The 52,361-nt window shown below is 38.3% G+C and overlaps 4 protein-coding genes across 7 annotated transcripts; 2 read left to right on the forward strand and 2 right to left on the reverse strand.

Moving 5' to 3' along the window:
* The first annotated feature begins 334 nt into the window (after positions 1-334).
* On the forward strand, positions 335-3,804 carry LOC127961109 (ankyrin repeat domain-containing protein 46). Of its 2 annotated transcripts, XR_008154380.1 has the most exons (5): positions 335-474; positions 1,635-1,977; positions 2,733-2,891; positions 2,973-3,263; positions 3,338-3,804. XR_008154380.1 is itself a non-coding variant. In XM_052560050.1 (4 exons), exons 2-4 carry the CDS (start codon positions 1,667-1,669, stop codon positions 3,187-3,189), a joined length of 687 nt encoding a protein of 228 aa, XP_052416010.1. In that variant the 5' UTR covers positions 335-474; positions 1,635-1,666; the 3' UTR covers positions 3,190-3,804. The 2 variants fall into 2 exon arrangements, 1 of the variants encoding a protein (XP_052416010.1); XM_052560050.1 differs by having other exon boundaries at positions 2,973-3,804.
* A 5,256-nt stretch (positions 3,805-9,060) lies between these two features.
* LOC127962702 (membrane progesterone receptor epsilon-like) lies at positions 9,061-14,045 on the forward strand. The gene has a single exon (XM_052562352.1). The coding sequence runs from the start codon at positions 10,444-10,446 to the stop codon at positions 11,557-11,559; it is 1,116 nt and encodes a 371-aa protein (XP_052418312.1). The 5' UTR covers positions 9,061-10,443; the 3' UTR covers positions 11,560-14,045.
* Positions 14,046-16,033: 1,988 nt separating this feature from the next.
* Positions 16,034-22,572, reverse strand: LOC127962701 (procollagen C-endopeptidase enhancer 2). 2 transcript variants are annotated; one of them, XM_052562351.1, is made up of 9 exons: positions 22,411-22,572; positions 20,692-20,800; positions 20,365-20,623; positions 19,979-20,103; positions 19,477-19,613; positions 17,295-17,818; positions 17,126-17,197; positions 16,696-16,866; positions 16,034-16,557 (listed from the first exon to the last, which is right to left on the reverse strand). In XM_052562351.1, the coding sequence occupies exons 1-9, from the start codon at positions 22,497-22,499 to the stop codon at positions 16,427-16,429; spliced, it is 1,617 nt and encodes a 538-aa protein (XP_052418311.1). In that variant the 5' UTR covers positions 22,500-22,572; the 3' UTR covers positions 16,034-16,426. The 2 variants fall into 2 exon arrangements, with proteins under 2 accessions (XP_052418311.1, XP_052418310.1); XM_052562350.1 differs by having other exon boundaries at positions 17,126-17,200.
* A 769-nt stretch (positions 22,573-23,341) lies between these two features.
* Positions 23,342-44,377, reverse strand: LOC127962700 (period circadian protein homolog 1). 2 transcript variants are annotated; one of them, XM_052562348.1, is made up of 19 exons: positions 44,146-44,377; positions 36,465-37,293; positions 35,369-35,622; positions 34,998-35,119; positions 34,499-34,700; positions 33,825-34,019; positions 33,511-33,696; positions 33,278-33,431; positions 32,028-32,271; positions 31,699-31,807; positions 31,425-31,581; positions 31,165-31,271; positions 28,574-28,720; positions 28,085-28,399; positions 26,719-27,506; positions 26,404-26,602; positions 25,788-25,980; positions 25,178-25,328; positions 23,342-25,086 (listed from the first exon to the last, which is right to left on the reverse strand). In XM_052562348.1, the coding sequence occupies exons 2-19, from the start codon at positions 36,836-36,838 to the stop codon at positions 24,766-24,768; spliced, it is 4,218 nt and encodes a 1,405-aa protein (XP_052418308.1). In that variant the 5' UTR covers positions 36,839-37,293; positions 44,146-44,377; the 3' UTR covers positions 23,342-24,765. The 2 variants fall into 2 exon arrangements, with proteins under 2 accessions (XP_052418308.1, XP_052418309.1); XM_052562349.1 differs by lacking the exon at positions 28,574-28,720 and having other exon boundaries at positions 44,146-44,328.
* Between the last annotated feature and the right edge of the window lie 7,984 nt (positions 44,378-52,361).

Here is a 52,361-nt window from a genome sequence, read left to right on the forward strand (position 1 = left end):
AAGTATGCTGATTTTGTTGCTAAAAAAAAATAAACATTTCTTATTATTATCAGTGTTAAAAACAGTTGTGCTGCTCAACATTTTACAATTATTTTTTTCAGGATCCTTAGATTATAAAGTTTAAAGGAACAGCATTAAAAAAAATATATATATGTTGTACAATTAAAAATGTCTTTCAAGCTTCGAAGCTTCATGAAAGCGTCGAAAGGAGAAGGGTCTGTCTGCAGACTGCAAGACGGGCGTAAGGGCGTAACTTCGCTTGGTCGAAAGCATGGTCGAAAGCGCCCACTAGATTTATTCAATAGTATGTTCTCTATTAGGCAGTAGCGCGCCACAGCGGTAGGGGGCGCTGTACGCGCTCAAAAGCACAGTCATCACTGCAGCTGTAGTAACACAAACAACACAGATAGACGTAAGCAACGGGACTTGAAGAAGCTCAAAACATTTCTCCTGTGATACTGCTTCACATAACAGGTACACACAAACCCATTAAAGTGTGATATAATATGTCTTATTGTTGAGTCTATTTCAGATGATAGTAGTTCTCTTATGCACGCGTATAAACATGCAGCGGTAGAGTATTACACAGCTGTTTACAGTAATGACATGTTTACAAACGTTATATCACAGTTAACATACTGGAGCTTGTTAATACCAGCGGCAGATTGGTCTCTGTTCTGAATTTAGAGGAATAAACTCCACAGAGATTAAAGATGGCTGGTTTTACATTAGTCAGCATCATCTAGCAGTGGGCTGCTCCAGCACTGCAGATCATGATCAGCTGAAGGGTGCAGGTGCTTTGATAAACAGTCAGTGGCTCAGCAGTCCAAAGCTTAATGATGCATGATTGCTGAGGAATATAATCCATTGAGACTTATTCGAGTATGACCAGCTGGTCTTAGTGCCAGCGTTTTCTTTTCATCATTTAGGACTAGGACATATTTCAGCTCATCAAAAAGTAATCAGCTATATTTTACATTTAAGGGCACAGTATGTTAGTCCATTAATCACTTGTTATGTGTCAGATGTTTTATTTCAGGACTAAGTAGAGCCACTTCTCTTATTTACAAACACAGAACATTGGCAAAAAACAACAAACAAATAAATAAATCATACTTAGTTGCATTTAATTTCTAGCTTAGTTTTAAAATGATATAATTAGACAGCCATTTTCATTGGATGTTTAAAAATGATATGGTGTGTCGGCTTATCAGTGTTGCTTCCCCTGTTTATATTGTTCTTAATTTGCATTAATGTAATATAGTTTAATGCTAGAGTAACACAAAGGAATATTACACTAATACAGTATTATATTACATGGCATTCAAAATCCAATAAAATTACCAACTAAAAAACTTTGTCACTCATAAAACAAACATTAACAACAAGTAGCATTTAATTTTAATTTCTTAAGATTTCTTTACAAAACAAGAACAACACCTCTCACTGCTGAAAATATTTAATTGTCTATGTATATACAGTACAAAATTATGGGATTGCTGTATTATTCAGTGTTGTATTATGAAGTTTTGATTCTAAGTTTAACAGTTTTGGAGTTTTAGTGATGGTTGTGTCTGAGTGTGAGAAGAATTGACCAGGCTTCGTGAGATTCACTCCATTATTGTGTTTTTCAGTTACGCTGGAATTTTCGGAGACCGACTCAGACATGTCATATGTCTTCATCAGTGACTCGTCACAGACCAGTGTGCCGTTACTGCAGGCTTGTGTCGATGGGGACTTGAGTTTTGCTAGACGTCTGCTGGAGGCTGGCTGTGACCCCAACATTCGTGACCACAGGGGCCGCACTGGTCTGCATCTGGCAGCGGCGCGAGGTAATGTGGACATCTGCCGCTTCCTGCACAAGTTCGGTGCAGATCTGCTGGCCACCGATTATCAGGGCAACACTGCACTGCACCTGTGTGGACATGTGGACACCATTCAGTTCCTGGTGTCCAACGGCCTCAAGATTGATATTTGGTGAGATAAGCCAATATATTTATTTGAATAATTGAATGTTTGTTGTTAGTGATGAATGTGTATGTAATGTACAACGTCACTAATACTGTGGCACACTTGTGCTTTTTACTACTCCCATAGTGTGTGATTGCAGAAAAAAACAACTTTTTTTAACATTGATGGAGCTACACATTTACAGGAAGAAAATCATAAAAAGTATTTGATACAAATAATTTAGCTATAGTAATAAATAATAATGAACAACATGTTTTGCATAAAATACTTCTTCAAATTCGCTTAAGCTTTAGTAATCAATTTTGTATGTCCATATTATGATTATTTTGATAAATAAAGTGATTTGTATAATTATTTTGGAATTTAAGAATTAAAAAATACTTATATTCACTAAATACATTGACATTACTTTTTTAAACTTACTTTGAATTTAGTTATCTTGTGCAAAACTGGAAATCAACAAGACCATTTTCTCTAAAGGGAAATATAATCAACTGCAACTTTTACCCTGGCTTACCTTCTGTTGTACCCCATTATTATTCAATTCATTATATTAATTATATTTATTAAAATTTTAAATTTTCCGTGGTTACCATATCCACCAATGTTAGCCACCACTTTCATAAAATAGAAAATAAATGTTGCACTTTTTCAAAGACGTATCATATTCATTTATTATTTTACTGTAGCTGTAATGATGTCATTATGATCATTATCTGACTCTATGTAAATTTCTCGCTCGTTCTCTGACTTTTGAACAGTAACCACAATGGCTCGACACCACTGGTGCTGGCTAAGAGGAGAGGGGTCAATAAAGATGCCATTCGGTTACTAGAAGGACTTGAAGAGCAAGAGGTCAAGGGCTTCAACAGAGGAGCCCACTCCAAACTTGAAGCCATGCAGATGGCTGAGAGCGAGAGGTTAGATTTGCACACTTACATGTTTTAGTTATTTGACACCTTTTAGTACCTTTTTTCTTAACAAAATACCTTTGTTCCTAGTGCGATGGAGAGCCATTCATTGTTGAATCCAAACCTGCAGAACAGCGAGGGTGTGCTGTCCAGCTTTCGCTCCACCTGGCAGGAGTTTGTGGAGGACTTGGGCTTCTGGAGGGTGCTGCTGCTGCTGCTGGTCATCGCCCTTCTTTCTTTGGGCATTGCTTACTATGTTAGTGGCGTTCTGCCCTTTTCTGCAAGTCAGCTGGAGTTGGTCCACTGAGGGCCAGATTGTGTTATCTCGGGACCAGACGAGTCCAACTTTGAACTAAAGGGAGGTTTGAGTGGACTCTGAAGGTACACTGAAGGTTCCTCATAGTACAGGATTAGGTCTAATGTGAAGTTTAGAAACAATCTTGTTGTTCACACAGGTGAGGTCGAGTGACAGCGTTCACATGATGATGGCTGCACTATGAAGGAAAACTGAAAGGTTAAGGTATTTATGGGAGAAACGTTTCTCAGATACACCTAAAGTGATGTAAACCCATTTCCCACAGATCTTTCCATGGTCACTGAACCTGGCCAACTGTTGAACCGTAGACATACGCACTTGTAATAATTTGTAAGCAAATTATGTAAGGTGATGTAAGCAGCATTAGATGACCGTTGTAGATCAGGCATGATGTTTTCATCCTCGTATTTACCTATTTTCTTTTCCGTCATCTTTATTTTAAATCATCTTTATTCTTATCTTTATTGTGTAAGTATGACAGTCGACCAGTTAACACACACATATGCTAATTTACTTATCTATGATTCAACAATGTAACATGAAACATTGTTTAAAGTAATATGTAAAATGTTATATATATCAATAAATGATGATTGACAAAACTTACATTTTGGGGTGGAGTATCCCTTTAATAGTTATTGAGGTAGTTGTTAAGTTTAGGTATTGGGTAGGACGAAGGGATGTAGAATATGATCATTTATAAGTACAAATAAAGAGGCAATATGCTAGTAATATGCATGCTAATAAGCAACTAGTTAATAGTGAGAATTGGTCCCTAAAATTGAAGTGTTGCAGTAAATTTATTGTAACAATTTCATGTGTATCTTAATGATAGAAGTACAGGACACTTTATTTTTGTGTCTGTGTTTATAAGTAAGGATAAGGATTACAGCTGCTTGATTGCATTTCCAGATTTTATATAATTTTACCTTAAATAGGTTAAATATTGATTTTAATTGTGTAAAACTTAAAATGTGTAACTATAGCATCACACGTCAATAGTATGCACAGATTTTTGTACTACTAAATTGAAAACCAGTATTCCAAAAACCCATTAAAAAAATCCTAAGGGAACCCATAACTCAAATGCCAATGCTTTTCCAGACTTTAGGACTGTAAACTAAACAGCTCTATTCTTTTGTATTTTCATAATTGCCCCACAGCGCCCCCTTGTGTCCACAGCAGATCGGAGCAGGTATTAGTATTTTTAGTTTTAAATCTAAATAATTATTTGGTAACACACACAAACTTATTGCAGCTGTTTCAAGTCTTCTAACCAGTGGTCATGTTCAGACACACTTATTGATTTTCTTATATGATAGGAAGAGTGTGTTGATGGTGAATAACTCATCTGAATGTTTCTTTGGTCTCAGCAGGGGGAGATGGTGGGGGTTGTAACTATTTAAAAGCATGCTGAGATTTTTTGAAGTGGTGGTATCACTCAGAGAGAGAGACCCACAAAACGCAACACTGAAAAACAGGAGAAAAAGATGGCAAGAGAGAGAGACAGACTTTAATATTAAAGACTCTGAAAAAGCTTAAATAACTGCATAAGCCAAAACAACAGGCCTGTGTCAAAGGCAAAATATTTTCTCTTTGTGGAGTTAAATTTTTATTGCCGATTAACTCTTTGAGGTTTAGGATGCAAATTCATTAGATTTTGTCAATGAGGAGGTAGGTAAGATATCTGGATATGTTGATTTGGTGCTTTATAGTTTAGTTCACATTGATTTAATAGGTAAGGATATGAATTTACTTATGATTTCTTCCCAATAAAATAGTTTGGATCTCGACATGACTTTTAAATATATTTAAGTATACAAAAAAATATATAAGAATGGGAATTGCATTTTCAGTTTTTATTACTTAACCAGACTTTTATAGATCCTTCTTTTAGAATTCGGCTCCCCTCTGCTCCAAGATGGGAACAGTATGCGTGTTTTGTCTTATTTGAAATGCTGAAGTGATCTTGATCTCCTCTTGAGGGCCCAGCTCTCTGGTTGAAAACCACTGACAAACATAAATACTGAATTAAATTCATTGACATGGTGTGTTTTTTAGCTGAATCTTTTAGTTTTACTGCCACATGCCACAACATTCTCAGCTCCAGTTCTCCTTTGGCAATTAAATGTAAGACTCAACCAAATATTACACTAGAGTAAACTTCAACTAATGCAGCAACAACCAAAAACTGTACGACAACATAATAATATTTACTGTAATGCCAGGGGACTGCATAGTCCATTCCATTATATTTAATAGCCCATAATGGATTGTGAATTAAACATGAGAGGAAATGACCTATTCTCTTCTTTCTTCTGGCGACTCTATGGGTCTAGCCACAGCCTGAAAACTGAAAATGGAGTGGGATGAGATGTATAGGTTTTAAATGACAGAAAATATCATTAGCTTAGTATAAAAATCAATGGCAGTCAACGGATTGTCCTATGAGAGAAATAAAAAAAACTGTGTGTGTGAGAGAGAGAGAGAGAAATGATGGCTGTCTTCAGTAAATGCATTTGTATGTTCAGTCTGATGGATGATGGATGATGGCCATCAGGGAGCAGTAAAGGGCTTTTGTGTATGAGTACATCTCATTTGCACTATTTGCTCTGTAAAAGCTGAGTGCTTTATCATGATTGCTCTGTAGATTACTTGTTGATAGTAGTAGAAGAGGCTGTGTCATGTACAACTGCTGGCGTTTAACTAATTTTATGTAAAATGACTGAGATGGCATGTGGAAAGCTGGTTCATACATCGATTGAATGATAATCATAGCCTGCAGGATGACAACATTGTCTGCTAGACATTTCACTAGTCACTAAGAATAGCTTTGTATTGATTGTAGTCACACTCACACACACTTTTCACCATCATTGTGTTCTTCTGCTTTTTTGTTGTATTGTTTTGGTGGTCAGTGAAAACCGACACAGTGAGGTCAGCATTTATTTCACAATATGCAAACAATGAAAGTGAAGTGTTCAGGGGAGGTTTGTGAAAGTACACAGGGTGTTAACAAAAATGGACATGATGTCCTCAGGAAACAGGAACTGAAGGAACAGCTCAAGCTGAAGTAGGTGTAAGTTCAGAGGAGATTTATTCCCTGGTGCTCTGTCTGTGGTGTTCTATTCATGGACATATGAACACTTGAACTGTAGTAGAAGGAATGCTTTAATGAACTTATAACACAGCAGTGAGGAGGTATAGTAAGTGTCAAGTGCTCCTTATTACATGCTGCCAACTATAGTCCATATTTGGGTGACGGGATGGAAACTGTGATTAGCTCAGGGACAGCATGTGTTAAAACAGGTGATTACAATACACTTTGACGTCTCATTTCATCATTTCCTCAATTCACTGCTTTGTATACTGTTATCTGGCCTTTAAAACAAAGGATGACTTTAGAATTTAAGTTCCTGTTTACACTTATATCTTTCTAATAGATATACATCATTCTCCCTCAGGTGACCTTTAAACTTTTGTTAACAGAACCGACACTTGTCCTGTAAGGTCAGTGCTGTGTTGTTACATCTTGTGTTCAGTGATCATCTAGCTACTGTGTATTTTTTGTCATGCAAATGTAAATATTCAGTTTTCTTTGGTAACTACTCGACTTTGTCAAAACTGCAAGCATAACTTGTGATGGTCTGGAAAAAGAATAGTCTAGAAAAAGGTAAAAAAAAAAATGTAAAATACGTATATTGGCATACGTTTTATTATAGTAAATACTGTTTGAATTACATTATAACTTTTTTTTGGTTAAAACAGGTTAACATTAATTCAGCTAAAATATTTATTCTATTTGGGCCAGGAAACATTTGGCAGGGCCAATGGAAATCTTAGTTATAGCGCCAGCAGGAAAAAAGAAACCTTATTTTTGAGCCCTGTTTCTACACCGGGGTCCAGAACCAGACATGATGATTGGTGAGTATGTGTCCGGATGTTGGATCATGCCAGAGTGTGTTTTCAGTTCAGCAGCTTTTAATGTTTTGTCTCGTTTCAAACTGGAAAGAAAGGACTTGTTTGTTTGTGGGTCATAATCTTTTTGAATGGGACGAAAAACCACAATGCATCACTCACAAAGCATGTTGTAAAGACTATACAAAACCTGTGTGTGGTCATGTACCTCTGTGGGATTCAGACCGACGATCCCTCGCACGTCACGTGGATCAGCACCCTCCAGGCATCAGGTGACACAAATACACATCTGTTCTTCCTCTTCTGAAATTCAAGTGCATTCGACCATCCATCTGTTTGTTATCTTAGGTCTTAGCATTGTAATTCTTTAACAATGCCTTTGCCTTTATCATAAAAGCTATGTAATTCTGCGAACTGCCACATGGGGCTGTTCTTATCCTCTTATCCTATTTGCAGATTAACCCTTTCCTATGTCCTCTCAAGAGCTGAGGGAACGATTCACTTCCCATGAAGTCATTTATCTGTCATCGGTGACACTGTCTGATACAGGAGCTGATGTATAAATCATTACTATAGCATTCATTTGTGATAACAGCAAATGGTTAAATCAGTAATATTCAAATGCTCAGGTGTTTAGTCTCTAATGCATACCTCCAAATACCTGAGATCTTGACTCTTGCAGACGAGAATCAGTCTCAACTTGTTTGAGGTATTAGTGCTGGGGGCTTCCAATTTAATCTTAGTTCTGGTTTGTTCTGTACTGTATATGAAGCATGTACTCTGCTGAAGGGTGAAGTCTGTGGTTTACATCTGATAGCTATGGCGACACATCTGATATTCATTGCTGCACCTACTCCTATTTCACCTCCACAGGCACTGAATTCATCTTTCATCTCATCTATAAACTAGTATACTTCAATACCCACAGAGGCCTTGCCTGACTAGTCCTCAGGAAGGTGGTCACCAAATACACAGCACAGCATAATTGGCATTTTTATGATACTGCACCGACATTGGCAGTATACTGCATGCTATGTAGAACAGTATTCAAAACTTTATGTGAGAACTACAGTATGCCCACACAGAGTATAAAGCCCACTGACCTACTCACATTTAAATGACAGGAAAACATGTTAAATATTTTATTAAAATGTCTTAATAAAATATGATCTTCAGAGGAGTCCAAGCGCGTGAGAAAGGTTTAAAATATAAATGAGTTTATTAAAATATTAAACTACTACTGCTGCTGCTACTTTTCCAAAAGGCCTGGTGTTTTTGATATGAAAGGCTGATTATGATACTGTAAGTCACTAATAACCAATACTGTCCCATCACAATATGCTGTCGAAATAATCCAAAATCAGCACAATCAGACATTTGCTATCCATTCTGCCAGCTGGCCCATGTAACAAATCAATATTCTCTAATGATAGCACTATTCTTCCATCATAGGGCCACCTGGCATGCTTACAGAGGGACTTCATAGACTGCTTATGCTGGAGGACTCAGAAGTTTAGATGTGTGTGAGTTGTGAATAATTTAACAGTAATGCTAAGAGGTTAACAGCATGTGCTGTTTGCTGTGAAAGTGCGGTTTCATGAAATGTCATGGTGTCAATTTGAACAATTCAGATGGCCTAGAAGTGATAAATGGGTAGCCCTCTGTATGGGTGATTAAAATTTTGTTTTATTGCTAGTAAACTGAAAAAAGAGCTCAATGAGGCAGAATGAGAAACTTCAGCTAGCACTGTATTGTGTAAATAAGGCTTCGTTTACACTGTAACAAATCTTTTTTTTTTTTTTTTTACTCATGTGACACAAAACGGATATTTTTGTAAATGTGTAAACACAAATATCTGCAGAAGCACAAGTTTCGTTTGCGATCTGAGCCAAATTTAAAACTGTCATTTGATGTATTGTAAAGTATATTAACTTTGCGGTAAAATAAGACGTGAAATCGGTCATGAGTCAGAAGCTGTAAATGCCGTAGCCTTCGGCGAGTGTTTTGCCCAGCGCGTGGGGGAGAAAGATAGAGCCCACACAAGTGTCTGTGTGAGAAAGAGACACAGATAAAGAGAGACACCGGCGGTTGCTGACGGAGAATTTGTTGAACACTTTTAGTGAAACTGAAGCTCGTATGACTGACTACAAACACACACATCACGCTGCGCTGCTTTGCTGGAGCTGGCAACACGGACGCTTTTATCCTGATTAAGTAACGTCCGGACAAGAGCTACAGTACAGACAGTCCTCCAGCCCCTCACAGCCGGCATTTGTGCAAGAAGTCAAGGGCAATCGAACGATAAAGGGACTTCAGCCGGTTGACTGTTTATTTAGAAGTGCTGTCGAGCAGAAATGAAAAATCTCCTTCCTGGAAAAGAGCTCGTGACGGATCACACAGCACCGCAATGCGAATGTTGAGCGAAGAGACGCTTAAACCAACACAACTGTATTTAACATGGGCGAAAATAGAGGAATTAGCCGGCACACAAACCGCTGAATCGTGAGACGTGCTCTCTGTTCCCGTTCTGAGATAAAACACCGCAGTGAGACTGCACGAAACGGCTGATTTTGAGATCGTCTGCTATTCTACGGCGCATCTTCATACGAGACAGCACGCGATAATCTGCCCGATGAATTATGCAAGGCGGAGCATTAATAAAACACTGAGGAGAGAAGCTCGTTTTCAGAGACCGGCCGGTGCGCGACGGTGTCCCACATGACCTACTTTCGAAAGCTTTAATGCAGAAGAGATGCAGTCGCAGTGAGAAGCGAACGAGACCTTCAGCACAGAAAAACAAGCTCACTGTTTGCTCATATGTGTGCACGAAGTCGTGTGAACCTCAGGTGACATGAACGACTTGGAAGACTTGAACAGTGTAGAGGAGCATGCTCGGTGATTGTTTTTTAATCGTTCATAGTTTTTAAACGAAAAGACTTGAGCTAACGGAAAAAGAGAACCTGGAGCCGTTGACCTTTGCACTTGCAACACCAGGACTATTCATTTCTGCTAAATCCACAGTCATTTCAGCACATGCTGTTTGGATTTGTATTGAGCCATGGTATTTGCCTTTGCCTGCTGAAATCTGCACATGACCTCCATAAATGATTCTAAAGGATTACTAAAATGACAGTTTTGCCTCTGTGATGTCATACAGTTTGACAGTCAAGCGTTCTGTAAGCAATACTAGTTATTTAATTACTGCCTTCAATTTCGTAGTGCTAGCTATGTGTGTGATCAGTTTAAAAATCTAATTCAACAATGATTCTAAGCTCAGGAGATATTTTTATTGCTCATCAGTGAATTCGTCTTTTGGTGGGTCAAATCATGTGTTCACTTCCATTACTACGTCACACTGATGTTCCACCAAGAGTGACTGAGAACTTCATTCTGTCTGGTTATCGTTTCCCCAACTACAGTCTGCGGCAGTGCCTAGCCTCTGCTTTTCGTCCCACCAATGAGACCGGAAACTTCTGGACACATTTCCTCCCCATTTTTGTGTTTGCCTTTCACTCTGTGGAGGTTTTCACGTGGGAAGGAGCGCCTGAACCTAGCAATCCTTTTTTCTACCCTTTCTGGAACTACTTTCTGGGAGTGTTGTACCTGCTGCTAGCCAGCAGCCTGGCTCATCTTCTCAACTCCATGTCCCTCATCATTCGTGAAATCTGTTTCTTTGTGGACTATGGCACTATTAGTGCGTATACAGTGGGTTCCTCACTGGCATATTACTACTACATCCATCCTCAAGCAGGAATACCAGAGATTGAATTCAGGGAACTGAACTCTACTCAAAGGAAGAGCCTAAACGCCGATGATGAGGCTTGGCCCTCTGCATCTTCTCCCACTCACTTCCAGCTGTTCTTTGAAAGCCTCTACATCCCATCCTCCTGTCTGGTCGCTATCATATGCATCATCACCTGCTGTAACACCAGACAGTGCTGGCGGAAGTACCGCTATGCTGTCCGCACCCTTGTCTTCCTCCTTCCGTTTTTCATCTCCTCCACTCCCATCTTCTACCGCCTCTCCGTGAGCTCGCCGTCATCCTCCTCCCCTCATCTGTTCTCCACCATGGCTGTCTTCTTCTACCGCCATTGCTTTTGGCTGGTGGTGTCTGCCCTCTTCAATATCAGCAAGATCCCAGAACGTCTTTCTCCAGGGAATTTTGATATCTGGGGTCACAGCCATCAGTGGTTCCATTGCTGCACCTTCCTGTCGATCCTGGATGAGATGCAAATGATCAAAGTAGAGATGCAGGCTGTGCTTCTCAACCCAACTTTGGTACTATCACCTGCAATGCCACCTAAGCTCCCTGGACCAACACTCTGGTCCACCTATGGGGTCATGTTGCTCCTGCAGGGGTGCATAGCATGCATTATAGCCCGTTTTGGTTGGCGGGCGTATCACATCTACGCACCAGAGCAAAAAAAGCTAAAGGGACATTAGGAGAGACGCTGTGTACTGGTCAGGTTTAAAGTTCTTGTTTTGGATTTTCATTTTTGAACAATGTTTAAATGATTTCTGCAGTATGAACTCGTTTCAATCATTTTAAAAGGGATCACTCACCCAAAAATGAGAATTGTGATTATTAACTCACCCTCATGTTGTCTAAAACTCATATGGCTTTCTTTCTTTTGCAAAGCACAAGATAATTGATTTTTTTTTAATGGGACCCAAAACTTTCATGCTCTAACAAGGACGTAAAGGTAACACGAAATGAATCCATATGACTACTGGTATATTCAGAGTCGAGATCATATTTGAACCTTTTTGCATTCCATGTAGTAAAGAATGTTTTGTAATGAAATGAGGGTGGGTAAATGAGGACAGATTCAATTTTTGAGGTGAACTATACCTTTTGATATGGCCACTGAAAAGTGCTCAGTAGGCATTCTTTGCAAAAATCGTAAATGTTTTAGCAGGTTTCATTGTAAGGACTTTGGAGGGAGGCTGTTTTTTAGCTGTCGGGTGGTCAAAGTCCTTGCTGCTCTGTAATCAGGAAGCTGACTCATTTGCTCTCCAGGGTCTCTATTTATGAATGTACCTTTTGGTTTCCAGAAAGTTCTCATAATTTTCACTCAAGAAGGTTTTAAAATGACGCATTATTGAGCTTTTACTAGACACCTTATATAGTAACACTCTTCATCTTTGAAATAGTCTTTCTTAGCCTATCTGTCTATCGCTGTCTGTCTTTTTCTTCTCATCCGCCCACTCACATTTCCTCCTTCTTTAAAACAAACCCTTTAAACAGGAAGTGCACACAAACACAAATAGCTTCAGCCAAATTGTTTGAAGCAAAGGGAAATGAGAGGGGCGGAGTTTACATCACTGCAGCGATAAACTACACCCTTCACTGTTTAATGAACCTTACATTTCACTCTATACTATCAATATTTTCAATTATAGACCTTAATTAAGTTGTGTGGCAGCACAGGTAGTAACCGTAGATTTCAGTTGAAATGCTTTATCATGATCTACTGTAACTATGCATTGCTTTTGATTGTATATGCTTCTTTATGACTTGACATTTGGTTGAAGGCCTTGGTGGTTAGACTGAAAGGAGAAAAACAAAGCCATATTGTTGAAAAACATATCAACAAGTACTGTTTTTACTGTAAAGGCCAGTTTTGAAGACACAGGTTAACTGTAGTCATGGGCTACACAAAAATGTCTGTGGTAAATTAATAACTTCGATCAGGTGCCGGTCTAGAAAGTGCTACTAGTTGGCTGTATTCAGCTTTATTGGACTGTTTACAGCCATGAGTTGTCACTGGTCTTTCTGGGTAGTTGAACTTTCTTTCATCCAATCAGATTCTTTCAGTAAATGGTGCTCTTATCAGAGAGTGTGTTAAGTGCTTTAGTGAAACACCTGTTGACAAAACATACAGGTTATTTAGTCTGAGAGTTTGGCGTGGTTTAACAATATTTGTGAATTTCAGTGTGAACACGTCTTTTTGTTGCTGTGAATGACAAATTGAGATAATTGTTGAATCAGATATTGTGGCTGTCAAAAAAGATGTTATGTCTCTGTTGTTCTGTCCTCCAATTTCAAAGTCAAGCAGGCCGAATAGTTGCAATAGGTGTGAGGATATCTTATAGCATTTTCTTTTTTTCAGTTTTAAATATATTTCATCATTTACAGGGATTCATTTGTTATTCATTAATAACTTGAGTTGTAAAGCCTCGGTCTGTATCCAGTTTTGAGATAAATAATTTGTTACATTGCACTGTGTTGCACACGTCTAGACAGAATTATTATTTGCACATAAATTACCATAATGTTTCTGCACTAGTCTGTGATCTTGACAGGGACCCACATCTTATCCAGCTTTAATAGATTAGGCTGGGTTGTCTACAAAACCGGACAACTCTTTAGAACCGGAAGGTTTCAGCAATTTTGACAAGAGCATTGTTGGGCTGCTTGCGACATTTGTTTGCCATTGTGCAGGTCTGACAACTTTGTGCGGTCGTATTGCTCACCTTATGCTAAGACCTCACACCTGTAATAAGATGTATATAGTTATACTCTACAAATCAAATGTACAAGAGACTAAACCTCTATAAAATATGTTCGCTCTGGAGAAAACACCAAAATATGAATATTTAAAAACTCTGTTTGAAACAGCTTGATTAGAAATTCTAGTTCTAGAACAGTTTGTCTAGAACAGTTTTAGTTCTCAGGGGAGAAGACAGATTCATAATCTTAATGCACTGGAAACTATGCTGTAGTGCGAGATTATAATCATGGTTTACTTGAGTAGAACATGCTAATATATCTTACTTATTAGGATATAGGCTTGAATATGAAACAAGAAGACTTGTCAGTTTAGTGGATATTAATATATAAGAGTTATTGTACTGCTTCTATTTCTATGTATTTCATCTAATAGATCAACCATTCAACTAGATCAATAAATTTAAATGATAAATCAGGTCTGTGTTTCATTTGTAAAAGATGTATGAATGTGCATTTTTTATTTTATGTGAATAAGATGAAATCAGAATAAATTAAGTGGTCCCACTTTATATTGGGAGCCTTAACTACTATGTACTTAAATCAAAATATAAGGTAAGGTTAGGGACAGGTTTGGTGGTATGGGTAGGTTTAAGGGTTAGTTGAGGTTCAAGAGATGGGTCAACAGTGCAACTAAAATATGTTATTACATACAGGTATTTTTAAAATATAAGTACAATGTAGAAACGTATGTACACAATAAGTGGATTGTATCAAATGATTAATTTAAATGCAAATACAAAGTAGTTAAGGCCATCTGAAAGTGGGACCAAATAAGTGCTTTAAATGAAATGTTAAGCTGAGAAATCCTTTGAGAGAAGGATTTTATGTTAACATTTCCATGTCTGCAGGTGTCAATTTGCCTATATTTACATATCCGGCTTTGTGTGTTTGTCTGTGTGTGTGTGATTGACTAATGCAGTGTAACTCTCTTATAACTCTTATTTCACAAAGCAAACACCAAAGCACAAAACACATACATATATCTTGGATATGCAGCAATGACCTCCGATCTTTAAATAGACAGCAGTGTGGGACAGACACCTTGAATGAATTGTAGGGAAATTACTGTAACTAAGGAATGGGTCAATATCACTCAGGGTGCATCTTGGTGTCCTGCACATAAGGAACTCTTTTGGGTGTGTTATACAAGGCAAAGCATTATTTGGCTCTTTAGATACGTTTTCTAGATTTTTTTGTTTTGTGTAAGAGGATGTGTGTTATTTTGCTGTCACATGCATATCAATGTGATTGAGGATGTAATTATATTATTTATTAGTATTATAAATGTTTTTTTAAATTAACCTGTTTAGGAAAGGGTCATCATACCTTTTGAGAAACATCTTAGCATCTTAATTTTGCAATGAAAACATATTTAACAGTAATATATATGTCCATTACAGGGTGGACATATCTTATGGTTTATGCTTGAATAATGGCCCATAATTATCTAAAAAAATAATAATAATAATAATGTGTGGGAGCTCAGCTAATATATGTAATATATATATATATATATATATATATATATATATATATACTATTTATGATATGACATAAAGCGAATGGAAAATGAAAACCAAAATGTTTAAATATTGTCACTCTATGGTGATATTGACCCGGATACAATTTCCATAGGTTTGTTTTTTTGGCTCTTTTCCAGCACACTGCAGACACTAAACACAGCACCTCATTCTAGAAGTGTCCACTTGATGGAGACATACAGCTGTTTGTTTTCTATTGGCTTGGAACTCTCAGCTCAAGGAGGAAATCCTCTGAGGCTCTTTTCACAATGCTGTCAAAACATACATGTCAGGACATGATTGTTTTTACAGAGTTTTAGTTAATGGTATAGTGTAATAAATCCACAGTAGCATTCAAAAGTTAAAGTTCAATAAGGTTTTTTTTTTTAATGAGAAATTGGTTTTATTCAACAAGGATGCATTAAATTGATCAAAAGGGAAATTATTTTTTAAAATCTTTCTATTCATAAAAAATCCTGCATCATGGTTTTCACAAAATCTTTTTTAACACTGATATTAATAAGAGACGCTTCTTGAGGACCAATCAGCATAAAATGAATTCTGAAGGATCATGTGACGCTTAAGACTGGAGTATAGCTTTGCAATCACAGGAATAAATTACTCAATAAATATTCTAAATGTATTCAAATTGAAAATAGTTCTTTGAAATGGTAATATTTCACAATATTACTGGTTTTACTGTATTTTTTGGATCAAATAAAGAAACATTTCATTAACATAACCACAAACTTTTGAACTGTAGTGTAGATATGATTAGCAGTTATGGTTTAGTATTAATATGCAAATATACACTCAATGTTATGTATTGTTAAAATTATTGAATTTTGATTCGTTTTTGAAAAGATGAAGGCTGATAAATTCATATTTTACATGTCATCCATCTTTAATTAAAGGAGCTTTATCATTTATAATGAATATGTTGTGCCTTATCAAAATGTTTGCATAATACATTAAACAGACCTAATATAAGCTAATAATACAAACACAATAAACATAAAATGTTAAATCATCCTGTACTTTATACCCTGAATATGACTGAAAGGTTCTGGTGTGATGCATAACATACCACAGATTTCTGAATCTTCTGTTCCCTTAGTATTAGAATATTTACTTAAACTGTTATATAAAAAGTTATATAAAAAGATGCAATTTATAATTAAGGATTTAGTGTATCTGATTTATCCTTTCCCTGCCTGATTAAAGTAGACCAGAGTGGGTTTGATCCGGCTTGTGATTGGTCAGAGTGGTTGTGAGGTCAGCATGTTTTCTTTGCGAGGGTGGCCAGTGCTTTGTCATGCACGGACTTATACTGAAGAGCAAAGCTGGATGGGGTCAGAGTGGCAAGTCCTTCATCACTCACCTGGCCCATCAGCACATAGTTCACTCCTATAATGTAAATTCACAATGATTAATAAACAATCAAAAGAAAAGGTCAGTGAAATGACCGAAAATATCAACCAGTGACATTTTCTTAAATGTTGTACAATTGCTTGTGGATGAACTGGTTTTGTGTTTTTCTTTCACCTTTACGCAGTGCAGGACACTTCATGCATGTTACTGTCAGTGTGGCAGATTTGGTGGGTCCTCTCTTTCTGAACTGAAGTCTACCTGCCTTATAGACCTTAATGATGGACACCTCAACTTCAGCACTTTCTTGAGATCCAGGATTAATTGAAGTCACTTTACCAGTCACCACTATGGGAGATATAAAGGAAGAAAATCAGATGATTGCATGCCTCTGATACACAACTTTACAGAAGATTACATTTCTACAATATATTCAGGTTAGCAGTGTCTTGACCATGTTTGTTGTAAGCACTGTTCTAAGGTCCATCATTACTGTGCGAGCAGCTGTCTGCCTCAAATGACTGTCCTCTTATGGGTCTATAGAAATGTCCATGTCTGTGACATGCAATTAGGGGAGAATGAAAGGGAAATAAATGAAGCATCTTACCAAAATGACTGGGGCAGAATTGGGTCATGAGAGTGCCTGTTCGCTTGCATGGTTGGGAACACAATGGGTTGGCTACTTGGAGGAAACATATAAAATCATAAATATGTACTCTAGCACACACCAGAGTAATACTATATACTGGACGGTCACACACAATAAGCATTTGTACCTGCTCTTGTTGTTGTTTTGTTCCCAGGTTTAGAGATGGGACTGATTTTTGGCTTTGCTGTTGGTTTAACTTTGACGCCAGGCTTTACTTTTGGCTTTGCTGGAGTACTTGTTGGTTTAACTTTGTTTTTAGGTGTAGGCCTCTTTGTAGGTTTCGCTGGCACTTTCACTGCAGGTTTTGGTGTGACTCTCGCACCTGATCTTGTTGGGGGAGTAGGTCTGACTGGTTTAGGCTTGGGTGCAGGTTTTGATCTCGGTTTAGGAGTTGGTCTGGGTGGTACAGGTTTAGGTGGTCTTGAGGGAGCTTTCGGTGTGGGCTTAATTTTAGGCTTAGGTCTTGCTGGTTGAGTCGTGGGTTTGGTAGGTGAAGTGCCGACTCTTGGCCCGTGTGCCGTGTCCAGGTTAGCCGTGGCAGTGCGGGAGCCGCGGGGAATACTCTGGTAGTGAGCCAGAAAGCCTGCAGCCGTCACACTTAGATCCGATACAAAGTGCACCAGCAGCTCATTTCCATTGGTCACAACCATACTGACATACAAAGAAACACAGAGAACATTATTACAATTCTAAAACTATTGCAAATAACAATTACTGAGTGCTGCAGGAATGAGCTCTAAACCCCGAGAACATGTTAGCATTTTTGAACTCCTGGATCCATCAAGTCAATGGGGTTTTGTATAGGTTTGTGGTGAATTCCTGAAATATATGTTCACATTTTACTCTATCATTACAAAGGTTGGTCTGTACTCACTAAATCTTTTAATAGAATCAAGGCAGGAGATAAAAAAAGACAAATGTTTTAGCTGTCTGCCTTTGCCAGTGTGACAATTCTTTGTTTCTCAATGATTATATAAGCAAAACACACAAGATCCATCCAGGGTATGGAGACAGGTAGGTTTAGGGATATGTAAGGTGGGAGGAGTTGGATCTGGTTCCAACCTCGCCCCCCTGGATCTTGTGTTCTGCAGTGAGGACCATCTCAGTTTTTGGTTAATGGGCTATTAGCAGTTAAACATAATTCATTTAAAATGTGAGTGAAAATGTCCATTAATAGGTGTGATCTTAGGCCCCCTTCGCCCCCTTGAGGCAACATGCTCCTTGTAAATTAAAATAGAAATTTGTTGGGCTACTGATGTGACTGCATCTCAGTTGGGTGCATTATTGACACACTATTTTCCTATTTAATACTGTAAAGTTGCTTTGAAAATCTGTATGGTTAAAAGCACCATTTAAATAAAGGTAATTTGACTTGGGTGAACATAATTTAAAAACATTTAATTGATATTAAGCCATATTCGTAAGCTTTAGTGATAAGATCAAGTAAGATCCCAGTGAGGCTGTATCCTTTGATTTTTAGTGATATACTGAATATATTATTATATACTGTTTTATAATGTGATATACAATAAAAAAGAGGCAAATAGTATCTGCCACTATTCTTTTATACTGTAAGTATAAATTGCATCTAAAACTATTGCACTTACTACAAATAAAATACGTTTTCATTGCATTTTACGCAGTGTAAAATAATCTATTGGTATTTGTGCAATTAATTTTGGATTAAAGCAACACTATGTAACATTTTTCTGTGTGTTCAAAACTTGCAAAATGTATATAATAAGCCAATGCATCATAAATTCACCTACCAAACCAGCTTTTTTTGTCTATCCCAAATAACTACGGTACATTTATAATAAGTGATTATTTTTGTACTATTGTAGCCTGTTTGGATCGTCACGGCTGCGGAGTAACACATACCTGCGTGAATCGCCATAGACATAAACTTGGAGAGGTAGCTCCGGTTAGAATGTTCTTCCGCGGGATGCGTGCAGTTCTGTTTATTAACCGCTAGAGCGCCAACATTTACAAAGTGTTGCTTTAAGAAGAAAATATTCTTTAAAATTGATATCCAACATTATTTGTAATTCATAAACCTTCCACAGCACAAAAGTCTTATTTTTTAAACGAATAACTGTGTAAAGAGAAAGTAATTCCTAACTGGGAAGCACATTCTTTCACTAACCTTCCCTTAGGATGACTGACCTTGCAGAAACCAACAACATCCTTTTCCTGTGTAGATAAACTACAAAATCCCTTATCCTTAGAAGAATTTTTGAAGGACTCATTAAATGTCACAGTGTAGGAATAGATTTGAATGAAATCTGGTGCGTTGTGTTTGCACTCACTCTGGAAGCATGTCTCCACAGAATTTGCCAATACGTCGAGATTCATCGGTCTCGCCCCCGTTGAACAGGGCCACGTAGTCATATCGACAGTATGAGTCTAATTCCAAGTCCAGCTTCTCAAACTTAACCTCAATCACCTGGGCATGTACAGATGCACACACACAAACACACTTTGATATAGTTCTGTAAGTAAAAAGATTATTTTTTGCACCGGGTATAAAGGCTCTTTCATGCACATTTCATGCCGCTCTCTCACTCTCTCTCTTTCCATGTCACTGAATTAGGTTTTTCATATATTCTCCCATATACCGTTTATGCTCTCATCATAAACACACACTAGGGTTCAAATTGATCCACATGCACATAATCTCATAGCAGCCCGTCTCTAGCAACCTAAATAGAATTAGTTCTTGGATGACTTAACGGTCGCCAATGGTTTAACAGATTGAGAGTAGACAAATGCAAGAGAAAAAGAGCTGTGAATTGATCTTTGCAGGCTGACCATGTTGGGCTCCACAGATATGTGCCAAGAGCAGCTGATGCCTGCTGGGTAATCAGATTCTGGCCAGTTCGGTGTCTTCACTGAACCTTGAGGCTTCGTCAATCTGCCACCACAGAACTGATTTTCTGTAGGGAATAGGGTGAAGAGAGAATTAGAATGACTGACAGATATTTATATAAAAAAAAAATAATAATAATAAGAAGAAGAATACAGTACCACTCTACTGTTAAAAATGTATACTTTAATTCAGCAAGGATGTATTAAATTGTTCAAAAATCAAGACGTGTAGTGTTATTATTAATAATATTTCCTATAATTCACTTTAAATAAAGATTTATTTTTCAAACAAATGCTATTCTTGAACTTAAAATAAAAAGTCATCCCACCATCGATATGTGGTTTCCCCCCACTGAAATAAGCCAGAAATCCTCTTCCTCCTGTGCTGCCATCAGACGCCATCTCTAGCATCATGGTGTTGGAGGTGGAGATGAGGGCTCCAGGTCGGAACGTCCCACAGAAGCGGCCCAGTTTCTGCACCGTGTACGAGTGTCCATTATAGACATCCACGTAGTCGTAGCGGCAGGTGGGATCCGCCTCTAGATCAAAGATCCTAAACTGGAGCACCACAGCTTGACCTTCTGGAACCTGATGGGGATGAAAATGTAAGGCTTGAAACAGAGCAAAGCAAAAGAATCTGAAGGTGCTGGACTTACTGTGATGTACCAGGTGCATTTGGAGTTTGCTTTGTAATGAGAGGGGAAACCCTCACTAGCCACAAACCCCGAGTCTGTCGTCAAATGACCACCACACAGGAATACAGGCCTGGAGAGCACAGAGGAGGAATTTTGATGAATTTTCAGCAGCCAGCACTGCAGTATTTAGTGTTAGACGCTCCTTCAGAAATTTTGAATTGTAATCATTTTAATATTTCTACTTATCACTATTTAAAAAGGTTGCGCAATATTTGTGAAAAAAAATATTTTCATTATATTTCAGGATTTTTTGATGACTAGAAAGTTCAAAAGAAGTTTATAAGATGTATAAATGTCTTACTGTCCCTCTTGATTATTGTAATCCTTGCTGAATAAAAGTATGAATTACTTAAAGCATCATAAAAGAGCTAAAACTTTCTAATGTTAAAAATATGCCAACAAACAAACAAACACGTAAACCATTTGAAATAGTACCAGTCACAAACGGCACTGCTCATTAAAAACCTTCTGGAGTGTGGATCCTTTGTTTAATTTGTTCAGTGGGTTATTTTTGGATCCTGTTCGCACATTTATAGTACTTGAACTACTTTAATACTGCCAGTTCTGGCATATTAGAAGGAAATAAACACAAACCACAGCCAACTGAACAGATGTGAGGTTACAGAGTGAACCACCGAGCTCTAGATACTGTATGAATGGTTTTCCTCTCAGCAGACCAATCCAGTCACATACACGAGCTGACCCGTAAATAATGAAATGTACATAATATCAGAAAACAAAGGTAGAACTGAACAAATCCATGCATATTTAAACACTTCTGACACAGAAGCAGCGTTCAGACGTGTGTCGCACACATGATCAAAGCTATCGTTTAATTAAAGAGGTGCTGCTTTTATTGGCCGGTTACACAATAATGAATGAATTTAATGATTATTAAGACTAAGAAACCAGCGTGGTAGTTTTTGTTGCATGCCATAAACATTGTACAGCCTGAGCGGAACAAAAAAAGAGTAATAAAGATTCAAGACAACTGGGACATTTTTGTTGATACTGTAAAACAAGCCTGTGCTTGGAATGGCCCTGAAACACGATGTTAAGATTAAGTTTCTGTGTTAATCATTTTGTTTTGATCATATCATATGATAGCTTTGTGAGGAACTGTGTGAAGGTGCAAAAAAAATAAATAAAAATAAAAACTGTCCTATGATTTAAATTACATTCAAGGAACTTATTTTTCCAGTTCCCTGTAGAAGTATAATAAGTGACTTTTTGATGAAGTGGTTGCCAAGTAACTACACACTTGGATCACTTAAATACTGTATATTAAAAAATATAATCACATATATACAACATAAGTGACAACAAATACTAATTTTTTTATTAACATTCAAGTTCTTATTCAGTGTAGTTTGAGGTCAGCTAACAGTAATACAAGAAAAACAACAACTTATGTTGACTTGAAAAAAAAAAACTAATTAAATCTGACCATCACTTGTCAGGACATTGTTTCCTGTCTAATTGAGGGTTGAAGAGAAACATTGTAATCAATGTTTCCTCAAACTCTATTTTTCCAGCTCTAATCCTGCTGCTTTATGGGAGGCTTGGATGTTAACATCTCCTGCTGAATGCTTGCGTTCACTCTTTCTCTCTCTCTCACACACACATACACACAAATCTGCCTGTGCATATACAAAAACACACAAACCTTAACACACTTACCTTGTGAAGTTGGTCTGGCTTTGCCCATGCACCCATCCTAACCCCAAAAACAGAAGCCCCAAATGCCACACGCACAAACCACCCCACATCCTTCTCAAAGAGGCACTGAGAACAAGTCAGTGAGGGAACGGAGGACAGGGGCGAGTTTAAGGGCGTGGAGGATGGCAGGAGGAGGATTGAAAGAGGGATTCAAGAGAAAAAGTGAGAGGTTAAAGAGTTAAGTTTACCAGATGCCACCGCTGTAGAGAGATTTATTAAAATTGAACGAAAAAGTATAAACAATCAAAAAAAAAAAAAAAAACACATCAACCACCCTCTGTTACCACTTTCCACAGTCTTTTTTGTTCTGATATGCCTATTCAATGTCACATTTCAATGATAAATAATGGGTTTTCCTTGTTTGTAAATTCCTCAAAGATATATGATTTTTAAAAAGTGATATAAGAGCAAATATGTATTGTTCAGTTCTCTTAGTGGTTAGATGCTGTAGATGTTTCTCTCTCTTGGTAGGCCTGTCGTTGCATTGCGGTACAGGGAAAGAATGCAAGTCAAGCCAGACTTTCTTACCAGGGCACTGGCACAAGCTAACATGTTATTAAATGTAAATTTCCTCTTTATATCGCTCATTTAGGTCTGTGCAAATAATCATCCGGTTTTTTGTCTGTGCATCACACTTATTTGCACGCGTTTGTAATTTGTGTGCGTGTGGGCTTTTGTTTGTGACTGGAAAAACCTCTGCATGTGTTTTTATAGCTCAGTGGACATTCTTGTCTACTAAAAGCCTATGGTTTGGTTTGAAAACTGCTTATTTGAATTCCCTCAGCCTCTTCCAAAGCATACAGTGTACTTTTCAATCATATACACACTTGTGTATTCATAGAATTTCCTGTTTTAACCTCGATACTTGAAATATTTGCAGACCACAACAGTGTGAACCATCATCTTTTTATTCTTTTTCATATATAAAGAAATACACAAAATACTTACAAACTTTTCCAGGACAACCTGAAGACTGAAACTGACAGAGAAAAGGTCAAATGAGGAAAAATGCCTTCTACTGTTTGCCAGCACTCATTCGTTAAAATTAACAAATTGCCCGAATTTGTTCACCATGTTTTTTTTTAAACGTATGACTTTCCTTCTTTTGTGGAAAATAAGAGATACACTACCAACTCTTTTTGGGAGAACTATAATTTTAAAACTCCTTCGTTGACGGTACAGTTCACATGCAGACCATTAAAAGCCTCCACTTTTTCGACCCATTAACGGGCGGCAGCTTTTTCTGGCCGTGACCTCTGGAGCTTCCCTTCGCTTAAGTGCTATTCTAAAAGAAGTTTCCTTGGGCTTGGAAAGTCCACGTTGCCATGGTCACAGTAGTGCCATCTAAGTGGTGAACGTGAACTGTAACAGACCAGTGAGACTCTCTGTGGAGCTGCAGTGCATTTCACACAATTCATCCAAGCTTCAACAATGAACAATTCTGCACCAATAATGTATAAAAAAAAATATACAGAATGATAAAAAAAAAAAAAAGGTGTGTAAATTTGGTCAAAAATTCCCACTTTGCATATACCTGTAAAAAAATATAATAACATTTCCATAACATCTGGGAAATCCATAAGCACAAGGTGAGAAACAGTTAGACTGTCCTCAAAGGCAGTGAATCTGTTCTCCTGTCTAAATGCACATCTTACAACACCAAAGTCAACTTAACACCACAGAGTTTAAAGGTCCGTTCATACTTATAACGATAACTAAAACCATAACTATATTCATGGCCACACCAAGGGATGATAATGTTTATTTATAAGCTGTTCTGTCATTTGCTGCTTTAAATGATCAAGCGCTTTAAATTTTGATTCATGATCTGGAAAACAAATGTTCTGAAGGTGATTCCAAATCGTTATCGTGTTATATAGCTGTGGTGTGGACTTCCTTATTCTTATAGAATTAGATGATTAAAGCTTTATAGTCATGGTTGTAGTTATCGTCCTTGGTGTATAATATAATTACCCATTTGACAACATTTGAAATAGTTGTTTAGCATGCCACAAAAATGGGTTTGTGCAGGTGACTAGAACTGGAACTGAACAGGTGGTGTCTCGAGGTCAAACCCAGAGTGGTCTAAAGCTACATACCCTTGATTTCCTGCCAACAGATCAGAACTTCTTTGCAATAACCAAAATATCCAGAATTTTTGATAATCACAGTCTTTCAACAAAGCATTTCAGCTTTACATTCATCATCTGTCAGCCTTCCTGGCTAATGAACATTTCTTTACAGAAATAAATACACTTGGATAATTTAGTGAGCACACAAAAGGTGCCATCAGAATCTCACTGACTCATTGTGTCTTTAGTGTGTCATCTGTGTAAGTGAGGCACCCATTTCCTCCTCGATCTGTGAGGTCACTTCCTGTTCTTCTATCATCATTTCTTGGTCATTGATTTGTGATGACATAATAGTCCCATAGTTCTCAACCTCTCGGTCTTTGCAAGTCTCTTCTTCTCCCTCAGCCTCGCTCTTCTCCATTGCTGTGTCTGCTTGGGTGTGTTTCTCAGCAGTGGCGCCCTCTTCTGTCACCTCTAAAACACTGCAGATCTCCATCTCGTGGATCTCCACATCGAAGGGGGCCGCAGAGGGGACCGAAGGAGTGGACCTACAGCCCACACATGCCTGAGAGACACATTGCATATAAATAAAACAGTCACGACTTGAGTGTTTAGTGGTGTATTGTGGGAGTTATTGTTAACAGACTTAGACTTACAGAAATGTTGATGGCACGAGGCAAGCGTCCAGTGCGGATCCAAGGGTGAACCTGGCTCAATTCGCTCTTCTGTTCCTCAGTGAAGCGAGGCTGCTGTTTCTGCATGGCTCTCAGAGCAGCACGGTCCGCTTTCAACACAGAATCTCGGTCTCTGTTACAAAACAAATTTACTTGGTTAGTTAACTATTACCTTTACAACTTACATTGGTCTTTTACAATGGGTTTGTAGTAGCTTTATGGGATGTTAGCATGGGAATAAGATGTATTAAACCAGTGGTTCCCAACCCTGATCCTGGAGACACCCCTACACTGCACATTTTGCATGTGTTCTTAATCAAATCATCAGCTGATTAGTGGAGACTCCAAGATCTGAAATTGCAGCGTCGGGGTGCCTCAAGGACCAAGGTTGGGAACCAGTATATTAAAGTATATTTTTGAGTCAGCAATGGTGTTGTATAGGGATGGGAATCAAATTTTGAAAAGGATTCGACTTAATGATTCTGGTTCCTTCATTTTTTTTTTGTTGTTGTAATTTTGAGGAAGAATAAATCAGAATTTGCAAGGCAAAACTCTTGTGATGTAGTGAAATCAGTACAGTGTTGATATTAACCTGATGGGCAGCTGGTAGGTCATCATAGTCTTTTCATCTGTGTTGGCCATTAGAAGCCAGATGGGGTCTTGTAGGACACATTTGATGAACTCTGCTTCTCCATCACCCCCTGCTGTCTGCTTGTGGGAGTGGCTGTTCTCCGATGAGTCCACACTGCCAAAGTACTTGCTTGTATGGCTGCTCTGACTGCATCCTGTTAAAGTAAATGAAAAAAAAAGAGAGAAATTTAGTAATTTACTTAAAACTCCTTGAGTAACAACTGCTTAATGGCATGCATACTAAATTTACATACTATCTGTGTGTTTAAGGTGTATATTTATTATATTATGTATGTATGTGTGTGTATATATATATATACACACATACACATACATACATAATATAATAAATATACAAATACACATGTATATAAAAAATATATACATTAAATTTTTCCTTAATATATGTGTGTATTTATATATACATAATAAATAAACACAATACACACATGTAGTATTAAAAAACAACCTTATTTTGAATGTGATTAATCACGTTTTGCAGCCCTAATACTTACTGCCTAAAATGGATCCATTTATAACTTTTTCTACATTTAGTGAATAAATGTATTGCCACTTACTAGTTCCACTTCCCAAAGAGCTGCAGCCATTGGATCCTGATCCTGAAGATCCTAAACCCGACCCAGAGGAGCCTGTGCCTGATGAGCCAGAGCCTGAGGCGGCTGAGCCAGTGCCTGAGCGAGAATCCTCATGTAACAGCAGGTCCAGCAGATCACTGGAGGTGGACATGGCATCTTGATTGGACTCATTTGTTTCACCCTGCAAAGGCCATTAAAACCACAGATCATTACTAAACGACATGATATATATAAATAAATACAAACATAATTTTAAATAACCAGTAAGCAAATTTATCCAAAATTAAATTTTCTTACATTTTCTTTCTCTTTTGAGTCCACTTGTGATCCTCTCTGATTGGAGGAGGCCTGTCCTCCTGCTCCACCTCCTTGTCCCACCAGAGGAGATGTGGTCTGTAGGCCTGATGCCACCTCAAACCGGTTGCTTGGAGACTCCTCCAGCTGCAGCAGATTCAACGGTGAGGAGCATCTGGACTGAAAGAGTGGAGACTCTGCTCCTTCTCTCTCAGCCACTGCCTCTCTTTGGTTGTAAGACTGAGGCGTGCTGGAGCGAGAGTGGGCGCGTGGGACAGGGGTCGGGACCTGACAGGGCGCCAGGGAGGCCATGTTGACAGCAGGGAAAGGGAAAGCTGGGTTTGGGCTGTAGAAGGGCTGAGGCATACCCATGTTGGGCTGTGGGAACATGTAGTTGGGTAACACAAACGCCATCATCGGGTGGACCATGGGAGGTGCCATCTGTGAGTTCTGAAGGGGGAAGCGTAGCCCTGTTTGTGTGCTGGGATCCGAGATGGAATGGGAAAGGGGGGGATAGATGGGATATAAAGGAAGGATGCCAGATGGGTATGGGACAGAGGGAACACTCGTTTGTGACCCTGAGGTGGGCCAGGAGGAGGAGCTGGCTGAAGGACCCATGGGTAGGGAGGAATTAAAGGGCCTGTCCAGGGAAGGAACCCCTCTTAGGGGGTCAGCTGGGCTACTAGACCCTGTCTGCTCTTTAGCTTCCTGGTGCTTCAGTCTTTTGCCTCCTCGACCACGTCTACGCCCACTACTACTTGCTGCTGGGTAATCACGAGAGCAGCGCACACCTAAAAATCAAGAGAAAGAGATACATTACTGGTCAAAGGTTTGGAATAAATACGAATTTCTGTTTTTTTAAAACATGCCTTTCAAGCTCACCAAAGCTTTATTTGATATAAGAACAGGAATATTCTAAAACGTCATTACAATTTCAAATAACTTCTCAAATGCTTTCCATGTGAATGTTTTAATATGCAATTTGTTGCTGTGTTTCCAAAGTTTAAGTTTTAGCAGGCATTACTCCAGTCTCCAGTGTCATATGATTCATCAGAAATCATTCCAATATACTGACTTGGTGCTTCATTATTATCATTTATTATTTTTGCTGGATTCATTGAAGAATATAAAGTTTAATAAACAGCATTTTTTTTAAACATAAATATTTTTAACTAGTCTCGTCTTTACTTGACGTAACTTTTTATCAATTTAATGTGTCCTTGCTGAATAAAACTCTTTTTTTTTTAATCTTTCTTACTCCAAACTGTATTTTGCGTCAAACAAGCAAACACAGCCTTGGTGTACTCAAGATACTTCTAGCAAGAACTTTTGCATGTGTTTTTCTGTTGTTGCATGAGCACATCCTTACCTCTTGCTAAAGGTGCAGTTGCTTGTCGGCGCACAGCTGAGGTCGGGTCAAACACTCTGAGTTTGCTCAAGTCTCTGAAGCGACACATGAAGTTCTGCTCCTCTTGTTGTGTGTGAGCCGACAGAACCTCTTTTGTGAGACCCAAACATTCTCCTCCGGATCCTCCAGCTACCCCGGTTCCTCCTGCACCTCCTCTTCTCCCTGCATCAAAAGCAGGGCTAGGGGGCAGAGAGGGCATCGTTGTGGGAGGAACTTGGGGTTGAGCAGCAGGATGAGCAGCATTTGGAGTAGGCGAGGCTTCCTCCATTACAATATCTGTGGAAGCGAGGTAAAACAAGAAGAAGGGATGAGACAAATAAAAACTAGTGCCCCAAAAACTGACCACAAGAAAAAAAAAAGAAAGACACTTGATTGCTATGCTTGCTCTGTTGTATTATACGTCTTTGGTGCCCTCTCTATTTCCTCTGTGATACACATACACTTGCCCACCTGACTCAGGAGGTTTCTTGTCCCCCACATGGACGATGGTGCTGCTGAAACTGCATTGAGAGGTGACCGAGGCTACACTTTCAGCTTTACTGTGCATGGCCATTGGGGGTAACAATGTACTCTCCTCTACCAGAGACAGAGACGGACCTGCAGGTTAGAGTATCTGTTAATACTAGTGTTGTAGTCAAGACCACCTAAACAGAGACCAAGTCGAGACCAAGACCAGAGTGTGATGAGACCAAGACAAGACCAAAACTTTAAGGGGTTGAGACCAAGACAAGACCAAGACCAAACCGGCACTCCTGAAATTCATCTGAAAGACCCACATTTACTGAACAGTCTTTTCAGGATTAACTTTTAACCCTGGGTAAAGTATAATCAGTGTAAAACGTGAAGCAAGATAACCCAGGATTCCTTTTACCCAGGTTTTAGAATGACCCAGGGTTAACTATTTCAAATGTGAAAAGCCCTTGTAGAGCTGCTACCAATAAAATCATATCAATAACAGAATTCATCTTTGCTCTGCAGAGGTTGCACAGAAGCTGCATCTAAATATGTACAATTACAACTTCAGAAATATTGTTGAGATTAATCTTTTGAAATAACATTTTGAATATAGAAATATAAAATGACTCTGAATACTAAAACTGCCAGTGGGTTAGGTGGCAGCAAATCACCAAGTCATTTATTCAGCCAATTCATTCAAAGCAACCGATTCATTCACAAACAAATCACCACTGTGTGCTGCTCAGAAACTCGCTACAGTTCTGCTATGGGATTTGTCTGGAACTCTTTTCTTTTCGATGCTGTTTTTCATTTTTTGGTCATTTGTATTAATTTTGGTGAAATTTTTGGTACAGTTCCCCATTAAATTCTGACAGGACACAGCAATATCAAAAGAAATTACATTGGAAACAAGCATTGATTGCATTTGGAGCAGTACATCTACATCACATCAAGAATGTTAATGCACCAGCAATTTAGTAATATTTCTGCAATTGTGGTCTTGAAATAAACTCCAGAGAGTCCTTTTAGTCTGAGACCAAGACAAGACCTAGTAAAAATGCAGTTGAGACAGTGAAAAGACCAATACCTTCACCAAAAAAACAAAAATGGTATAGAGGGATAGAGCACCCAAAAATGACAATTCTGTCATTAACCACTCACCCTCTTGTCGTTCCAAACCCATAAGACCTTTTTTCATCTTTGGAACACAAATTAAGATATTTTTGATGAAATCTGAGAGCTCTCTGACCCTGCATAGGCAGCAATGTAAATGTAATGTTCCCAGACCCAGAAACATAGTAAGGAAATCAATAAAATAGTCCATGTGACATCAAGGGTTCAATCATAATTTTATGAAGCTTCAAGAATACTTTGTGCACAAAGCTAAAAAAAATGACTTAATTCAACAATTATTTTCCTGCAAATAATGTATTCCATCATTATGCAGAGTACCATGACGCATGCACATTGCTTTCCTCTGCACATAAACAAGTTGTGTACTACGTCAACAGCACCAAGCGCAAACCTTGTTTACATGCAGAGGTACTCTCGATAATGGCAGAGATGTGATTTGGAGCAGAATTGTTGAATAAAGTGTTATTTTTGTTTTCTTTGTGCACAAATAAGTATTCTCACAGCTTCGTAAAATTTAGGTTGAACCACTGATGCCACATGGATTATTTCAACAATGGCTTTACTACATTTCTGGGTGTGAGAACATTTCAGCTAAGTTGCTGTCTATGCAGGATCAGAAAAGCTCTCGGATTTAATCAAAAAATATCTTAATTCGTCTTCTGAACGGAGGCTGAATTGTAGATGAAAACAGTTCTTGAGGGTTTTAGAACAACATGAGGGTTAGTTCCATTTTTGGGTGTACTATACCTTTAAGACTGGTTTTGAGTACTACAACAAGTTAATGCACGGCATATATTTAGTACTGTAGCCTATATATACACAATATATCAATTCTATATAAACTCTGTATAAACTATAAAATATGATAATCTGTGAATAAAAGTATTAATTTATTTTGAAAAATAATAAATACTTATGATCCCAAACATCTTAACGGCACAATTCAAAATACCAGCGGCCAAATTTGGCAGTATTCTAATGTAAACACTACCATTGGCAGAATCATTTTTGCTGTATAATACATTAACTGTTTATCATTTTTCATTTATTTATTTTTTGTATGCAATCAGTTTTTAGCAAATAAATTTGTCTGGCTTAAGGTAGAATTATGAATTCTGTCAAGCTAATCAGAAAGTCTAGCTCACAAAGATTATTTGCAGTGCTTTCTTTTCAGCAAAATAAATCAGGCCTACTGGCCAAATGTCACATTACATAACCAATGTTCAGGAGTCATTCCTTGCCTGCACTAATTAGAGCAAATATAAATGCCACTGTAACCTTGTAACATTTATGTAGACCTTTATGTAAATAGAGTGTGCTCCAGTGTTCTGCTGTATCAAAATCTGTATCATTAAATTAAATTTGAATAGTAGTTGCATTGTAATAAACTGTAGACCTGTAAATGAATTTAATTAGTACTGTGCTGCATTAGTTTATCATTGGACCATCACCTTTAGCATTGCCTGGAGCGTCATCATCAGAGGTGGAGGAGGCAGTGCAGGAGGAAGAGCCACACTTCCTCTTCACCGTATTTGGGATGTTACAGCTCTCCAGATACCTGATGAACCAAATAAAACCATGAGTCCATGACCTGGCAATCGGACTGCCATCACAAGGACTAGAGATGCTCATTATATAATAAAACTATTAATCTGAAATTCACAACACCTCATCAGTCATAGACATCACTATAATGACTATAACTACAAACCTAACAATGCTATCCAAGGAGTTGATTTGCTGATAAGAATAGGTGGTGGGCGGCTCCTTCTGCACGATCATGGAGGGTGCAGAGCTCTTCGAGGGTGGAGCAGCACAAGGACCGAGACTGCCGCCCAGATCTGCTGCTTCAACTGCTTGCACAACAGCTATTTATCAGACAGAGAACATCTTGAGATTAATATCTTGAAAAAAAAATGTTTAACAGAGCAACTGTCGGCTGTGTCTTTATAGCTACTATGAATATACTGTGAGTGGTTGTGTACCTGCAGAGGAATGTTTCTTAGGAGGAGGTCGGTTGCGGGATTCAATGAAGACTTGTTGTCCGCTGGTCTTCACCATGTGAACATCTTTGCAGATTTGCTGGAAGGTCATCTATTTGAAAAGCAGTTCATATAATTTAGGTTTACTAGCCATGTCAGGCCTGCCTTTAAAGTCTATGAACAGCACTAACATGCACCTCAATACTTCATAGTGTTCAAGGTCAAGAAAAAGTTTGTTTTCGGTCGCATATGGACTGAAACTGCTAAAATTAAGAGGCCTACATTACGCTTAAATATTAAACATTATGAGTGCTGTGTCTTTAAACACTCACAGGTTTGTGGAGCTGCGAGGGGTCCTCTAGACCTGGTCCACTGCTGTCTGATGAGGAGGCGGCACTGGGCTGGTGCTCGTGGGATCCATTACTGGCCAGACTACCATAGCCATGAGAGCTGCCGCTGTGGACGGGCTGCACCAGGAGCCTATGGATATGCTCACTGAGCTGAACGATGTCTGGGGACAGGGTCCGCTCCTCCGGACCCCTCGGCAGGGTAAAGACATCCTCATTCAGTGGAGAGCTGGAAGGAAAGAATCAAGAGGTAACTATGTGTATGTACAGAGTACAAGAAGTAGAATTTGTTTTTGTTAGTGGTGGGGATTTTTTATTATTCTAGGGAATCATTTTGTCAAAAGGCTTCGGTTCAGGGTCTCTGAATCAGAGACTTTTTCTGTGGTACATCAATACTCCAGTACATTATTATTTTTTGAGTGCTATGAGCAAGTCATTAAATCAGTCACTCAAAGGATTTGTTCAAAAACCTTTCAGAATTTGAATGTTATATTGTGCGTTACATTAATGACCATACCCAGACCAAACCAATGCATTTTCAAAAGGGACTCCAATCACCATCATTTTAATTGTACATGGTCATTGGTTCCAGCTTCCCCCTTTTCATGATCTGAATGAGGCAGTAATAATGTGTGCATGTATACAGTTTGTGGAGAAGCACTCTGAGTCACCCCAAGTTGGAAGAAAAATAAAATCAGTGTTGAGCTCATGAAAAATCTGTCTGTGTCCACATGACAGAGCATGTGCTTATGAATTTGATTGAGTGTGGACACATTACATACCAGTGTGTAGGTGGCATGTGATGGAGGAATTATGGGTGTATGCTTGTGTGTTTATGCTGTGCACATGTCTAGATGTGTGAAAATGTAGAAAATCGAGTTGTGCACTGAAGAGGGAGCTAGTTGTGCATATTACTTTGTGTTGCACATGTAAATTACAATGGAACCAACTAAGAATTTTTTATTTAAAAGAAAGCTACATGAAAAAAAAAAAAAATTCACAGCATTAGTTTTTACTGTATTTTTGAGCAAATAAATGCAGCCTTGGTGAGCGTAAGATACTTAATATTTACTATTTCAAAAGCATTTTAAAAATCTTATCATCCCAAACCTATGAATGGTAGTGTATCTATATAAGATCTGTCTCTTGTAAGTCTGATTTGAATAGATAATGTCACATGAAGAAAGGAAGTTATGCTTGCTGAGAGATAGTTTTGTGTGTAATCTGGTTCTTACGTTCTGACTTTGTGCCGGCCAACAATGAAGGCCACTTTCCTGCTCCAGGGGTTAATGAAGGAGGACCAAGAGGTGTCGATGGTCAGATACTCTCCATTTTGTGCGCACATCCGCAAGGGAGCGTGATCAAACGGCTGCCCTGCAAACTGAAGAACTGAAAGACAAAGGAAAAGTCAACATTTAAATGAAAAAGGAAACGGACAGAGGTTAGAGAGAGGAAGGGAGTGACTCACTCTTCTTATGGATGGCCACCATAATGGGTCTGTCATCTGGATGGATGTACAGCAGGACTGGGGTTCCCACAAGGTCCTGAGGCAGGTACCCCAACAGAGCAACTGCCCGCTCATCCACCTCCTGAAAGAGACAGCTGGGGGTGTGACTGGTGGTGAATATCCTCTTATCTGTAGGAATGCGAGGGGCTGAAAGCAGGATTGAGAGAGAGAGAGAACAAAACCAACACAGAGTTAAAAAAGGCATTTGGATTTTTTCCATTTGGCTCCAAGCATTGTGAAAAAAATACAATATACTTGTTAAACAAAAAATGTACCCTCATATCCCGAGTGCACTCTCTCTGCGATGAGCAAACAGCAGGGTTGAGGGTAAGCCGCATCAGAGTCTTGGAGCGTGAGCAGGTAGGGGGTCAGTCTGAACGGGTAGTACCTCACGTCGCCACTGGTTGAGATGTCGCCACTAATGCGACAAAACATGGACTTCTCTTGGGTGCAGTCCGCCGGTGGAGAGACTAGTGAAAAGATAGATCAAAGTTGTTTAAAACTGTAATTGTATGGTAGGGGAGGTACAGAGGTCTTATGATGGCATCAAAAAGACGGATGGATCCAGGTAAAAAGAGAATTCTGCCCCTTCACTAAAAGTCCACTGCACCAAAATTTTGACGCTTATGGTAAATGGAAGCTCAACCTCACTGGTTGCTATTGTGATCCATTCATTTACTTTTTGAATTGTCAAAGTTTTAGTGGAACTGACCTTCAGTGGAGAGACCGTTCCCTCAAGTTTCATTACAAATATCCTCATGTATTTTAAAGATAAACTAAAGTCTTGGTTTGGGTATGGAATGACATAATGTTAGAGTAAATGATCACAGAACTTTCATTTTTGGGTGAACAGTCGCTTTTAAGTCTAAGGTATTTTTGATCCTTCTGGTTGTCAAATGTTAGTGTAACATGCCATAACACAACTAAAACACACCACGTACAAACATACCAGAGCCGATGCAGGAGGCCCAAGGAGGTAGTTTGCTGGGTGCAGTGTTGCTGTAGAAGGTGCTCACATCCTGGGGGGCCAAAAGCTCAGAAAACAAAACTCCATGCAGCTTCTCTGGCTTACTGCGCAGAAGAGATGAACCCTGTGGGGATATGTACACAACCTTCCCTGACAGGAACGAAACCGCCATTGAGAAAGTGTCCTGCACAAGATAAAGAGACACTCTTTTGTAACTTCTAACAAACAATGTACACGGTATCTGCATGACTGAGAAAAGCTGTGTAGCATTTTACAGAGAGAGAGGACAAGATGAAATTTGGGATGATTTTGCTATCTATAGCGTGTCTGTAACCCACGTCTTATCTTTGTTTTTGCTGACAGAATTAAAAAAAAGTAAGCCAGTAACTGCATTGATGAGACTGAAACTACTTTTCATGCAATAGTTTAATATTGTGTTACTACCAGAGAGAGATATGGGTTTGTGTGCAAGTCAACGTACTGTATTTTTGAGCGTGTATTCGGAGGTGATATTGTCCAGTTCTTCAACAGTGAAGGTGGAGAGATCCAGACTACAGCCATGACACTCCTCAACATTCCACTGGTGATAATACTCCTGATTGGCTGCAAGAAAAATACATAAAAAGTCTTTGACATTAACATCACTGTACCCACAAACTCCATTCCTGTTATAGGTGAAATGTATAATTCCTCTGCTTCTAGTGGTACCAAACCAAATTACAGAAGCAGTGATTATTTTCAAATGCTTCATTCTACTTATGGTTCTTAGAATTGAACTGAAGAATACATACATCATTCCTTTGACTCAACTCAACATATGTCACAAAAACAACATATGAAACTCCCACTCACCTTTGACTTGTCTGACACAGCTGAGGGCGTATTTGAGGGCGTTAAGAGTGCTGGAGCGTCCCTTCATCTTTCTCTCCGGTGGCAGACGGATCTTCAGCTCATTCAAGGCTCTCATCAGCTCTTTCTGGGTCTGGACCCGAGCAGACTGATTACTGCTGCAGCCGCTGGTGGATGGCGGGTCTTGTTCAGAGCTGGCGCTCAACAGGCTGTAAGCCAGAGAGCTGCTGGGTGGAGACGGGCTGTGAGAGTTTGAGCTGAGGGACAAGGGATCAAAAACAAGAGTTATTTTTACTTAGTATTATAATGTTAAGAAACACATTTCAGAATTTGCTTTTTAAAGGGGTCATATGATGTGATTTCATGTTTTCCATTGGACTGATACAAGCTGTTTGTGCATTTATAAGATCCGTAAAGTCGTAAAGATTAAAGTCTCAAACCCACAGATATTCTTTCTAAAAATTAAGACTCAACCACACCTTCCTGAAACGCCTCATTCAAACACGCCTCATTCTACGATACTGTGTTGGAAGATCTGCATACCAATTGTTTATGCAGAGAAAAAAGGCGTAACTTTTATTCTCTATGTAGTATTGTTGCCGCCGCCGCCATGTTGTGAAGACGCTGTGTGTTTCCAAATATGGTAAGGGCTGAGGTATTCAGCCAATCACAATGCACTGGATAGCTGGCCAATCAGAGCACACCGCACTTTTCAGAACAATGAGCTTTGTCAAAATCAAAGTGTTCCGGGAAGGCGGGGCATAGAGGAGCAAGAATAATGTACATTATGTGGAAAATAACATGTTTTTTAACCCTAAACCACATAAACACACTGAATTACACCAAATACACAAAATAATGTTCTTTTTAGCAACATCATATGACCCCTTAAAGCATTATCATTTGCATTTGTGTTTATTTTTATAAATTATTAATAATTTATTAATCTTAATAATTTTTGTAATCTTAAGGCACCCTTGAAAGATTACCCCAAACTGGGCCCACGACTGAGAATGCTAAAATTAAAGGTAGAATAAAAAGAAAATTTTGACTCTCATATTGTTTAAACCTGTTTGCTGCTGTTGTTTTTGAATCTCACCTCTTGTTGCTCTCCGTAGTCTCCACACACATGCCGGAGTCTTTTCCATTCTGACTGGAGAAACTCTGATAACTTCTGTTCGACTGTCTGCATCTGGATCCATTCCCTCTCTCACTTTCCCTCTCCCCAGAGTCATTTCCACTCGATAGTCCATCCGTATCATCGGAATTCGTCCCTTGGTTGTCACCTGTGGATCCTTTGGGATCAGATACCCCTCCTGGAGATGATCCTGTCCCGCTATTCACCGGATTTGATGAGGGAGAACTCTCACTCATGCTGCAGGATCGGTTTACAATCCCTGCCTTTTTCTCGACCCCTCCTGCTCCTCTGTCTGTATCATTGCTGGGGGCGGAGTCTGAGTTGACATCACTCATAATAATACTGTAAAAATACGCAGTTGCCGAGGTGATAGGATTCACCTGACAATAGATTACACAGAGTTGAAGAAGTTCACTATGTTGGACTGCCTGAACTACAGTGGGAAATCATTTTGGTGCAAATATTCTTCACAGATTTGAAACAAAAACAAAAACCATGGTGTTTCCAGGTGTCTCACCACCCTGTCCTTGGAACCTCAAATCAAGTAGTGCAAGTGGGAAGTGTTTCGCTAACTGCAGAAATCGTTGTTCAGTTCAGAAAAACAGACACAACTGGTTGTTATGAAACAGACTTGGCTGCTGCGACGGAGGCAGATGGAGAGTGACAGTGAAAGGAAAAAAAAATATATGCAAAAAACAGCCACTGAGAAATTAGGCTTCTTGTCGGGTTCTGGCCATTTGGTCTCCGTCTCTTTGGCCTGTGTGACACTCTATCTTTTCTCAGAGGACAGCTGCCAGGAAAAAAAGCAAAAGAAAAGGTAAGTATCAGTCCGAAACATACACATGTACAACAAAACAGACTTGAGTCGGTTAGTCATCTTGTATTACGTAGCCCCATAAAATCTAATGGCTATTATTATATGAGAACATCCTGTTCTTTAACAGGAAATGCTACTCAAGAAGGGTTTTCAAAAAGGTAAATTGTAATTATCAGAAATTTTGCACAGACTCAGTGTGATGCTGTATGTGACAGCTCAGATAATTCACTCTCCCAGTTGGCAACTACGGAGGCTTTTTCTAGTCTCCTTGGTAACTAAGAATACTATGTAGAACCACAAATCCACAATCTACACTCCACCTTCAACCACACAAGCTTGATTTGTCTTTTGAATTTGCCAGCTACAGGGAGCAATACAAGGATCTCTGAGAGCCACCAAGACATCAGTGTTTACCTCAAGATTAGGATGACCAAGTTGGTTTTTATTAGGTGTTCCAACTCGGGTATTCATTTGCATAAAGCTGTGGGTCTCTTGTCATGACTCATCAGAAATTAACAGCTTTCATAAATAAATAAATAAAAACATACCACGGTCTGACAAATAATAATAATATTAAAAAATTAAGCAGCACAACGGTTTCCAACATTGCACGAATAATAGCAGATGTTTCTTGTGCACCAGATCAGCAAATCAGAATGATTTCTGAAGGATCATGTGACACTGACTGAAGACTGAAGTAATGGCTGCTGAAAATGAAATGCAATACATTTCACAATATTACTGTTTTACTTTTGATCGAATAAATGCAGACTTGGTGAGCATATGAAACTTCTTTAAAAGTATCTTATTAAACACCAAACTTTTAAAGGTAGAATTGCAGGGAGTTGTATTAATTTGGATTTTCAGGGCTTTAAAAAAAGAAAAAGGAAAGCCAAGCACCTTGGACAGCACATTTCCCTTACACGGTTATTTCCGAGTGATCTTAAAACAGCATGCATTCTCCACCTTTATCCCTCAAGAACACTTAATCTCATAAGACTCTGTTCTGTCAAGACTTTTTTCTACTTCCTTTCTGGGATTGTTACTGTCATCCTAATGATCCGACACCATTTGGAGCTGCTGAGTTTAGACCTGTACACAACTGTGAATGAGCATGTACTTCAAATAGCGCCTCTAAGCAAGCAAGAGAAGTGATACTAAATATTAAGTAAAATAACTCTAAGCCAATCAGTTATTCTCAAGCATATTAACTGTGCGACAATGTAAAAATGGACAGGGAAAACTGTCTGCTGGTACTGAATGTAGTAATGGATGTAAATGCAATCCACATTTTATTCCCAATGCAGTAAACCCCACTGACCTCATTTGCTTTCATTTGCTTGTTTATTAATACTGTTCATATTTGTATATGTGAACATTTCTAATCAGTTGCTTGCAGAGGGAAATCATACATCAGGACACTTTGTTAGACTTTACAGACATAGATTGTATTCCGAGTTTGCACAGCTTTGATCAGCAAGAACCTTTTTACTCACAAGTAACTGGTTTAAATGTCCAACAAGCCATTACAAACAGCACAATAAATAAATAGACCGACCAAATATATATATATATATATATATATATATATTAGGGGTGTAACGGTACACAAAATTCACGGTTCGGTTCGGTTCAATACACTGATGTCACGGTTCGGTTCGGTACGGTTCGGTACGTTTTAGATACAGCAAAAAGAAAAAATTGGCAGATAAATTTCCTTGATTTTTTTAAAAAATGTTTTATTTATTAAAACTAACAAAGTATGTGTTTTTTTTACATTGAACAATGATGGAGCTATTCTTTACCCATCTTCTATGGTGTTTTCTTAGCAGCATACTGTATAAAACAAAAATAGCTCCTTATAAAAATTTTTTTAAAAATTAAATGTAATATTGTTGTAGTGGTTATGAACAAATACAAAGATGTAACTCTTTTTATATGGAACTCTATAACTCTTTATATTTAGTGTGTTTTTACTCAATTGGTTCTCTATTTGGGCTTATGTTTTTTGGAACAAAGCAGGAATTACGGTCTGTCTGAAATGGGCTCGTGAAGGAATATTGTAATGGGGCTCAATTACATTAAGCATGTTCTTAAAACCTGCGTTTTCCACTACAGAGTAAGGTCTCATATCCGCGGCTATAACGTAAATGCACCATTCGCTGCGGTGATGTCCGTATACGGAGCCCGGGACGTCACCTGTAGGAGAAAAAAAAGCAATCCGTGGCGACGGTTTTGCAATCCGTCCCCTCAGTTTATAAACCGTACTCACGAATTCATAAACTGTTCACTCGATTTAACAAATCGTGCCCACAGATTAACAAACCGTGCCCACGAATTTCCAATCCGTGCACTTAGATTTTGTAAACCGTACCCTCGGTTTTTGAATCCGTACCCACGAATTCATAATCCGTGCGCACGCTTTCGCAATCCGTTCCCTCGGATTTGTAAACCGTACTCACGGATTCATGCAGCAAACTCCTACGTGTTAACATACAGTTTTATTGAATATTATTATGTGGAATAGGTTTACAGCAAAGTGTCTTAAGTGATTCTCTATCAAGTGTAGTACGAGGTGGAATACAAAGATTTAATAAGAAAGATGCGCATTAAAATCTTGTTCAATTGCTGATAATCTATAATAGCACTTGATTATTATTGTGCAATAAACCTGGCATTGTGACTGACTCTGGAGTAATTTTTTCCTCTTTTGTAAGTTATTTTGGATAAAAGATTCTTATGCATAACCTGTTTAATAATATATAATAATGATACAAATAAAAATAAAGTTATTTTTTATAATTTTAATTTGTAGGCTAAATAAATGAGTACAAGACAGTAAAAATATTTGTCATAAAATAATTTGTGAATTGCTTTATTTTTAAATAACCTTTGGACAGTTTTGGAAATGCTTGTGTACAATTCTTTCTTAACATGAAGACTTATTTTTGTGATTTTATTATACTAAGCTCCACCCACCTCACCCCACCTGCCGGAGTTAGATGCATGTTTCACTGTTAAGTGTAAAATGCGTGTCAGTTTTCAAATCCGAGGGAACGGATTGCGAAAGCGTGCGCACGGATTATGAATTCGTGGGTACGGATTCAAAAACCGAGGGTACGGTTTACACAATCTAAACGCACGGACTGGGAATTCGTGGGCACGGTTTGTTAATCCTGGGTACGATTTGTTAAACCGAGTGAACAGTTTATTAATTCATGAGCACGGTTTATAAACTGAGGGGACGGATTGCAAAACGTTACACGTTATCGTTACACCCCTAATATATATATATATATATATATATATATATATATATATATATAAATATAAAACAAACTATATTAAAAAATGTATTTCCTAATTACTCTCCCTTGGTCTGTTAATAATCTGCTGTTGTGTGCCTGATCTTATATTGGTACCTTGGCAATAATCTCCTATTAAAAAAGCTGTTTATTAGAGAAACATAACTTGAAATAAAAGGAGTGAAAAGATAAAATGATTTTTAAAAAATGCGATACGTCACAAGTTTAGTTTCCTACATTCCTGCTGGGTTCGACTGACGACAATGCAGACGTGCACGGATGAAGGTGTGGAGAGCAGACTGATAAACTAGTTACATTTTGTAAGTCAAGCCACCTGGTATACAAACAGTTCACCCTCTGTTCCTGAAGTAGTTTCTACTGAGCGACACCGTTGCTGTCTCCACAGCATTTCGACACCATTATTGTCGTGATGCTCTTGCTGCCTGCGCGCGCTCCCTAAGCGCATGTGTCTGTTGATTCCCTCAAACTGAGCTTCAATCGTTTCAATCGTTTCAATCGTCACATAATCCATGCGAATCAGTTGAATGCATTTTTAATGACTTTTAGACAGTCACTTATCTCCACCTACTGGCGTAACGATGTAACCTGCACAAAGAGTTAAAAATCCTAACCACTAATAACGGGATATGGCCAAATATATATAAAAATCTGTTTCTGTAAAAGTGCATGACCCAAGTTATCAAAAGCCTAAAAGGTATTTATCTAAAAAAAACAAGGTCATCATAAGCATGGTTTAATATTGGTGCCAGGTGCTTTGACAGACTACTTGTGGTAATGTGGAGGTGTTTTTCTCTACTGAAATTTACTGACAGACTCAATCTACACTCAGTTTTTGCACTTTTTGGGTAAATTAAACTACTAGCAACATAGTTCTCCCTGCAAATTGAACTGGAAAATAATTATACATCCATTTCCAGTAAACAGGCAATAAATAAATACCAAGTAACTGGGACTCTCAAATATGAATCTAACCTAATCTCACTTTTGCTTTGATATGCAAAGAATGTTATTTCAGACCTGAGGTACACCAAACATTTTTACCTAACTGTCACCTAGTCTCACATAACCAAACTTTCAGCTAACAACATACAGTCTGATCCACCCTGCAGCATATTTTGGCCTAGAGCTGCACACTTAAGACAGGAATAGACCGCCTGGTGAACACGTACAGCATGATTAGTCTGTCTTGTTTTTACATGTCATTTAGGGGCAGGTTTATCTGAAATTGTTCTACAGTAGTTGAATTGAATAAAAACTAATTGAATGGCACAGAAGTCCTAGTCCATGAACAGCTGCACAGAAAACAATGAAATAAACAGAAGAGCAGAGGCGTCATGCCCATTCATTTTTGAGCCAAGTGGATTTTGAATGCAGCTTCCAAAAAAAAAAAATAGGCCAACAATATATATATATATATATATATATATATATATATATATATATATATATATTTTTTTTTTTTTTTTTTTTTCATACAATCACACCGGTGTGATTAGAATGTTCTCTGCAGCACAGCATCAGCTGCTAAATTCAAATCTGGCACAAATCACATTGGCTGGCGCAGAGCCAGAAACAGACACATTTTTACAGCGCTTTTACAGCGTTATAACCATTAATGCACAATTCTGTTGAGCATGTGAATGCAATCAGAGGCCTTCTGATAAGTCATTGCTAAAATACTGGTGTTTTTTTTTAACTCATTCGCCGAAGGAATCCTCAGAAACAACAGATGTGCTACAATCCATGTAGGATATTCATTTCACAGTGTAAACCGCTTCAGTGATTAGAAAGAGTTTTTGAGAGTACTTAAAATGTTTTTTTGCTTCCTTTCTCTACAATGAAAGTGTTATAATTAGTTACTTACAATGTTTTTATTAAATTCACATTAAATACAAAGTCAGTTGTGCTAAAAATATTTTATGGCATGACAACCAGCATTTGTATGCATAGTTATTAGATTACAGTATTAGGCTACTTTGCCCATTATAGATCAACTAACATTATTTATAAAAGATGCAAAATGCATTTACCTACACATATTTGAGAATCAAGATATTTCATGATATAATTAACACGTTTGGGAATATATCTGCTTTGCAAATACAGCAAAAAGACATTTGACCAATACAGGAACTAAATGCCACAGACTGACCTCACAGTAAAATATAGAGAATAAAAACTGGGGAAGTGGACAACAATATACTATATTTTGATTGAAATATTACTTTTCAGTTAAAATTTATTATTTATTTACTATGCAATCCTTGAAGAATGACATCATATCATTCCTCATTAATTCATTACATTTTGTATAAATAAAAGGTGTAACATGTTAAATGAGAAAGTATCAAGAAAACATTACAGATTGTAGCTTTAGAAATAAATATTTGATTTGATTCAACATAAAACCTATCACACAAACATTTAGGCTCAATGGCCAAACATAAACTATGAAACAAAAGAAAGGTAATTTGAGAAACAGTTCAGTGTTTTTTTGTTCATACAATGACAGTCATTGGTAACAAAACAGCTTTGTTATCAACTGTCTTCATAAAACCTTCTTTTATGTTCCACAATATTCGGGACAAAAGCAGCACTCGTGCAATATGCTGCTCTCCCTGTGTGATATCGTATGATACACAAACTCATACAGGGGCATTTTTTGCACCAATATCTTGAATTTTAGGGCAGTTCTGCAATTTATGGAGTTGCTGCCTTGCATCATATTTGTCAACAGTATGAAATGTAAGATGATGTAGAGGTCTGGGGGCGGGGCTAGTGTGTCGACTGATCGCGTTATTTTTCATAACTAATTAAGTTGACGATTTAAACTGAGAGCCCTAATATATACACACAATTGACCTATTTTGCCAGTTTAACATTCCCCTGTAGTTCCATCATGAACCCCTAGGAGTTTGTAACTAATAGCATCACGATTCCCTGCTTTGTTAGTTTTAGGAGGTCAGTTTTGAATGCTTTACCATCTTAACCACAACAATATTTATTTCCGACGATTATGATTATATTTCAAACCCCCTAATGTTAAGATGAAATGAATACAGGACGTTTGCCTCACTTTCACACGGTTTCCCTGCTATTTCTCACATAAATTCCGATTTAAGTTACTAATGTAACTTTCATCTTTCTTTTAACAAGGATTTTTGGGGAATCTGATGAAGTACTCACACTGTATTTGCTCCGTGCATGCATGCATCACGGTTTCATTTGTCCTGCATGCACAGAGCTACGTCATCAAAAAAAGGTGGACAATCTTAAAGCAAAGCACGGAAATAAAATAAGCGGTTTTAAAACATTAGTATGATGGTATGACGCAACGTTCAATGGCTAATCAATTAGCGCTTCTATTTGTACAATTCATCCAAATCAGCACATTCAGCTGGACAAATGTACCGTTGTGAACATGTGTTTAGAAATGTAACTTAACAGTCGTCAGAAGTATAAGAGGTTAAATATGGATTTATCTTAGTGCTGGCCTTACCTTATAGATCTTACTGCTCGGTTTCTCTTGAACAAGACGATAAATTCGTCATACGTCGGAAGAGTATCGCAATGTGTTACTGATCTTATGAAGTCGGCTGAATGTAATGGGTCCACTCCACTGACATTGCGCTGCTATTGTGCGCTAGAGATTTGTTTCCTCAAGACACCAGACACACACGAATACACGTGCTTTCCAATCTGTCCACAAATCTCTTGCATCAGGGAATTCTATTGGCTGTGCTCGTAGACAGCCACGAAATTTTATTGGGTAACCCCGCCCATTCACGGCGAAGTGTTCGCTGATTGGCCATTGCCAAGGGCGCTCGGCACATGTTTATCTGCTGTCACGTTGCAGCGCGCCTGTTGTTCTAATACATGAGCGCGAGCATGTAGTGGGCAGTACGACACATTCTTGTTCTGTTGATGTAGATTCAAATAAAAAAACAAGGATGACCCATTTTAACCCATCAAGCAGACTGAACTAGATCACAAGCAGTTATATTCATGTGATTATTGACACACTTCTTATTAATAAAACGACACAAAATAAAACATACAGCAATGTTTGACTGCGTAATTTTAATGAAACATTTTAAAACGTTTTACAGGTCCCTGGTTTTCAGGGACCATGCGAAAATCTAGAAAAATCGCTGAATTGGTTCTTTGAAACGAGCTGTAAAAACAGTGGGACTTCCCAAAACTACTGTTTTACATGTGATGATTTGCACATCTCGATTGAAAAACCTGGTGGTGAATATGAGCCATGCACAGTTCCACGTGCCTCAGAGGCAGCCTGTTGGTGACGTCAAGCAGCTTCTGCGACGCCCTCAAACTCACGTGGCGGGTGGCGTGGCTCACTGGTGCTGTGCGGATGAATTTATCACCTCCGTCAGAGAAGCGTTAGTATCAGGGTGACCTCTATTTACCCGATTGGTAAAATTGGGCTGTCTGCTTGCCAATGTCTATCGAATATAATTTGGAGGCAGGCAGCCTGCATTCAGTAACCCACATTTGGCAATTGTAGCTAATTTTGCAGCAGGCAGCCACAACAAAGCAGTATTAATTACTCTCCAAGTAAACATAAAATGTACATGTCATATTTATGTGACTCTAGACCACAAATATGGCTATATTTAACTCCGCAGCATTGATATCTTGTGCAATGCCATCCATCTAAGGGCTCAAAGGTCAGGCACATTCAGCTGAGGTTTCCGGCCTTGCCAAACATGTACTGCACTTTCTCTGGATTCCTGGAACCTTTTTACAATATTATGTATTTGTACGTTTTTTTTAATAATTATAATTGTTTTTTACTTGTATAAATTAAAAGCTAAAAAAAGAATAAATCACAGATTCATGATTTAATTGCATTTTACAAAATGTCCCAACTCCTCTGGATTTGGGGTTATATTATATATAGGCTATATTACAAATGAATATGTCATGTAATATGAATATGGCATAAATCAGAGGTAAATTTTGCAAAACCACGCGCCCTAAATTTTTAAAAAAATATTGCAGTTAATTTATATTAGCAAGTAAAATAGACAAAATGTAGGCTAAACCTCTTTTAAAAATACGTCAAGTACACAGTTATTAACAGCATAATAGAACATCAAACATGATCCAATACTAGCGTTAAAACGACTCTAGTGAGACATTTTGTGGTTTATTTTCTTCTATAAACCATCCACCTCTCATATACACAGGTGCATAATAACAATAATAATTTTCTATGTTCTCTACCTTTCTTTATGAGAAATGATTATTACTGCAAAACCCAGTAGATTAGGGATGGACTAAATCATCAATGAAAAATGTTACATTTGTCCAGAGGTAAGTGAGCATTGTTTCACATGTTCCCCCTCTTTGGCTCAGCCATTTGTAATGTTTTTTGGCTCAGCCATTTGTAAGCGTGTCCTCAGACTCCTCGGCATCTTGCATTAGACTAATTTATCCTAAAAAAAAAGGCCCATTTGTTTTTATGCCCCAAAATGCCTTCTTTATTTTATAGTTTCATACATCTACCATTTTTATTTGTATTTTTTTGCTTCCAATTAGCTGCAGCACATAGACGGAAAAGATGATCCTCTTCACAAAAATGTCCTTGGCATAACAGTAGAGTGGACCAGTATAAGGTATTTTTAAATGGACCAGAGTAACCTTTTATGTTTGGTTGACTGTACTTTATTTTATTAATGAACAGACTGCGATGTAAGTTTGAAATTAGAATGCACTTTAGATGTTCTGCGTCATGTATACCAAACACAAATGTTGCTAGTTACTAGTGTGTTTGCAGCACTACTATTATTTTTTTAATATATATATTATTTTTTATATTTTTCGGTTGAATTGGTTTTTATTTATAAAGTTATATATATTTTTTTAAATGTATATTTAAGTTTACATTTATGTTCCAAAGAACTTAAAAATTGTCCTTTCTTAAATGCTTAAATAATTTTTTTTACACGTTTTATATATTATAAATATAATATATATTTTATAAATATATAAAGATTTATTCATATAAATATTGTAGAGCGCAATATTATGTTGCCATATTCAAATAAAGATTTTAAAATGCAGGCTAATTGTCACTAATTAAACAAGGCTATATATTCAGCTAATTGTCAGCCTCTTACATGTGTGGTTCTCATAAACAATTAGTCAGTATGCATTAGGGCTGCCCTCGACTAAAGATTTTTCTGGCAGACTAGAAATTGTTCATTTTATTAGTTGCACTTCTATTAATAAACCATACAAATCATAATTATGAGCCTTTAATTGCCTACATAGCCTAATAAGTGCTCAAAAGAAAGCAAAAAAGGCTTGTCACTGCGCACCAGCAAATATAATAATTCTGAATTTGTTAGGGAAAAACAGCAAAGTACACTGCATTAACGTTTTAATTTATTGTAACATCGTAATTTATTGTTACACTAGTGCTTTCTGTTTTCGGTTTAAGAGATGAAGTGTGTGACACTGACTCATCTCCGTAGCACCTGTATGCATGTTTCATATGGATTACATAATGTGAGAATATTTGTTTTCTGTTTGAATTGGTTCATTTAAAAGTTTTACTCTCTATAAAAATATTTTTCATGTCTGTAATAAGGCAAGCATCCAGAGAGTTTCGGAGTGACACGCTCAAGTTCATAGAGTCTGAGACGGCAGAAAGCACATCATGTTTGCTTTAATTATTTTACAAAAGTGCAACATTTTGTTGAGTGCACACTAATAAACGTAGAGTCTTTACAGATACAAAAGATGCATTGCTCTAATCTTTATCACCAAAAAGGACAACGTATTTTAAGAGCAAATGATCACAGCGGCTCCTCCATCTGTCCTTCAGTAGCCCAAGCGCGCTACTGTTCAGCTTCCCCACTCCGCACAAACATGCACACTTTTTCCCAGGCTAACATTAGATTGAGCTGCTACTACCTACATATCTCAGATGATAAGCCATATTTGAGGTCGATGAATGTTAGGTGAGCTTATGGATGTCCTGCCCAATGTACTAACTAAATTACCACATAGACCAGCCTTTAATGATTTTTCCATCATGGAATGCGTGATTTCGCAACTTCAAGTGGATTTTTTTTTTCATCAACTAAGCTAATAAATACAATTTTGGTAATATGCAAATAAACAGCCTTTTAATTAGCAGAATAATCATGGCTGATAGTAAGACATGCAAATACAAAACCAAACTGGATGCGAGAACAGCTATATATTAAGGATATAATCAAACATTTGTAGTTGGGATAACATCCAAACAAAGCCGGTACCTTTATTTATCTATCTATTTTTAAGATTTTCTCCTACATCGGAAAGTTAGGAGCTACTTTTAGCCTTAAGATGTTTTGTGAATATGGTTCCTGATTGCTAGTGTGATGGACTCACCACTGATGTCAGTGAGAGTGGCTGACATCCCTGTGGTTTTTACGCTCTCGAGCCCAGCAGGCATCCCACTGTCAGCTGCACTGCCCATTATGGCAGTCACCATTTTGAGAGTGTGGGCTGCACACTGTGCTCCAGAGGCCTCTTCTATCCACAAGGCTGCTCCAGAGGCCTCTTCTGTCCACGGGTCTGCTCCAGGGCCCTCTTCTATCCACGAGTCTGCTCCAGGAACCTTTTCTGTCCCCGAGTCTGCTCCAGGGCCCTCTTCTGTCCACGAGTCTGCTCCAGGGCCCTCTTCTGTCCACGGGTCTGCTCCAGGGCCCTCTTCTGTCCACGAGTCTGCTCCAGGAACCTTTTCTGTCCCCGAGTCTGCTCCAGGGCCCTCTTCTGTCCACGAGTCTGCTCCAGGGCCCTCTTCTGTCCCCGAGTCTGCTCCAGGGCCCTCTTCTGTCCACGGGTCTGCTCCAGGGCGCTCACCTCTTCTGTCCACGGGTCTGCCTTTGCTCTACCACCCTCCTGGACTTGTTGGGTTTTTCACTAGGCGTCAGGTTGTGATGGGGCGATTGATACCGAGGCTCTGATGCTCCTGTGCACTTTTCCAAGCACTATTGTATTCAATTCGAATTTTGTACATAAATATTGTCAAAATTCGAAACATATTCTAATTTAAAATGCAGAACTTCAGTTAGGGTGAAGAAAAGCTTTTGGCTTATCTCCTGAGGCCACAAGAGGGCGCATCGAGCAAAATATTACTAATGCACGTTTATTCAAAGCATAAGAAAACATGACTGTGGTAAAAAGTGCATAATCTTTTAAATAATGTTTATAAACCAATTATAATTGGTTAAATTGCTTAAACAACTATAAAAAAAACATTATCATTTATACATGGATAGTATTATACAAAGGGCGGGAAGCCAATCACACAGAGCACATTTTTATTTTAAAAACATGAGATGCAGTGGGATGGTGAAAAAACCCACCATAAATATTAATAATGTTAATAAATAATGTTTTAAAAAGTTACTTACTTTAATTTTACAACAAGCAGCTCTATTGTGCCAGACGCGAGAGCAACGGTGATAGACGTCACTCTAGAAAATGCACAAAATATGCATTCTACGTGAATGGCTTGGTTTCAGTTTTGATGTAAACAAGATTTTCTCCACATTATGTTCTCTTTTTCCACAATATCATCAATGAATAATGCAACAGCACCCCATCTAGTGGCTTCAACTGGTGGGATAGGCTTAAAAAAAAAACGTTTGGGCAACTGATAAAGGCCAAAGTATACTTCGGCCGTCCGCGCAAAAATGTTTAAGTCATAACATAATAACATAATTTCATATATATAATTAAATAACAAAAAACAAATATTAAATTGTAACTATGCTTCCACTATTGAGCTCGCTGATTGGTATAAGAATAAACCACCAATTTATATTAGATATTTTTGCAGCATATGCTACAGAACAACAAATTCAAACATGCATAAATGGTTGTCAAAAGGGTCAACATAAATGGCTGTCAGCATGTTCCCTCCTGACTGCTCGCTCCGCTGACTGTCTACCCGCTGCCAGTGCCAGCATGAGTTATTTTCTGTTCATTGCCAGTTCATTCTAGGGCTGTGCGATTAATCGAAATCCTCATAAAATTACGATTTGAGTGTGCACGATTTCTAAATCGCTTCATAGCACAATTTTCGAGACTTAGGTCTCTGTAGAGCAAAAGTGGGCGTTTATCACTTTTTTCAAACTGCTGGGTGTTTCTAAATCATGCAATCTAAATGATCCCCCTCACCCAACCCCACCCCTAAACCTACCGTCACTATGATATCAACCAATCAGGTATCATAAAAACACCCTGATATGGTACCTCCTAGACCTATAATTGGGCGATTTTCCGCAGTTTGAGTGAGAGGAGACACATTTTAAGTGTGCGCACTCTCTCCTGGTGACATCAGCGTGTATGTGAAGCACGCGCGTCTGGTTTTGTAACAGAGCAAAGGAAATCTGCGTGCGAACAGAGAGATTTGCACTTGCGCATTATTTTAAAGGTACAATTTGTAAGATATTTGCAGTAAAATATCCAGAAACCACTAGGCCAGTGTTATATATTTTGTCCAGCTGATTACTAACAATATCTCTAAAGTTTTCAACTACTTGTAAATCATGAGAAAATTCCCCATTCTAAACAGTGACACGGGGTAGTGCAGTTGCCTGTCAATAACATTAGTTACCCTTTGTTACTGCCTTTACAGACGTAGAAACCACATGACAACAGTGTTGTGGACAAATGCGGAAGTACATTTACATTACATTTACATTTATTCATTTAGCTGACGCTTTTATCCAAAGCGACTTACAATTGCTGTATATGTCAGAGGTCGCACGCCTCTGGAGCAACTAGGGGTTAAGCGTCTTGCTCAGGGACACATTGGTGTCTCACAGTGGATTCGAACCCGGGTCTCCCACACCACAGACGTGTGTCTTATCCACTGCGCTAACACCACCCCCTAGTGGTAGTATCTACCATCCAGCATCCAGTAAACTACTAGCTTGCTTCAAGCAGTTCTTTATTTACTTCTTCTTGCATGTTTTATGGTGGATTGTGTTACTTATTTATGGAACATAATTACTGTTTACCATCTGCTGCTGGTTCTGTGGACAAGGACAGCTCCCATAAATGTAAGTGTACGGCCAACCAAAGGACCCAAGAAGAGTTTGGGACAAGAGGAGAGAAAGAGCGAGGATCAATATAGGTGTTGCATTTTCTAGATGGAGAGAGTGTCGCGACAAACTTCAACTAGAAAGAGATGCCGATCTCGCTTGCGTTTTACTCGCTAGGTGAGTTGTTTTGATTCGTATCTTTACAGAAAACGTATGCTATTATAACGATTAACAAGATTAGTATTATGGGGTATACACGCCAAACGCAGGGCATCGCGTCTGATCCATAGTACGATGTAATCTACTCGCGCAAATAGTTTAACTCACCTTTGCTATGTATGCCCAATTATTGTGTTTGAATGTACATGAGTGTATATATTTGTTGAAAAAGTGGTAATCGTTTTCACTCCAAGAACGGCCCGTTTTCAAAATGGCAGCTGCCAGGTCCTTAAAATGACGATTACTCCTTTGCATTCCTCCTAGACCAGAAATATTGGTGCCTGATAAATGTTTTGGCCATGTAATATTCTAATTAGCATATTTGCATGATAGATAAGTGATTACAAGTCCAATTATATATTAAAGCAATTGGTTACAAGCATATTTATGGGAAAAATAAGTACAATTTCCCTTAAGTACAGGTACATGTAAAAAAAATTATATCATGGAAAAGTTTTTATTTTTTTGTATTCAAACTTTTTTATATTCTAGATACATTGCATACAAACTGAAATATTTAAAGAGTTTTTTGTTTGAGTTCTGATGACTTACAGCTTCAGTATCTCAAAATAATAATAATAATAATAATAATATTTTCTCAAAGATCAATCAAAAAAAGATTTACAAAATAGAAATGTTCAAGATATCCAAAGTAGGTTTAATTATGCTATCAATACTTGGTTGGGGCTCCTTTTGCAATTACTGCATGTGGCACTGCAGGTTGCTTTGATGGGGCCTTCAGCTCCTCTGTATTGTTTTTCAGATGTTACTTATCTTGCTCTTAACAATACCCCATGGATTCTCTGTGAGGTTCAGGTCAGGTGAGTTGGCTGGCCAATCAAGCACAGTAATACCATAGTCAGCAAACCACTTGGAAGTGGTTTTTGCACATTGGGTAGGTGCTAAATTCCTGCTGCAAAATTAAATCAGCATCTCCATAAAGCTTGTCAGCAGATGAAAGCATAAAGTGTTCCAAAATATCCTGATAATCTCCAACACCAGCAGACGTCACGGCACTCAAATCATCACTGACTTCAGTAGCTTCACACTGGATTTTGTGCCACTGTGCCTCTCCAGTCTTCCTCCAGACCTTAATTTTCAAATGAAATGCAAAATTTACTTTCATCTGAAAAGTGAACTGTGGACCACTGAGCAGTCCAGTTATTTTCCTCCTTACCCCAGGTGAAATGCTTCTGATGTTTTATCTGGTTCAGGAGTAGCTTGGTTCCAGGAATGTGACAGCTGTAGCCCTTTTCTTGAAAATGTCTGAGCGTGATGACTCTTGATGCGCTGACTCCGGCTTCAGTCCACTCCTTGTGAAGGTCTCCCAAGTTCTTGAATCACCGTTTCCAGACAATCTTCCCAAGGCTGAAGTCATCCCTGTTGCTTGTGCACTTTTTCCTACCACACTTTTTCCTTCCAGTCA

This window comes from Carassius gibelio, chromosome B7 (genome assembly GCF_023724105.1).
Source record: "Carassius gibelio isolate Cgi1373 ecotype wild population from Czech Republic chromosome B7, carGib1.2-hapl.c, whole genome shotgun sequence".
Classification (NCBI taxonomy): Eukaryota; Metazoa; Chordata; class Actinopteri; order Cypriniformes; family Cyprinidae; genus Carassius; species Carassius gibelio.

Bases quoted from the DNA above. Each gene is read 5' to 3' on its own strand.
- LOC127962702 (XM_052562352.1), top strand. From the start codon at position 10,444: ATGTGTTCACTTCCATTACTACGTCACACTGATGTTCCACCAAGAGTG.
- LOC127962700 (XM_052562348.1), bottom strand. From the start codon at position 36,838: ATGAGTGATGTCAACTCAGACTCCGCCCCCAGCAATGATACAGACAGA. The intron at 32,272-33,277 runs GTAAGAACCAGA...CTTTCCTTCCAG, and splicing joins GGCCGGCACAAAGTCAGAAC to CTCTCCACTGAATGAGGATG. The intron at 25,087-25,177 runs GTAAGTCTAAGT...TGTGTCTCTCAG, and splicing joins CTCGTGCCATCAACATTTCT to GCATGTGTGGGCTGTAGGTC.
- LOC127962701 (XM_052562350.1), bottom strand. From the start codon at position 22,499: ATGTGGGGTGGTTTGTGCGTGTGGCATTTGGGGCTTCTGTTTTTGGGG. The intron at 20,104-20,364 runs GTGGGATGACTT...TATTCCCTACAG, and splicing joins GGGGAAACCACATATCGATG to AAAATCAGTTCTGTGGTGGC. The intron at 16,558-16,695 runs GTGAAAGAAAAA...TTTACATTATAG, and splicing joins GTGTCCTGCACTGCGTAAAG to GAGTGAACTATGTGCTGATG.
- LOC127961109 (XM_052560050.1), top strand. From the start codon at position 1,667: ATGTCATATGTCTTCATCAGTGACTCGTCACAGACCAGTGTGCCGTTA. The intron at 1,978-2,732 runs GTGAGATAAGCC...ACTTTTGAACAG, and splicing joins GGCCTCAAGATTGATATTTG to TAACCACAATGGCTCGACAC. The intron at 2,892-2,972 runs GTTAGATTTGCA...CTTTGTTCCTAG, and splicing joins CAGATGGCTGAGAGCGAGAG to TGCGATGGAGAGCCATTCAT.